Raw genomic sequence first — 72089 nt, 5'->3', positions numbered from 1 at the left:
AAGAAGAGAGCTTGCATTTGAGGTAGGCCTGCTCTGTGCCAGGCCTATTATGGTATTTCTTTCATCCTCCTTTCAATTCTGACCTCTGCGTTCTAAGTATCTGCATCTGCCTTCCACGCAGAGGACGCAAACTAAAGGAGGCTCTGTGGCTCAAAAGCTGAAGAGGAAAGGGTGGTGTTGCCACCTGGCTGCATTCCTGAGGACCTCCCAACTCGGTACAACCACACCACAGGTGGGGCTGACTCCATTCAGACCAGGAAAAAAAGCAGCTTTCTCCCCATCTAACCCGGGCGGGAGGTCAGGGAACAGTCGCTGCATTTTCCTGAATTCTTGAATTTTGACAAAACTATTGTTTGGGATTCGTCATTGCAGGCCAAGATGAAGGACTTCTCTCAGGCAGCCAACGCCCACGTCCAGTCAGGCCTGGCCCGGCCAGCCCCCAGAAACAATGTTTCTTTGTCCTCAGCTCTGCGGTGGCTGGTCCTGCCCCTTCAGTGCTGGGACTCCTTCCCCTTAGAGGATTCCAAAGATAGCCACAAGCCTCACTCTTCTTTGAGGTCTCTCTTTCTGACCCCCTGAGGGAAGGGAAGAGAAGGGAGGAACTTTTGCACTTTGAGTTTGTGCCAGCACTCAAATCCTCCCTGACAGCCCTGTCCAGAGGGACAGGCCCTCAGTTACATTATGTACATTGTGCAAGGTCCTGCAATCAGTGATAGAGGAGATCATAAACCCACCACTGCCTGAATTGGAGAAGATGGTAGATCGATACACAGATAGATAGATAAACAGACATTTTCCACCACCCACAGTTGACACCATTTAGATATTGTTCCCCCTCCCACCACCACCCCTCCAAAAGTTGTGGCTGGCATTTCTTGGCTCCAGTTCTTCCATGTGCCACAGTAAATAGCATCTTCCCACCCAATCTGTCAACCACCAATGGGGTTGCTTGGTAGCACTTGGGATCACAGTGTGAGTGTTTTGGGGGCCAGATCCCATATACCCTCTTCCTCCTCACTCAGTTTGGAAGCAATGTGCTTTCAGAATGGTCCCTTTCCTTCAGGCTCTGGCTCACCTGTCTTCTGTCAATGCTCTTGCAAATCTCTCAGCCCTACTGCTAGGAATTGAGAGGGTCTGGACCCTCCCATCTGTTCTGTAGAAACTTAGGAGTGCTGTGAACAATGGTACCCACTTTGAGGGACCATGTAGGTAAGAGCTGGTCCCAGTGCAAGGATGACTGCCTAGGGCACTAAGGTAGGGGTTAAGGTTAGATCAGTGTGACTAAATTACTTCTTGAGGGAATATCAGTAGTGTACTTGGACTCACAGCTTCATATGTTACAAAACTCTTCTCCCACTCCTCCCTTTTCCTGCACTGCTCCTATTTGCTCTGCCTGTGGTCTACTGCTGCTTGTGAAATGGCTAAACACAAATGGGAAGCTAATTTGAAGGAGGCTTGCATGATATATGGATACCAACAATCACATATAAAATACATACAGACACAATTAAATAAATAAAATTTAAATCCCAAGTACTGGGCAACTCAGCAATTGTGCAAAATTTGCAATTCCTTTTGGGCTCTGAATGTTCAGGTCAACCAAAAGCAAGGCCAGAGCAGTGTCTGTGGGGTTCATAGATCTCAGTAGCTTTGAGGCAGGAGGAGCAAGTGAGAAGTGTGTAGGCTGCAGCCTGGTTTAAATCACTGGTTCTGATACTGTGTGATTTAGAACCAGGTACTCTCCCTCTCTGACCTTCAGATTCATCTTCCACAAAAACAGAAATAGTAATTCTTTACATCATCAGGGCTATTTTCAAGAATAAATGAAATACCATATCTGGAAGTCCATGATGTACAGGAAATACTCAGTAAATGTTCATCTGAAATTCTATTAGAAATGAAGGCAGGAATGACTTCTGTGATCATATTATCTAAAAACCCTTGGAAAGACTGCCTGTCAAAAGTCTTTGGGCACCTCATGCAGAATCTGGAAATATTTAGAGAGGAGAATGGGAAGGTAGAATGAGGACTGAGTGTCCAGGGACTCATTTCCCTCTGGGTTTCCCACATTCTGGGGCATGGTGTTATATCAATATTTAAAAAAAAAAATTTCTGCTTTTCTGACCAATGTGCCCCCGACTCATCTCCTTTCAACCCATTTTCTTCCCTTTTCTGTTTCTTCCCATACCCATGGGATCTCCATAAATCCTTTTGAATCTCAGTTTCCTCATCTGAAAAACTTGCCATCATAGTAATTCATAAAGTTGTGATAAGGATTAAGTGAGCCAATACATACTCAACAAATTAGTATTTTCCTTCACTTTCTCATCGTTTCCTCTTCCCTGTTGATTTCTAATTTTGTTGTGCTTGCTCCTGTTCTAGGAGGTTGAAGGTAAGGTGGATCAGGCACAGACATAAAGAATGGGGTCTAGGAAAGGTCTGTCTCCTTTTATTTCACCCACTTTGGACTCAACCATTTGAAGATAGCTTAAGCAATTGACTGTTACTGTCTTAATAACTAGCAGTCTCCCACCACTTGCTTCTAAGAGTGAATAACTCCTGAATTATTCACTTTTTGGAACTCCTCATTGGGTGCGTGGTCACAATTTGGAATCAGAGAGTAAACAAATCCAATACCGTAAGTTGATTCAATTTGGTGCCCATGTCTGAACTCAACACATTAAAAATGTACCAGCCTGTGCTGAGGACTCCTTGGGCCAGTTTCAAGGAGGCAGTTGCAGCATTCATCTTAGTTATTTATTAGGACTAAGAGACCTGACTTCACCTTCTGAGGACTGTCTGGGAATTAGGGCTCTGACTATTTTAGTCTCCAGCAGGAAAGACTGTCCTGGGCTAGGACTATGATTAGTTACCTTTCAAGTCACGGTCCCTCCTTTCTGTGATGCTGTATCCCTTTGTACTCAATCTCCAGTGACCACTTGATGCACTTGTTTGTTTAGCAAGCATTTGCTGTGGTGCCTGTTATGGGACAACTCTGAAGGGCTGCCCCAGCTTCAGAGCTTCCCAAAAGTCTGCTGAGTTTTTGTATGACTGCATCACAGCCCCACCTGTGTCTTTCTCTTGCCCACAGAAGTTACCCCTGAGCACTCTGCAAACTTCTACTAACTTCTACTAATGTTAATCTCATTTCAGAGAGATTACCAGGAATCCCAACCAGCAACATGGAGTTAGTTGTAAAGTGTGCAGACTGGACTGAGTCATGCTTGGTTTAAATCCTTCAAGCTCTATTGCTTAGTGGTTATGTGATTTGGTCCAAATTAGTTAATTTCTCTAAATTCCAACTTTCATCTGGGGTAAAAGATTTTTGTGAGGATTAAACAAGTTTACACATAGTATATAAGTACCTGAACCAGTGAAGCAGTTCCTTCATTAGTAATATTTCTTTAACATGAGTAGTGCTACTAATTTATTTATCTACTTCACAATTTTTACTGTAATTTATGGCTTTTTCATTCTTGAAAATACTGCACCTTTGAAAAGGGTGACTCCTTTTCTATCAAAGTTTTATAATACTGTCCTACATGAAGTATTAAATAAAACTAATACTGTAAATGATATGTAATACCAAATTAGTATTTCTCACTCAAAAGTAAACTAGAAACATTTATTAGAACAACAATATACAAAAGTTAAATTTGCTTAATTGACATTAAGCAAATTAACCATATAACATACCTAAGTCATTTTGAAATTTTCCCACCTGTAGAGATCTTGATAGTAACTACCTGTGGCAGATGACATTTCCCATAAATGCCTTTAGAATGTTTCCCATCCCAGCTGCTCTTCAGAAATGAACTTGCTATTTTTCCACCAATAGATGGAGTTCAATTCTTCCCCCCTTGCATGTGTGCTGGCACCAGTGACTTTCTGACCATTGGTATGTGGCAGAAGTAATGTTCTGGGACTTCCAAGGCAAAGTAAATGATCTTGTCTGGGTCTTTTAGGACACTACATCTTGGAACCTAGCTACCATGCTCTGAGAAATCCAAGCACTCAGCCACCATGTGTAAGTGCTATGGCTAACAGTGCCGGTCAACAGCCAGCATCAATTGCCACTCAAGCAAGTGAGTTCTCTTGAACATCAAACCTCTTAGGGCCTTCAGATGACTATAACCCAGCCAACATCTGGCTGCAATACCACAAGACCTCAAATGAATGATCCAGATAAGCCCATGGATTCAAACCAAGATAGACAGTAACAAATAGTTTTTGAGCCATTAAGTTATGGGGTGGTTTGTTATGCAAACCAAAATGTCATCTCCTAGGGTTGTTATGAAAATTAAATGAGATAATACATGCAAACTGATTAATAAAGTACTCTGTAAATGATTACTACCCTTGTTGAAAAAAGTAAGCTATTTTTATAAGAAAATAAAACACAAGTATAAAATCCATCAAACCAATATTTAATGGGCACCTGCCCCATGCTGAATCTCTATATAATTATATAATCTCCAAGTAGGAAGGAATTTTGGAGTTCTTCTAGTTCAATCTTGCCCCCAGTGATGACATTCCTTCTTGAATATTTGTTTAATCCAACAGTTATTTACCAATATCAGTTCTGTGCCAAGAAGTAAGATAGATGGCAATGCCGAGAAATGGGATACAAAAATGAGTAAGACACGGGTCAGTGCCAAGGCAAACATACGAACGGATTTATATGTGCAGCAAGAGAGGAATGCAGAGAAGAGGGACACTTCCCTAGCATGGAATGGAGTGAGTCATTTCACTTTGGGCCAGCTGTGGTTATTCAACTTACCTATGGTCTGAGTCTGCTGATATATTTTCCATGTATTAACTTGTATTTTGAGTGGCAGTTCTTGGGCTTCTTGCTCCATATCCTGAAGTCACCTACTTTATTCATCTGTGTTCAACTGACCCTTATCAAGGAAGGAAGGGGTTTGCCTGGCACTGAAACACCAACCATGACATTCTCAGGGCCATGCCTAGGTCTTGTTAATTCATCATTGAGGCCCTTACTGCCTAGAGCAACCCAAACAAAACAAAACCAAAAAAGAAGAAAAAGAAAGAAAACAACAACCAAAAAAATGTACTTCATTATATATGGGTTCAGAAAAATACCAGCGATTTCTTTAATTCAACTTTATTTCAAACAACTACATCAGGGAAAATTAATACCAGAAGCTGCTGTCTCAAGTTTTCCAGCCAACTCTTACGTTTTTAATAGGCTGGGGTTTTAAAAGGCAGGTGAAACCAGCTTTTTAAAAAACCCTGAAGAGTTCACTTTGAGTTCATTACAGTCAAGGAGTTAACAGCTGCTACAGTTTATAGGCTATCACCATTTCCTACACAGAGTCTTGTTTTATAGCTTCTTAAAATTATCTTTAAAAATGATTCACAGACCATGAGTTTCACACAAACATAGGGGTTAGAATTTTTCAGTGATAATCCTAAATTCTGTGTTACATCTGAAAAAGTTTCTTTTCTCCTTTTGAGAAACAGAGGGTGTCCCCCAGAGCAGAGGGAGGAGCCATCTGAATGGGCCCTTTATTTTCAGCCTAACTGACCACTTAGGAGCTCAGCCATCACTCACAAGGTGCTGGAGCAGAATCAATTCACACCAATAAACAGAAGTTTGTTTCATTGTTCTATAGTTCTTCTTTACAAGTCAGATCTCTTTTCCTCCTTAATATTCTTATTTAAAAATTTTATCTCTTGCTTGTTTCTGTTAATGTTTCTGCATGTGGCTATACTTATAGTTTACATGAAGCAGTACAGGACTTTTTCATTAAGCAGTTTGTTATCATTTTCTTTGTTACCATATATTCACATCATGATGGAGAGAGACTATTTGTTCACCTCTAGAGATAAAGCAGTCCCCTATAGAAAATTCAAAGTTTTTGTACAGAAGAAAATATGGGACATTGGAAAACAAACAAAAAACTTGGTGGGGAAAGGGCAGAGATTTTCTTTTGGAAGAGGGAGGAATGTTTCCAGAAACGGTAGATGTTAAGTGGGGGCCTCTGAGGTTCTGGAACTCTCAATTGGGGAGATGAGAATTGGTATGCACTCTTCGGTAGGTGGGATGCTCTCTACGAGGTTGCAGTGAATTCCAGAAGCTAAGGACCTGTGTGGTCTAAGGCAAACTGCAGTGGTTGGTGGATGGACTTCTGGGCCTGGGTGTGAACACCAGCAGATGGAGGGTGAATCCCAGGAGCCAAGAGTAGACCTCAGAAGTTGATGGTAAGTTTCTGGTGCCAGGAATAGCCCCAGAGAATTGCAGAAGCAACAGAATTGGCCCAGGGCCTGAGAGTACAAGACCACCTGCAAAGATGGAGGTAAAAATTCAGGGCAGTGCTGGCCAAGGGGGGAAATTATTTATAAGTAGGAGTGGAGCCCCTTCACACCAGGAAATCTGGCAGTAGCTCCTCCCTCTTAAAGTGGAAGTGGAGGGAAACTTCCAGCATGTCCAAGGACCTCATCAGCCTCTCCGCTCCACACCTTGAAGGTGTTGGTGTTGTGAGACTGTGGCCATTTGTGGGTACCCTTAGCATCTGTTCAGGGGCTTAATTCTCTTTTCCTATGCATATTTAAAACAATGGTAGTGCATGGTACCCCTGGAAATCTCTAAATGGCCAATCTGGAAGAGGAAGAAGCTCTGCAGTCTGTCTCCAAATTTCTCTGCTTGATTATTTTATGGCCTAAAAGAACTGATTTTCTTTCATGTCTCCATCTTTACCTTGACCTTGTTTGGTACGGATTGGGCTGTGGTCCTTTTGGCTTATTTCTGAGCCAATTTGGTATTGTGTTTTTATTGTTTTGTTTTGGGGGGCTGGAGATTGAACTCAGGGGCACATAAATACTGATCCACATCCCCAGTCCTATTTTGTATCTTATTTAGAGACAGGATCTCACTGAGTTGCTTAGTGCCTCGCTGTTGCTGATGCTGGCTTTGAACTTGCGACCCTCCCTGTCTCAGCTTGCCATCTCACCTGGCTGGTATTGTTTTTATGAACTTGCATTTGTATGAACCCAAGTTATTGTTTATAAAACATAAAAACTTATTGATATCAATGATCTTTGCAGCTAACTGCCAGAAAATGCACTCTGTGCTGCTGGTTGCTCTCTAGGGAGGAGAACAATCCCCTCCCCCAGTGTGGTTTCACATCAACCACTTTTTAATGCTGGAAGTACAAGTTCAGAGATTTTTTGTTTTTCTGATAAATGTGGATGTTTGATTATTTTTAAATGTAAAAGAAAAACCTTAAACACAACAAATTCTAGATGTCCTAAGATTACTAAAAAATCAATGTTTCCTCTATATTGGAATAGCTGAGAAATTCAGGGTACTCCTAGGTAGAAATTCCAGCTCCAAAGTCTTCTAGCATCAAAGGCCAACAAGTTGCTGCTGGTCTGGGTGAGCCCCAATTTTTAGCCAAGGTAGATGTGGCAGCTGAATGTCTAATCTTCTATGACCATACCCAAAGTCAATACTCTAGCACTTTCTTCCTGTTTTAGTCAGCTCTTTTACTGCTGTGACTAAAAGAACCCAACCAGAGCAACCGTAGAGGAGGAAAAGTTTATTTGAAGGCTCACAGTGTCAGAGGTCTCAGTTCATAGAAGGCCAGCTCCATTCCTCGGGGCTTGAGGTGAGGCAAAACATCATGGTGGAAGAGTGAGGCAGAAGGAAGTGGCTCACATGATGATCAGAAAGCAGAGAGGTCTCCATTTGCCAAAAACAAATATATACTACAAAGCCATGCCCCTCATTCCCACCTCCTCCAGCCACACCCTACACTTTAGTTACCACTCAGTTAATCCCTATCAGAGGATTAATTCACTAATTGGGTTAAGACTCTCACAACCCAATCATTTCTCCACTGAACCTTCTTGCATTGTCTCCCATGTGAGCTTCTGGGGGACACCTCACATCCAAATCTTAACACTTCCATTGATTCTTGCTTGCAAGTCTGCAAAATGCTTTGGTTTAAATATACTGGATCCTTCCACTCCATCCTGGTGATAGTCCAGCCAGATATTGAGTCTGTTGGAAGCAGGTGCCAGGTCACTGCAGGGAGGCCTTACCTTCATATTCCTATTCTCTTTAGGCTTATTCTTCTTAACAAATTCAACCATGAGATCTACCTTTCTCTCTTTAGTTCTCTAAGCATTCCATCCAGGTTTCAACCATATAGCAGCCCAGTGGCTTCTGCATCTCTACACTCTGTTGTTCTGTCTGGTTCTGGTCCAGCCCCTTTCCCCACTGGGCAGACTTGCCTTCTCTGCTTTTCTCTTTTGCTCCAAATAATCATGTTCCAAGTTCCTTAATTGACTGGATTTATCTTAAAAATATGGTTTTGACATTTTTTTCTTTTGTCTCACTTAAGTTTCCAAGGTTCTCACTGTTAAGTCAATACCAACCTGGTTTGGGCCCCAGAAGGCATATGATCAGCCTTATTTCCAGGAACTTGACCCATTTAGAGAGGGATTGGATTGGAATCAAAAGAGTTGGTCCTCTGTTTTCAGAATCAGAACTCCATGACCAAGAGCTCCTTGAAGAGATGGGTCTGAGTCAGAAACCTGCTCTCTGGTGGTAAGTAGAGTCTAAGGCATAATTCCTGAATGAAGAGCTTATCTGAGATTTCCTAAGGCTACGGAAAGAAACTTTGAAATCATGCTGAAGGTAGTCTTATCTCCAGAATGGAATTTTGCTTGCTTATTTTGTCATGGCAGAGACAGTCCAAATTATCTTTGCTTTCCTTTGGAGTGACTGATGAGACCATCGGGAGCTCTTCCAATGCTTTAAAGACTTGCTGGAAGCTCTTTCTGGTATCTCACCAGAAAAATGATAGATGTTGGAAGCTAAACTGAGAAACCATAAAGGGTCTTCCTGGCTCACAAGGAGGTGTCTAAGGAGTCCTCCTGGTTCGAGATATGTCTAGAAAGTAAGCGAAGGTCCTTCTGGGGGCAAAGGACCTGGGAAGTCATGATCACCTTTCTGAGGTAGAGATGCATCTGTAAATAGTTGGTTTGTTCCCACACTTTGCACTACTTCTGAAAAGTCAGGAGCCCATTGAGATTGACATGAGTCTAGAGGATCATGATTCACCTTCCCCAGGAAAGATGGCTCTGAGTGTTTTGCTGAGTACTTCTGGGAAACCATGACAGCCTTCCTAGAGAGAAAGGGATCCACAGAGTCCTGGTGAGAATGCCTGTTGAAGGACAGAGCTTCATTTTTGCTTCTTACAAGGAGTCCCATTTCATACCCCACAGGCAAATCCCCATCATCTTCTTCTTCCTCTTTTGTCAGCTTAGTAGTTGAGGCAGTTCACAACCAGATTAGCTCACATGGGTGGTCCACAACCTTCATCCCCATGCCAAGCTTCTGCTGCTTTTTTGCGATATGTGCTACTGAGTCCAAAGTACTCATTAGCACTGGTGACAAGGGATACTTCAGATGCAGCATTGCTGAGGGCAGCAGAGTAGCCACCAGAGCAGCCACACATCAGGCTTCTGTGTTTTAATGAGCAGAGAGGAGAAACCACATCAAAAGTTCCACTCAGTTTCTCAGGTCCCAGGTCAAAGTTTTGAGGTCAGAGCAGCAGGTCCACTCAGAACCTCCAGTTTGGGGAAATCATTTATTTAGGCCCTAAGGGATCTCTATAACTTTTTTCAAGTCATTCAATTAGTGGGATTAAGCTAGCCATGTTCACAGTGCTTACCTACATCCAGCTCACCCTGACTAGGTGTTTGGACATTGTCCAAGTGATTGATTATGCTACTTGTTCAAGATAGAGGGTATTTGTGTGATGAAAGTCAGGGATAAAAGAGATTCCAGGTATAAGGTCTGCTTATCTTTTTCAGTAATTAAAAAAATCCAATAGATCCTGAGAGTTTCATTTTCATTGATAAGTAATGTTTTCATTGTATGCAATCACTGTCTCTCTCAGTGGGGATGGACATATTTTGCATTATTTAATGGTTCATCACTTCTATGCTCCTTTCACAAGACTCAACCTAAGCCAACATGGAAAACTGTTTTTCCTCTGCCTTATGAAAAAAGCAATGCCATGTCCTTGCACAATGTTATCATTTGGAGACAATTCCTACAATATCTAGTTTCTCCATGTGAGTAATTCTGAGGTTTGATCCCTTGTAAATGCACTAGAGAGAGAAGTGTGTTGCTGCTCAGATCACCGTTCTTGTCTTCTTTGTCCAAACCAACAGCTTGGAGCTGGAACAGCATGCAACTCTTCACCAAGAGCTATGGGATGTGAGCATTCAAAACAGTGTCAGAAATCTGCAACTGGACTTCACTTCCTGTGTGGGCAGCCTGCCAGTGGAGTTAGGAAGGAGGGCAATGATCACTAATAACTGCTGGTGTGACATCAGCTATTTAGGAAGCACTTTCTATGTGCCCAGTCATGAACTATGCACTTTTCATATATCCTTTCACTTCTTACCACACAATAAAGTAACTAGTAATAAATGCATAATTCTGAAGGGTTGCACTGTTCTGGGAATGTGCAAGTAAGCAAGCTAGGAGGCAGGGACACTAAACAAACTGATCAACCAGAGGGACAATATCATGGCTTCCTCAAGGATGACTGCCTCGTCCAACTCAATTTTCTCTCTGCAGATCAAGATAGGGAATGCTCTACTGACAGGTTCTGGGCAGTTGGTAAAACCACCACAAGACTGAAGGGAGCCAGAGGAGCTTCAGGAAACAGTTCAGGCTGCCACCTGAGCCAAAGTTCTGGTCCTTCTCAAAGGAAGATTAGATTTCTACCAGAAGCAGTCTCAGCAAGAAACTGTACTGTGGACTGTTTTTTGCAGGCAAACCACTAAGGTTATGAAACTCCCTGAGACTACCTGGGCAGGTCCTCTCTCAGAGGGCGTATGGATGCATATTTTCAGGATCTGCACAGTATTTGTGATTGTATTACTCAATCTTCGTTTTCCTGGATGCAAGTCTTTGCAGTCTTCTCAATTTGAGTTGTTACTCCAATGGGGACTGGAATACTCAGAGAAACCAGGAGATGAACACCTGTCTGCAGTGAAGGGTCATACCAGGGAGTACCTCAATACCCTCTTTTGTAAACTCAGTAAAATAGATGTTCACTTCAGTATAATGTCTAGAATTAAGTGCTTAATACATTGTAGCCATTGTTATTATCATTATCATTCTGACTGTTATTACCTCAGTTATGTAACCAGCAAGTTCAGTTTTCTAGAGACTGTGCAATGATGGGATTCCTCAGGCCTACACTCACCCATGAGACTCATCCAGTTTCCTACCAACCTAGCTTGTGCCTTTCTGTTTCCTTTCTACTAAGCATTGGGATAATCTAGGTAAATAAAACCCCACAAAAACCTTGCTGGGGTAAGTAGACCCAATCTTGTTATCTCAATTTTACAGCTGAGGAAATGAAAACAAAGAAACAGGGTGAAACTTGGAACAGAATCTTTCTATGTCCCTGGACTGAGTAGAAAGAGATTTGGCAAAAAAAGGACCAGTTGGAGTTCCTGATTGCCATGTTCCAGGTCAGTGGCATGGGTCAGGTTTGCTGCCATTACAGGAAGAATTGGGATTGGGTGTATTTCTCTAACTCCAAGGATTGTGGATGGACAGTGTGCTGCCCTAGCTCTGAAGCCTGAACACCTGACATCAGCTTCTCACCATGCCCAAGGTGTACTGATGTCGCATGAATGGATTAAGTCATACTGTTTCTACATATACGAACCCTTCAATTAATGTCTTTAGATAAATATCATCAACATGCACCAAAGGCAGTTTTGAAAGGGCAGCAAAGTCTTAAGAAGGCATCAGGCCAACTGGAATAATTCTATAGGTGTCAGGGGTGGAGGTTGCTTCTGTTCCGTGAAAGGTCAAAAAGTAGCCCTGACTTTCAGGCAGCCAGACCTGGCTGCTGGGCACGAGTGGGATGGATTTGAACATTTTGCACACTTTTCCGTGAACAAAAGCTGCTGTGGAGCCATTTCTTTCTGCTCTAATCCAGAAGGTGGGAGGACTTTCCCAAATCACCTAACCCAGGGCAACTGTAATGATCTAAAAATCATAGAACTAACCCAGTCTGTCCAATAGAATTGTATGTGATGTTTTTAATACATACTGATGCCAGGGCTCATCCAGACCAATTAAATCAGAATCTTTGCAGCTGAGAGATCCAGGCATCAGTATTTTCTTTATATCTGTATTGAGACACACTTGTTATGCAACAAACTCCACATATTTAACAATCAATTTGATGACTGACAGTATAAGTATACATCCTACTCCATAACTGTACTCAAGACAATGAATAAGATTTAAGGTTTTTAAAAATTTTTTCTAGGCTAGAAATAGTTTCTTTTTCTTAAATAGGTTATTAAAAAAAAAGATAATGACCATATATAATACAGTCCCTAAAATTTCCTTATGTCCTTTCTAATCCTTTCCTACATCCTACATCCTCATCACCAGGCAAACATTGATCTGATTTCTGAACTATAAGTTAATTTACATTTTCTAGAATTTTAGCATGTTTTTCTTTTGTCTAATTTGGCATAATTACTTTAAGATTTGCCCGTGTGGTTGTATATGTCAATTCCTTTTTATTGCTAAGTAGTATTCCATTGTGTGGATACACCATAGTTTGTCCCCTGTTGCTGGACATTTGAGTTATTTCCATTTTGGGGCTGTCACAAATAAAACTGCTCTGAATATGCATGTGCAAGTGTTGGTATGGATGCATGCTTTCTTTTCTTCTGAGTAAAAACCTAAAAGCAGAGTGCCTGAATAGGATGGTGGGCCTAAGTTTAACATTTTAACAAACTACCAGTTTTTCAAAGAGGTTCTACCACTTTTCATTTTCACCAGTAGTAAATGAGAGATCCATATTCTTGCCACTCTCACATGTATGAGAGACTACTATATTGCACGGTGATTTGAATTTTGCAATTTCCTAACGACTAATGATATTGGGCACCTTTTCAGGTGTTTTTTGTTTGTCTGTTTTGCTACGTATATATCTTCTTTGGCAGAGTTTCTGTTCAAATAAATGGAGATGGAGCTTAAATATTAATTTAAAAACAAATCTCCCTAGTGATTCTAATATGTAGCCAGGATTAAATATCACTGTCTTAGAAAAGTTGCGTGCAAACCCCTCATTTAAATCATGGAAACAGATATTGGGATTATGTGTAGAGTGAGGGCAATTTCAAGACAATGAAATTACCACTAAAATAACTGTGGCCATTAGGGAGTGAGTTATTCATAGCAGATTTAAGTATATCTTATCCATAAGTCAGGCAAAATATCCAGCTCTGTGGTAGGACTTATTGATATAGTAACAGGTATTTGTTCCAACATGATTATTCATTGCCTCATTTTATCATGAGCATTTTTTCTACAGTAAATTTTGAAGGAATTTCACTATTTCAACCAAATTTGTGACATCATTACAAATACAGTGAAATGCAAGGAAAAATTGCTTCAGGGATTCCATGTGTAGAGCTGACGACACAACCCTGGAGGGCTCTATTCACCAGAAGAGAGCAGGAAACCTGTGCACAACCTGTAACCTTTGTGCAATGGGACACAACAGCCTCAGTCTCTAAGATCTGGGTTCTGAGTCTCACCTTGGATGTCATCCTAGGACAGTGAGTTGAATCTCTGAATCTTTGTTTAAAATATAAAGTGGGGATAATTAGTACTCCCACGACAGATGTGAAAGGAATGAGTTCATGCTAGGAATCAGCAAGTCCAAATAGCTACAGGAATACATTAAATAAGCAAAGTAAGTGGGTCAGGTCAGAGGGGCGACAGAGACTTGATGGGAACGATGATAAACTGCAGAGGGCTCACTCTGTCCACTCAGCTCCAGTGCATTATGGCCTTGTAGAAATGCTGGCCCAGAACTGCCAGAACTTGTGTGTGTGTGTTTAAGATAATGTGGTTGAAATGTAGTCCACTAAAAAATGCAGTAGGACTTTATATATCTTAAGTCACCTTACAAATTTAAAGGGCATTATTATATATCTCAAATAAAGATGTAGGTGAATCTATGAGGGACTATTACACGTCTGTCTTGTATCCCCTGTGTCCTTCTTATGACAACTGCTACCACCATCATGTGCATCCATAACGGTGTCTGGGTCCATCATCTTATTTCACCTTCTTGACCACTGCCATATGAGGACTATCTAAAGGAGAATGAAGATGACACAGGGCAAAGTCAGAGGAGAGGGTTCTGATCATTTGAGTCCCCGATATCCACAGGGCCTTTCCAAGCATTTATTAAATGATTCAGTAAATGCAGGACTAGATTAGATGGAGGTGCATTTCTATTGCATTCATCCAAAGGAATCCTAATGCATTCTACCATCTTGAAATACAATGATAGAGTTTTCATGATATTTGATTTCTGGGAAGAGGTCACCGAACTAAGAGAAGTTCTGAGTTGGGAGATAGAAATGTGATATAGGTACTTCAGAGAAAGATAATCAGGGCTATACAAAATTATCTATTGATTTGGACACCATGACACAGTATTTTCCAGATTCAAAAGTTCAGATGTGAACTCTGATGAACTTTCAGAGAAATGAGACTTCACTAGAACACATGAGAGATTGAGGGCAATACTATAATGATATTAATTTAAACCGGAATATATGATGATATATAGAGTAGAACACTCCCATTAGCATCTTAAGTAAATTATGTTATTATGTTGTGTGGGAAGGTGAAACACAATCAAAATTCACTTTGTTCAATTTTGCTGTAATAGAGCATTGTGAAGGAGGTTTGAAATCTGTGTGTTTAATGCACTCTCTCCACAGAGGCAAATCAACAGAGAAAGTTAGGTCATGGTTAGAAGACTGGTTGAAATAGATTGAAAAAGAAGTTGTAGATAAATAGTGATAATAATGGCATTGAACTAAAATAACTTGATGCTTTCCTTTTATAGGATAGTTGATGAAGACTTCAGATTTGAAAATCTTCAAAGCTAATTGCCCAAACTTACCCTCTTCTGCATATTACTCATGGGTGTGGCCAGAGTCTCAGTGATTTTCCTTTCTCTGGCATACTTTAACTTTTCAACTCCTTTCCAATGGAAATTTTCTATATATCTATATCTAGATATCTTAATTTCTGCAATTGGATTATGAAGTCATGGTTGGGGAAGACAGCTCCCAGCAATTCCCACCAGCTCAGGAACACAGATTGCTCACAGATCTTACCAACTCTGTTTTCAGTGATGCCACACTGAGAGCTTGGAATCAGCTGTGGTGGGAGTATTTACACTACAGAAATTGGCAAACGTTACAAATTGAGGCTTTTCCCATCTCTCTGAAAGCAGGTTGTTCAGCATTTACCAGCGCACTACTGTGTGGCCTTGCTGTTTCTTTCAGGTGTGTCCATTAGAGGATGATCTTATATTGGACATTTAGAGAACAATTTTGTGGCCTTATTTCTAAGGTATCAGAAGGTCTCACACTTTGTTCCCAGCCCTCCTAGTAAAAGGCTTGCATTAGTGAGGAAGGCTCCATATGCAATCATGGGATGCTGGTCTGAGAGAGGCACCTCCTGTCTCTCAGTGCAGTGTTCCCACCACACCTCTTACCTCTCAAAGCAATTGTTTGTGTGTAGGAGTTGTTCCCAGCTTAGTGGGAAGGATTTCATAATAAATCATTTACTCTAAGTTGCTAGTATTGACACAATATGTTAACTCTCCTCAGTCTATTTGTTTTCATAGCCTTCAGGAAGAGAGTCAAGTGGTGAGATTTCTGGTAATACTGCAGGCTGCTGGGGGAGTTAGTGGGGAGTAATGAGTATTACCAGAATTTCTGAAATGCCCTCAGGTTAAATGCTCAGGTTACCCTGCTAATTAATTCTGTAAATCAAGAGAGAAGAAATACTCATAATAATAATGAGGATAATAATGATGAGGATGATGTTTCCAAAAACTAATCAGTCATTGTCTTTCCCAATAATGTCCCAGGGATTTCTCTGACCTTTGGTAAGCCTCAGAGAGGAGATAAGTGGATAAAGCTCAATCAGAATCTCTGTGGCCCAATGATATGAAAATGCTTATTGAAATGAATGCTTATTCATTACCCACAATTTTCCAAGGCCCTAGAGATGGTTCTGCTTGATCCTCTCTTCTCGTTTTGTAAATATACCAATGGTGATCTCTGGAAAGAGTGGAGTAATTCATAAGAAGCAAAATCAGGTCTCCTGTTTCCTAAGAGTACCCTCCCCTTTCCACCAGTCTGTCAGTTACTCACTTTGGGGACTTAAAATTTTCTGGAATTTTATTTCTGGATGCAGTGAACAGGATATGCCTAAATAAGCCTAATCAGCAACTGTCTTAGGGAAAAATACACACTTACTACAACCTCCAGAAACATACTCCCAGGAGCTACTGTATGGTATTCTCAGGGGCAGGCGTGGGCTGGCCCGTAGTTGATGGGTTGCCAGGGAGTCTGGTGGCTTCTGCCAGTTCTGAGAGTCACCTGTGACTTTGTGTTCTCTGGCACTTATTTCTTGTGCAGCTCTTATTATTACATGACTCATATGGTGTTTTTCATTTCAATTAAATGAAAGGGACTTGGGTGACTCATGCAAAGCACAAATGGGCATGAAGTGTATGGAGTAGTTTACTGCAGAGGGAAATTTTGGGGTTTTAAGAAAGGAAGACTTAAGGATAGATAAGAGGTAGAATTCTGAGGACCTTAAATTCAGAGCCTTCCCAAGGCATTAATGTTCAACATTTATTGTTAAGTCCAATTTTTGGCTAAGCCATTTATGCTTTAGGTACAAATATTTTTCAATGGTATCAGCTCACCTTTTAAAAAATGAACTTTGCACCAATTTTTTTAAGGAAATAGGACCATCCCTGGAGCCTCCTCTAATATTGAACCTTTATATTTATGTGGTATTTTATCATCTTCAATGCAGATTATCTTATTTGATCTTTATTAAACCCTGTGAGGTTGATATTTTTATTAGCCATATTTTATAGATAAGTTTATAGAAAGGGTACAAAGGTTTAGAGACTCCCAAAGGTGTCTTAAGAGAACTAAAACTTGAGCCCAGGTCTACAGAATCCAAAGTATGGGTTCAAGAACAGACAAAACAAAACCAAACTCTATACCATAGCTCTTTATAGAGGGACCTTAGTGCAGAACACATGTCAAACTTGATTTTGAGCTCCTTTTTTCATACCAAAGATGCCAGATGTTGGGACATGGTCTCTCCTATAATACTGACTCTTCAGGATGGTCTAAATAGTAATGTTCCAAATTGGAAGTGATATTGATCAATTTGTAACTTCTCTTTGCACTCAAAGTTTTTTAAAAATCCATTTTTTTTATTGCACATTGGTCCCTCTTAGCAAGTGTGCCCTTTTCCTACACAAAAGACAATAAAATTCTAGACTCCTACTGTCAAAGTCTGAATGGCTATCAGTATACATGCCAATACTCCACTTTATGAAATGTTTGGAAAAATCAGGTGAATCCCCATAGGTAAAAGTACTTTTACAAACTTTATGTGGATAAGACTGCCATCTTCAGATGAAAAGGAAGTCAATGTACTTTTTTAGATGAGCAAGAAATGACCAAAATATGTTTATATTTAGGAAGGGCTCACAGACACATGAGAACTAATGAGAGCTGATTCATGACATCAGGTATCTCCCCCACTCCCATCAAATTAAAGTATTAATTCTCAAAGCCCTCTTACTAAACATGACTTACATTTTCCTATACATTTAAAACCATATAAGTTTAACTTTAGGTGGTTGCATAGATAAAACGTCTTATTACACTTGTAATTTTTTACCCTTACCCAGGGCTTTCTGAGTGTTTAAGATGCTCATGAGGTAAGACCACTCATAGTTAGGGCTGCCGGAGCAGCTGTCCCTAAGGAAAGGGGCTCTGGATTGAAAAATAAAAAGATGATTTTTTTTAGGGAAAAGTAACTATATCAAGATTAAATAGTCAAGATTAGTCCTGAAGGGTCAAGGCATAAAAACCCCAATGCATGATTCTTCTTTATAAAACAAAATAATTTCTCATTAAAAATGACATGTTATTATGAAATTTGCAAAGGTCCCAGGTAGTTTTATATCAAACCCAGGCCTACCATGTCTCTATTGTTAGCATGTTCTGTGGATACTGTGTGTGGAAAGAGACACCCCAATGATGGCACTGAGGAACAGAAAGGACCTTTTGGAGACTACCTGGAGAGTGCATATTGGTATGGGGGAAGCAGGCGAACATGCTAGTACAGGTTTAGGGGTCCAAATACGGGGGTCCAGAAATTCTGTCATCAATTCCTCAGGATCAATTAATCTTTGGGGATATAATTCATAATGCCTTAAATCAAGAGACTGAAGAATAATGACTGTTTACAGCAAGAGCTACCATCCTTTTTAGCAGCTAAAATATACATGTTGTCTGTGTAGTTTACTCCCTTGCCAATAATAGGGTTCTGGGGAAGCCAGAACTTACAAAAGTATGACTCAGGGAGGCAGTCAAGAATTACCCCCATCTCCACCCAGAGGGGGCACCATTCTAAAAGCCACAAAGATGACCAGCTCTCCCTTCAGACTGTAATTTCTGACACTGTGGAAGATTTTAATAGATAAACAATAAATTAGAGTGTTTCAATAATCATCTATGTAATTCAGATTCAATGAAGCAATAAGCCTTTGGTCCTTATTTGTGAAAGACACAAATAACATTGAAAAGTAGCTCTAAGTCTTGTTTCATGGATTAAAACTTCTATTTCTCATGTATAACTCAACATTTTTTAAAAAGTGAGCAAAGCTAGATGTGACTTGGAATCACTTGAGTTAATAGGGATCAAAAAGAAAATTTTTAAAAATCACAGATAATCCCCAAACCTTGTTTCAAGCCATTTGGATTCTCTCCTTTCAGAACTGCTAGTGAGTTGCCAATAGTTACTTTATTGAGTATCTGAAAGGTGCACGGCACTGTACATAGCTTGAAAATGTCAGATGGTTACTTCTATCACACTCTCTGTAAAGGCCTCCTTAATTTTCATGGTTTTGTAGTTTTTCCTCCTGTGCTCCAGGTATCATGCTGCTAATAGGTTTAAGAAGCACTTATCATGATGTTCTACAAATATGGATTGTACCATGCATTCTTCCCACCATATTTGAACTCCTCAATGATGGAATCCATGCATTATTCATCTACAATCGTGATGACCAAATACATGTTTGCTTGATAAATGAATGCTTGAAGAATGAAGAGTGCTTCACTTCTGTTCCTTCTCCCAACTCCCTCATATGCATTTCGGTGAAAGCTCTGATGCTAAGAAGCCAACATTCAAAAGGCACAATGGAAAAGAGGTGTGTCCAAAGGTGTGGCGCTCCATAAATGATGAGGAGTGGTGGACTTCCCCGAGGGCCTAAGGACAGATCAGAGCCACACCAGAATTTTGGAGCCAGAGGTTCAGTAACCCAAACTTCTACTTCAAGTTCCCAGTGTTGGGAACAAGCCAGCAGTCTAGTGACCTGGTGGAGCTTCAAGACCAACACAGTCAGTTCCACTCAATTAGAGGCACAGTTAACATTACTGGTTCAGAGTGAAGGGCCTCAGTCACCTAATCTCATACATATTTTTTTATTATTCCTTCTCAGATTTCAAAAAATGTCATGAAAGAATAAATAAATAGACACTAAACAACCGAATGTGAAAAAAAGAAGATATTTCCAAAGAAAAAGTTTGGATGCCCTATTCCTTGTGTGATGCTAAGATACTCAAGCTGCCATAGATGTTTTTCAGTTTCCAGATTTGGGCCTTCTGGTATGCAAATATGCACTATGAGGGGAAAAAAGGTTACATGAGATGCAGTAAACATGATATCACATATGGATACCAATCATTTTCATTGTACATGCTAAATTCAATTGATTATTCAGGGCCTGGAGACCATTTGGTGGATGCAAAAATCCTGCTTATGGTTTAGGGAGACAACTGAGTAACAGTACACACTTCCATATCTGACATCCTAGGTGTAACAGGGCAACACTGGCTCCTGCTCTGCTCTCCACTCCTCGTAAAACTGAGGACAAACCAGTTGCCTCCCTGTGCCTCAGGCTCTTCATGAAATGAGGGTTCTGTCTCTCTGGACACTTCTAATATTCCCTTTCTTTCATACTGCAGGATTCTTGACCCATCAGTACCAAGGCAAACCCTAATCCTTCCATTTATCTAAAGAAAAGTATAGGCAAATACTGCTTAGGACTTTTAAATAAACAGTGTCATCTGTCCCTAACATGGACCAGTCTTGTGCTCATCCTCCTGGCCTTGCACCCAAAATTGATCAGCTTGGCAGCCTGCTGGCCCCTGCTCCACTCTGGGTGCAAATTCAACTATTTTTCTATGAAGTGTAATTCTTGCAACACTGTCTCATCCAGTTGCCCATGCAAATGCTTAACACATTGCTCTCCCTGTGTTAACTTTCTAGACTCTAAATTTTTGCATCTTTCTGATGATTCATAGGCTATACCAAGGTCAGTATTTCACATGTGGCCCTTTTCTAATGACAGAAACTCTTTAGAAAAATCCAGATGACTCTATACCAGCTGTGGAAGACAGAGCAAAATCTGATTCTTCTTATCATTTTTAGTGCAAGATTTAAAACAACAAGTGCTTGATCAAAAAATTGGGAATGGCTTTCAAGTTTAACTTGCATTTCAGGGGGAGTTATATTTTCTAGTCTCAAAAACACTATAAGAGATTAAGATTCTTAAGTATTTATATACATACAATTTTCCCCAGGATGGCCAGAATATTCTTTTATTTTGTACTTCAATATGGTCATACCAGAAAAATTATTTCAGGAGAGAAGTCAGACAGTTTTACTGTATTGGGTGCTTACTTGATGCCTCAAAAAGATCTAGTATGTTGCAGAATATAAATTTTCATATTATGTTAACATGTAGAGCTTTGAGCTCAATCTTGTCAACCAGTGATTTAATATACATCAAGTTAATTCAAGCTTGGCTGACAATATCCACTTAAGAGCAACGCTGTTAGCCTTGTGTTCCCTTCTTTACACCTGAGGAGCTGTATTTACCCCATTCAAAGCTGCATCCAAAATTCATTATGCCACATTTGGCATAAAATGCTTATCGTTATCTAAAAGAAAAAATGCAGCAAACTTCAGCTTTGGAAGAAAATAAAAATCTAACAGGTTCTTGAGAACCATGGAAAGCTAAGAGACATCACAGGTTTTATATCCCTACTAAAGCTATTTCAACGGAGAGGCATCCTCTGCACTTTCCCAAGGTCAGCTGAGTTGGGGAGAAAGACAAGCCAAAGGCTCAGAAATTGGCTAAGGATATTTAGATCTGTTCTGCCTTAAATCTCAAGGGTAATGAGAAGAACAAGGTTCCTTTCTTCTTTTTCTCTGAAAGCTTTTGGTTGAAAGTTATCCTAATTCTTCCTTTTTTATTTATCACAAATGCACATCAGAATGTTTTAGGTGTTTCACTCTGTATCAGTGAATCACTGAAATTATTAGTGGCTTGGAAGTTTACACATATATCAAGAGGTACATAGCAAATTCCTATACCTAACCCCACCCTGAGCATTTCTCTTGGGTCATCTAGATTACATCATATTTCTTTGCAAAAACAGGCAAACACTCTCACCAAGGGCCAAAATATAATGACAATTAATGATAGAAACCCATTGTAAAGACGCAATATTCCAGCTTTCTCTATTTAAAAAAAACAAATTCTCTGTCACTAGATACTATTTGTTTTTTGAATTCTACAACTCCCCAGAATTGTCAAAAGTAACCTTGTAGCCAATCCCCTTGAAGACACTAAAAATGACCTGAAATAGGCCACCCATAGTGCCAAATGCAGTCTCAAACAGCAGGGAGATAGTGCCACCAATTCCCATGGCAATGTCCTTGCACACAACTGGAAGTGCACCCACAGTGTACACAGGGAAAGTGGCCACATCCACAAGGACTCGGACAGGGATGCTCAGAACGCGGCAAATGGCCTTCAGCAGACAACAAAGGATCCGGAGAATGGCTCTGATGACCTTGACCAGGACCTTGAGCACCTTCCAAGGTATGGTCACCAACTCTTCTCCAATGGCCAAGAAGTATGAGATGGTGGCCGAGCCCAGGCTGCAAAGGCAACTTTCTATGCCATTAATCACCTGCTTAGTAACATACCACAGGAAATAGACAAAGTTCTTCAGGATTTCTACCACAAGGTAATAAATTAATTGGAAAAACATGATGAATGGGGTAGCAATAAAGCCTATGAGTTTTCCCAAAAAGCTACTACTTCCCTCAGGTGTCTCTGGAGGCAGCAGGGCAGACCTCTTGCTCCTGGTACTGGAGAGGGGACTAGAGCTTTCTTGAGATTGCACCATTCGCTCCTCATCCTGGACTTGATTAACCATTTCCAGGATCTTTTTCATTTTCTCTGTGTCTTGTTCAGTCTCACCACAGTTGTTCTGGAAAAGTTGAGCATTAAATGGAAGCAGTTTCTCGAGGTCTTTCACCATCACATCTTCTATGATGTCACTATCCCGCATATGCTTGACAAAGCCCATGGCCCAGCCTCCTCCAGGGGCAGCACAACAGGCCGCCAGCCAGACAAACTCAGGGATGGTCACTTTGTCTTTAACTTTGCGGTCTGAGGGCACTGCACCTGTGATAATATACAGGTCTTCTCCACCACCACAGTGCGGGACTAAGGCCCGGTCCATCAGGCTGTTGAGGTTCAGGTACCATCGTTCCTGGAAGGACTGGGTCATGGGAGCTGAATTTGTGAGAGTGAATGTGGCCATCTGGAGATCACTGCTAAGGGTGAAGGGGAACAGCTGTCCTCTTAGATAATCAGAATCGAGGTAATCTGTATTCAAGGCTTGCTTGCTTCCCAGATTGTTCACGGAGGCGATGGCCTCGGCCTCATTCATCACCTCCTCAAGGCTGCTGTGGGGATCATCGATCTGCAAGAAGAAAACAAATGCTGAGATGCATCCCTGTCCAGAGCTGAAGGTTCACAGTTGGATAATTCCACCAAGACTCTAGGGAAGTCCCTATTACTCTAACATTTCTAGAGCTGGATTTACAAAGACTTGGTTCTCAGACACATATACAGTTGCATTCTAGTATTTCACAATCCTGGAATTTGAAAGCATCCTTCAAATAGGCTGTTTCTTATTTTACTCCTTGAGTGTCTCTCCACCCCTTTTCTGCAGCAACACTCCCTCACTCACACACATAAACACACAAAGCTGTGGCATTCTTGTTTGTTTTGTTTTTTGAGCTTTTTTTTTTTTTTTTTGTCCTAGGAATGGAACCCAGAGTCTTATGCATGTTAAGCTCATGCTCTACCACTGAGAAACAACCCAGCCCATGGCATTCTTTTTGAATCTCCTCAACTTTTAAGAATGTCATAGTTCCTTTTTGGAACGTTTTCCCATGAGATTCAAAGTAATCGTAAAAAAGAAAAGGGGAGAATAGATCTCAATAGGCACATAAAAATCAGAACTACAACTCAAGAATTATCCACCAATGATGCCTGCAATTTAATGCACAGGTTCTTAATGAATACTTACACATTTCAGGGTATGTAAAAACAATTGCTCTAATCAGACTATTTAAACCACATGGGGGGAAAATATATAGTTTGTTGTCAGTTATTAGGTATCAGACGAAGCTCAAATTCAAATCAGGCTAACTGCTGTTTAAACTTAATGTCCCTGTGACAGTTGCTATGATTAATAATTCATTTTGTCTTGGTCAATCTACATGTGTGTTATATGCCATTTATATATTTCATATTTATATGTGTGTGTATATATATTTACATACATATTCTTGAATCTACTTTTTATAAAATAAAATTTCTTCTTTAAAAAAAATTCAACAGCACAATGTATATTGTCACTTTACAACGAGAACAAAAAGAACTGTGTTTTTATTTCCCAAACTAGACTGTAAATTACTTGACACCAGGGACCATGTATATTCTCCATAGTATCCATTTTAAGGCCTGACACACATTAGATTCTCAAAGTGTTCTTATTCATTTTCAGGCCCTGAGATGGTCACCACTGCAGTATTTATAATAACATATGACAGAACAAATCCACATTTCCAAAAACAATAAAAGTTAAATAAATAATGTTATATCCACCAAAAAAATATCTCAAATCCATTAAAAAGCATTTGTAGTGAAAATAAGTTTGCAGTGATGGGGAAATATATGTTTTGATGTCAAAAGTAAAAGGCAAGATATTAACTTCAATGTTCATAATTTTTTAAAAGCCAAAAATATGCAAGAAGAATCTTTGGAAGCAGACACAAAAAGTCAACAGTGGTTATTTGATTCTTGGGGATGCAAATGATGTTTTTTCCTTCAGTGTTCTTGTTTCCATCTCTACCTCCCCTACCTACATCAAATCATAAATGATTTATAATATGTGTAATTTTAAAAGGAAATCAACAAACAATGAAACTAATTAAATAAATTCTTGCTGATTGACTCACCAGTGTCACTTGTTAGACCCATCATACAAACCCCCAGTGTAGTCATGGACACAGGGACTGTGCTGTAGCTCCCATCTCTGGGGGCAGTCCAACTCCCATTTCTCCACCACCACAGTGGCAGGTGCAGGCCCTCCCTCTCATGCATGCTCACGTTGGGGCAGAGAGGGAATGTACAAGTGATTTGTCTTGAAACAAGAATATCTGCTGAAGCCTAACGGAGTAACCACAGGTTGAGCTACTTACTCCATTCTTTTCCCTAGTCTTAGATGGAGCAATGATCCTGGATGCTCTCCCACCACCTCCCCTGTAGGACAGAGATAAGGAACTCATTCATTTTGCAAAGCAACTGTCTCTGTCCTCTTATTGCTGAAAGATATACCCCAAGGAAATATTAGCTTCATTCCTAAATCATGAGATCAAGATATGACAGTGCCAAGATCCATGGGGTCTTGGGTATAAGATAGTTACTAGGGCTTTTGTCTGTATTTAACCTGGTGCAGTGTCTTCAGCCCTTCTAGGACAAGTCTGGAGATGGTTTCTGAATTAGTACCCTTAGAGAGAACAGAAGCAGCACTGCCAAAGCATCTTCATTACAAGGGCCACCCAGGGATGAAATGGTGCCTACAAGGATAGATGGCAGGCCTGGGACCTGAGCAGAGACAAGGGATTCTTGGATGAGAAAAGGGAAAGAGGCAAAAGTGAGGGAGGCAAGAGGAGAAAAGGGAAAGATAAAAGAGGAAAGAAGAATGAGAGAAAGAGGGAAGGAGGGAAGGCATGCAGGAAGGCAGGCCTGCAGTACCCTATTCTTAGGCAGAAACCAGGACACTGGGTTGACTCCCAAATTGCAAAACATGGTCTCTGGGTTGCTACAGTCAGAGAAGGCTGAACTGAGTACTTCTACATCCTCTCAGTACACTTGGGTTCATGGTGCTCCAGATTTCTTTGGCAACCATGCACCCAGCAACCAAGTTATGATTCTTCTGCACAAAGGTGGCTGGAAAGGTCAGGGCCCAACTCCACACTAGGCCCCATGTGCTCCTCTGAGCTGCCCTGCCAGGCAAAGTGCTAACAAAACTATATGCATTGGACACATTGGAGGTAGAGAGCACATCTTCCCTCTCCTTCCCTCTGATTTCTTCAGAACCCCATTTCCATGATCACTATATTGTTATTAACCCTAGATTTGGTGCTACAGTTGTATGACAATATAATGTCTGAAATAGAGAAAGAATGGATATATTCTACCTACATACTAGTATGTGAGCGGGGGAGCAGGTGTTGGAGACTAATATTCTTTGAATTATAAATTAAATATTTAAAATATAATATACAGAAGGCATTTTGAACTTACTTTTAGATGAGGAAACTAAGACACAGAAAAATGAAGTAACTTTTTCAGTTATGCAATAATGAGCAGCAGGACTAGGATTTGAACTGAGGTCTTGCCTAAAGCATGAGTTTGTTATTACTAAACCATACAATTTCCCATCATCTTAATGGACATAGCTCCATAGTTTCCTCTATCAGAAGGTAGAGAAAAAAGACTGCACTGTCTGCAATTCCATTTTCTCTCTGGAAATAGTCACTGTTTCTGTTAGCAGTTCACTTGGTTATTGCCTTTTCCTTCTCCACACCAGCAAAGGTAGCACAGAAGAGCAAACATACTGGCACAGCAGACTTTCTGAAGAAAATTCATAAAATCAGCCTCATCACAATCACCTCCACTCCCATCCCACAGGGTGAATTAAACAGGAAAGGGACTGTATGTAACCAACGTGACCTAGGTAAATTGTATAGCTTAATGGAATCTGGTCGGCATTCCTGAAGACCTTCTATTTTCAAGGAACAAAGACTCCTTCAAGTTTCCTCCTATAATGATGGGTTCATTGGAAGGATAAAAGGCACGGAAACCTAAGAAAAGTTTAAATAACAGGCTCCACAAAGACCCAGGAATTGTGGGTACCTTGGTACTGCTGGAACTAGAAATGGATTCCAGGCAGTGCTAGGGAATTTTGGCAGAAAGTGTGTGGTTGAGACTAATTAGACATTACTGACTGCCTTTGAGAGACAGTTACACTTGACCTGTCAGTCATCCTCTTTCCCTCCCACCTGGATTTTCTACCTATTTCTTCCTGACAGTTCTTCTCTCCTCTAGGGCTGCTTCTTACTCATGATTTCTGTTCCTTTATGACCTGAGCTTGCATGTGGAACATTGTGGACTCTCTAGCCACTTGCCATATCATTAACCTTCCATTTTAGCCTCTTCTGTTACTTAATTTCCTACTTAAATGCTAAAGAGACAGAGTCTGATTTCCTCAGCTCATCTTTTCCTATCAGGTCATGTCAAACAAGCTGTCCTTGAGTCCAGTGCCCAAGTCTGTCCCATTGGCCATGGGTTGGGTGTTGGAGAAGAACTCTGGTGGTCTGCATATGGCTGCCCCCCATTAGGGATCACAGAGATGTCAGCACTGTAAGCTTGGTTTGTCTGCTCATGGCCCTAGTACAATACACTAAAGTGGGTAAACTAATGTGGATATCACTAGCCAAAATTAAAACACAAAATTAAAAACTTAGAGAAATTTCCCAAGGTTTATCTAATCCAGTATTAAATCTCTAATAAAAATGATAATAATGTTTTATAAGAAGATTTGCTGATCTTCCATAAGCCCTCTATTCTCTTTGGAAAACACCCTTAAATGTACACCAAAGTCTTTCTTTCTATCCTTTCTGTGTCAGATCCTCTTTTTTATATTTTTTCTCATTATCTCTCTATAATGCCTTCTAGGTGAGTTCCTCAGATCTAGCTTCCAATTCACGGACTCTCTTTTAACTATGTCTAGTCTTTTTGACCTATTTATGTAGGATTTTTTTTTTCCCATTTCAATGATATTTTTCTTTTCTAGCATTTCTATTTCAAATTCCCTCTCCCATCCCCCACTCCCATTCCTGTTTACATTTCAATAGTTTGGACATGATAATCTTAAGGTCCCTTATAATATTCTCTATTTTATTTGTTTTTTCAGTTTATTTTGTTGCTTCTAACTGATTGACTGCAAGGTGGTGGGTATATACAAGTGCTCTGCAGTTTTTGTTGCTGAGCTTGGCTTCACAAGAGGCCCAGGGCCTCTGTTGGTGGTGGGTAGGTGGGACCATAGGATTACTTATTGCAGTTGACTCTTCCAGGCATCTACAGAGTCTAACATTTCTGGACGAGCCTCTGAGTTATCTTCCAACTTCAGAGTTTCCACATGAAGAAGGCAGTGCAAATTTGGACCTACACAAAGGGAAGGTGCTGTCTTTAAGCTCAGGTTTGGAAGGCACCATGTACACACTCATGACATGGAGTAGGTAGGTAACTGCTTTCTATAAAAACCTGCAAGTATAGTTTTCCTGCCTGGTTCACCAGTGCTATAGCACCTTCCCAGCTCCCAGCTCTACCCATGAGCCCAGCTGCAGTTCCATGTCATGAACGTGGTATGTAGCTTTGACTCCTGTCCCCAGGCATATCACAGACCTAGTCCCTAATGGCATTGTGGTTTCCCACACATAACTTTGGCTATCTATTTCTTATATTTCTGATATCAAATAGGAATTGCTTACGTAGGAATTTAATTTTTTAATTATAAGTTTTATCCAGCATTTCCATGTGTTTGTGGTGGGAGAAGAATAATTCCACATGAGTTAGGCCAGGTGTTTTATGCATTGTCCCAGGCTCAAATGTCTCCTAATGTATACCTTCAAATTCATCATAGATTTATTATCCCAAAATTTATCTACGTGGCTTAAATCCCTCCTTTTTTCTGTTTGTAGACTACATCCGGGAAAAATGTTTAGAATAAGCAGAACAGCACTTCTCAGCACCCTTACTGATGGTGTCAAGAATGTTATAGGTTGAAGCCACTCACCAACGGTAGGGTTCAGGGACTCCCAGACCTTCCCTAAACCACAGCAGCCAGTCTGTAAACAATTTGATTCTGTTCTTCTGCTAATGCTTCTGCATTATCTATTACTCATAACTCTTTAATTTGTTCATAATATATTTCTGTTTTCTTGAAAATTTATTTCCATTGATTTTATATTTTGTAACATGGAATCATCCCCCAAAATTGGATATTAAATTATGAAGTCACTTTTCCACATCACTTATAAAATGATATTAAATCCCAGAACCTTTTAACCCTACTAACTAATCTCCATTGAGAGAAATGCCTGTTAACGCTAAATTGCTCCCTGGTTGAAGACCAGTGTTTTAACCTATGACAAAACTTTCTCTGATTCCAAGATGACTAATGTTCTAATGTAGCAGGAAATGAGGGTTGGGACACTGAGATCTGGAAGCAACACTATGAGTGGTGCCATGGCTCAGAGGGATAATTCCCAAATTCTGAGTACCAAGCACAGCAGGGCTTTTACTTTTATACATAAGCAAGTTTGGGATACATCAAGGCAAGGGAGTTGGTGCAATTCTATTGGAAGTGCATTCTACATTCCTTATATGGGTACATGCTTGTCAACAAACCTAGGGACTCTTAGCTCATACAGCTTAGGGACTTTTACTGCACTAAGCCTAAAGGGGTTCTGTCCCTGCTACATTGTTTCCTGCTTCTGCCACTGCAGTTATCTGTATAGGTACCTGTTAGCCACTACCAGCCTCTATGGTTAAATATCAGTAAGCAGAGTTGCTGTGTGTCAGTGCAAAACCACAGCCTGTCAGCTCTTCAACTGCTAAAGTTTCCATTCTGTCCTAGCATGCTAATACCTTTGTTGAAGAATCATCTGAAAAAAATCTAAATAAAATCAGTATGCCAGTTCCCCATCATTAACTGACTCACTTCCTTCTACAAAGCAACCCAGTACATGTTGATAGGTTCTTGTTTTCTGAAAGACGCCTGTGTGTGTGCATGTGACTAAAATACCTGCCTAAAATACCTACCTAATGTATGGAGACTGTATTTTTAATAGTAATGCTACTTGACTAAAACAATCAAGTATATTCTTTGCTACTGTCACTGAAAGGACAGATGTATCTTTTCTATGTTCTCTACAGACATAGTATGATGATCTGGTTATTGCAATTACAGTAAATTACTGACAACACTGCTCCATAAAAGCAAAAATATACCTATGATGTAAGAAGTAATTTCAGATTACAATTTCTAGATTACACCTATCCTTTTGCAATCTTACTCTTTGATTTCCCAGTGGAATCTCTGGGTAGGGGAACATACAAAGCTCTCTCTGTCTAATCTACCTCCCGGGTGACACAGTCCCCTTGGGCTGCTGATGTAATTTGATAAAGTTGCTGTATTTAATGGAAAATTTTTTTCTAATCTAACATGTTAAGTAGGTTTTAGAAGAATGAGTTGTCCCCATTCCACCAGCCTCATGCTCCATAAATAATCTTATAATAAATTCCTTTTCAAATTTAGTACCAAGAAAAACATTGCTTCTGTCAACAAGCTAGTCTGTTTTCTTATACCAAATAGTAAGAACTATTTAAGCCCATGGGGTTTCTATTTTGCTTCAGAATTAAATGGTGATGTTCAATTTGGGGGATAATATACATGTTATATTTAACAAAATGGGATCGAAAATTGAAAAGGAGTACTGGAGAGGAAATCGTTATCTATTCAACAATATTTATTAAGCCTATATTACATGTGCCTACTACTATAAAACGAAGCATTGGAATTGGTAATAATAATAACAGCCAACATTAACAAGTTCTAGCTGCCAAACACTATTCTAAGAGCTTTATACGTATTGAATCAGTAAGTGGCTGAGCCAACTATCCCCTCATTGAAACCCATAACTATTTGAAAAATAGTTTCAAATCATCAAAAATTTGAAAACTATGTGTTATTATTATCACCTTTTGATAGGTGAGGAAATGAAGGGCTATGAAGATTAAGTAATTTTCCCAAGGTCACACAGTTAGTGTGTGGTGGGATTAGGGTGTGAACTCAAAAGTACACCCAATAGCTAATGTCCTAATCCCTGTTTTATATTCCTACGAGGAATATAAGAGGTCTTCACATCAAGAGAGGCACATTTATTTATGGAAAGAAGATTCAGATACAAAGTTAAATAGAAATTCAAGAGAAAAACAACAATGTAATAAATGATATATCAAATGCTAAATAAGTGATAGGAAAAAAAGAATCAAATTTCAGGGGAAGGAAGGACATAATGAGTATATTATGAGAAGACTTCTTGGAGGAAACAAAGCCTGAAGTGAGACTTGAAGAATATGCAAGGCTTCGATAGATCTAGTGAAATCAAAAGGTCAGTAACAGTTTAGTAAGATTTCTACACAAAGGCTTAGGGGCAGAAATAAGCAGCCTAAGAAAACAGGGCTTCCAGTAGGAAAAGTGAAGGGTTTAACTGGAAACAACTGGACAAAAATTTGGAAAACATTGTTGCATTCTACTTACTCTTCCCATAACCCTTCAAGGTAGACAGTATTACCATCTGCATTTCACACATGGGAAAACAGAAACTCAGATAAGGGGCAGGAACAAAGTCATCCAACCAGTACATGGAAAAGCCAAGACTCAAGTCTGGCTCCTTTGATTCCAAAGCTTCTAACCATATTCCTAGAGCAATTCCAGTCAAGGAGTAAGATGAGAACCACAATGTGGCCACCACAAGAAGGCAAGAGGAGGCTGGATGGAGCTGTGAGGACAGCAACCTAGTGTCAGGTCAGAAGTAAAAAGAGGAGAACACTTTGACCAGAGCCTGATCCACACTGTGTGGCACCTGCCACAGAGGGGAAAGAGAAGGATGAGGATAAAGGCCACGACTTGGATGAGTAGGGATTAGTAGTGGCAGGACTCAGCAGATGGAAGTGAGTAGATTTGGACAAAAGGAGGCTACAGAGTGGACCTCTTGTTTGGGAAGTCTTGCATAAGAGCAGGAGATAATAGAAACTTGGCTTGAGAGAAAAGGTCTTGCAGGGACAAATTAAAGGGGCATCGGGAAGCTGAGGCGACTTGACTTTCTGCAAGAAGGAGCATCTTAAGGCTGATTCTTGAGGCTCCAGAACAACCAGGGCAATGAAGTAGAGGAGCAGGGAGTATGGAGTAGAGTGCTGTCCCCAAAGATCGCTAGGTTGCAAAATCCATGCGAACCTCATGAGCCAGAGTCACCCAGTGTAGACTTGCCACAGGGAGTTTGTCACTGATGAGGGAAAGAAGTTACTTTTTAAGAATGATCCTCAGAAGCACAAAGATGGAGATTTGGGGCTTGTCAGTACCAACACTGCTCACCAGCCTGCTCCACTCTTCTCTCTTCCTTCTGCCCACTCTTCCTGGCTCTTCTAAGGCTAGAAGCATACCAGCTTCAGAAACACTTTCTCTGACATACCTCAGAGACATGGCAGATACAAGGGGGTCCTCTGAGGGGTCAGGAGTCCCAGCCAAGACCTCCAAGATCAGTCAGGTGACTATGCCATGAGGAAACAAAATAAGCATAGCCCTGGGAGTAGGCAGAGGATGATGGAATGTCTTAAGCACACAGAAGCACAAGAAGTTTCCACAGGGCTAGAACGACTTGGGGGAGGAGACAGGAGAGAAATTTTCAACGTGCTACTAAGGTTGGCTTTAAAGAACACCCCTTCCCCCCCACACACACACACATGTACACGTACAACAGGGGAGTTCAAAGTCAAGAGGAAAGAGCTATCAGAGAGCGGGGAACTGAGTGTGCTAGAGTGGGCTCCTGTGGGTTTGTTCCTTGTATTTTTACATACTGAAGCCTCCTCTAGGGTTGGGATCATCTCTTGTACTTTTTGTCTGCCTAACGAAGCTCTTCATATGGTAGGTTCTTGGCAGATGATGATCAAAAAGGCAACAATGGAACAAGAAGAGCAGGAAAATAAGGAAAATGATATGGGGAGCACATGGAAATTGGCCAGCCTAGGCTGAGGGAACTCCCTTCTGAGACCACAGGGAGGAGTGAAAGGCAGATGAGGGGCTGGTAGTGGCAACACCCCAGGGATGTGGTGGTCAGCATCTGCCATGACAGCCAGGGGCCCTGAGCACAGGGAGAATAGGGAAGGTTTTGAGCCTGAGGTCTCTGTGCCAGGAAATTTGCAAAAGAGGAAAGAAAGGCTGTTGAGAAGAAAGGAGGCCCTGGGGAAGGCAGTAGAGATTGATGCGGCAGGGCCAGCTCTGCCCAGGTCAGGGCTTCAGCTTTTGTACTTTTACGTATCCCCTGCAATGATTTGTAACTCAGGAACAGTAGCAGAGGAAGAACTGATCTAGGTGCCCGTGGTGGGTAGGAAATAGGAGGCCTTTGTCAATGCAAACAGACTGAGGATCCTGACCCAGGAGGGCGGGGGCTAAGATTTTCAGGTAATAACTGATACCACTACTGATGCAGGTGCAGCTGAAGAGCAAGACAGGTTCAGGAGATAAGGAAGGGGAGAAGGCTGGGAAGAAGCAACAGTGTATCAGCAGAAGGAGGAGCCAGGCATGACCCTGCTGATGGTGGGCAGCTGGCCTGAGTGCAGACAGAACCCAGAGCACGGGATGCAAGTGGGTATGCAATGTCAGCAGGATGACTACCAAAGATAAAGCCCAGGCAGGTCTGTCACTGCAGAGAGAATATGTTTATCCATCTGCCTCTCCCGCTGAATTCAGGGGACAGAGCCAGTGCCGGTTTGCTTCTGCTCCCACATCTGGCAACATGTCCCTGTACACTAGGAAGTGACTGGCATTTGTTGAAAGATGATCTCACTGGACCTCCACAACAATCTTCTGATGCTCACAGGATTTCCTCCAATTTGCAGACAAGACTCTAGTTCTGCCCCATGATCGACCACATGGAAAAGGTGGTCTTAATGAAGGATCATCAAAGCAGTTATTAAACTTGGCAATGATTCACTATGTGGAGGGTGGAGTTTCCTTCCCTTGGACAATTTTAAGCTGAGACTAGATAAGCAAATGCAGGGGATGAGTCAGACAAGATCCTGTGGTCAGGAGATGACCAAGTGATCCCCTATCTAACTCTGTGGGGACAAAGAGACTGTTTCCTTTGAGGTTTTATTTTTCAACAAAAGTTAAATAATAGGATGAGCTGAATGGTAGGTGTTCCAATTTTGTTTCTGTGTGAACTATGATGTGTGTGCATGCACAGGGATATAGGAGATGTTATCACTTCTGCATCACTGGATAGATCCAGGAGCCCCTCCTTAAAAGGAACCCTGAATGCATCGGAAAATGGGAACATCAGATAATCTTATCAGAGCTGGATGGGGGTATAAATCTCCTCTCTAGTCACACATGGCAGAATAAACTAGGCTTGAGACTCAGGAAGTCCAAGGAGAACCTCCTTACCATAGAAAATAACCCACTCAGTAAGGGAAAGAGCTGCTTTTCAGAAAAACAAAAAACAAAAAATACAAACAAACAAAAAAATCAGGAAGCCTGTAGGGCTGCACAGCTGATTAAAGACACTGCAAGAGGAATAAACCAGGAGGCTTTTCAGCTCTCAGGAAAGCAAATCCCGACACACCCATTTAAGAAAAAAAAAAAATCCTCTCTTCTTGGCATCTAAAATATTCTTTATCCTCTTGGGAACAGAAACAGCTTTAGAAAACTAGAAGGATGTCGATTTCCTCTTAGTTTCCCCCCTCCCCTTTTTTTAGGACAGAGAAATGCAGAGCTTTTCCTTTCCTGATTGGCCCTCCGGCATGAAGGAGGGCCTGCTGGTCCTTTCCACCTTCTTCCCAGTGAATCACCTTCCTCTGGGCTCCCAGGCCACACACACCTTCCTGCTTTAGGAAGGAGGAGGCATTTCCAGTGCTGGCCTGAGGGGCACCCACCCTGGAGAGCCCAGTGGGTGAACTGTGGGGATGTGAACAGTGGAAGTGGAGGACCCCTGAAAGGGGATTCGCTTCCCTCTCAGACTTTTCTTTTTCTTGAAAACTTGAAACAAAAAAAAAAAAGGAGGAATTTTTTTAAATGCACCAACTCTAAACTGGCGATAAGATCCACCTAGAAATCCCTGAGGGTAGGCCAAGGGGGACCACCAGGGCAAAGGGACTCCCCTCCAGGGGGACTCCTCTGGCTGCTCCTTTCACAGTGAGTTTCCAATTCAGCCTCCTTCTAGGAGCCTAAGAAAATGCCTGACTCCTTTAAGACCTTTCCAGAGGGCAGAACCTTCTCAGGTTACATCATCTCTGGTCCTCTAGGGTTTCCTTCCTCATTACTCACAGAAGCCTGTTTTCCACTCTGGATTCCGTTTTCTCTTCCAGAGCAATTATTCTTAGTTTTCACTATGTGGAACAGAATTCAGAAAAGTCAGTTAAATTGAGAAGTCTCCATTTCTAATTTTTTCCACCTTCTGAGTTCAGACAAGACCAAAGGTTCTTATGCCTGGCTGCACATCAAAACCACCTGGAAGCTTTAAAAATATCCTCAGACCTCACCCAAGCCTCTTAAATCAGAAGAATAAATAATAAAAAGAGTCCCACTAGGATGTTTTCAAAGTTACCCAGGTGATTCTAATATGATTCCAAATTAGGAGCTAGGCCTCTGTCAGATTCCCATTTATTGCTCTTTGATGGGATAAGTCACTGCCTTGACAGGCACTACAGGGAATTAGTAACGTCTCCTTAAATCAATAGTTACCAAAATTCAGTTTGTATCAGAAGAATGTTGGTCTTTGTTAAACATGCAGTTTCTTGTACTTCACAACAGAGATATGTGCAACAGACCTGGGGGTTTAATCCGATATGCATTCGAACCCCTACCCTAGGTGTCACTGACGAAGGACTGGGGCTCCATGAGGCCCACAATGAAAAACAAAAGTTGAAATCATCCTGGGGAGTGCCCTGGCTGAGCGTCAACCACAGACTGCAAGGGCCGCGACAATAATGCCAAAGTAGGGAGAAAAATACTATAGGCCATATGGACCGTCCACCTATTAGATTAGCTAATAATTCAATCATGTAACATGTATGAACATGGATTTCCTGGCTTGTTCATACATGGACTGCAAAGTTCATTTGTGCTATTTATACTCTTTTTAACTTTAACATCTGTAACAGTATCCTAAGTAATAGTCCCAGTTAAGGACAAACTGGCACATTCATGAGTCTTTCCCCCAAATTCCTCCAACCTTTCTTTCAAACCCTCCCTTATATTCAATCAAAACTGGTCACCCCAGCTCAGAGTCATGCCACTTCTGTGGTTGGAATGCCAACATTCCTGGTTCCCTCTGTGCAGCTATTCTGCCACCACTGACTGGGGGTGCCTTCCACATTTCTTCTCTGCTACCTAAATCCTCCCTGTGTGTTCACACCCAGTTCCAGCCTTGCGGTTGGTTCCACTGAGCTCTCTTCTGCCTCCCTCTCTGCCTGGCTGTGGGGTTTCTCTGCTGCCACAGTTCTCACCAAACTCCTCACAGCTTCCTGCCAGTGCTAGTCCCTAGGCACTTAACCATATCTTGTCAGCTCCTTCAGTTCTCTGTAAATAGTTTTTTCATTAAATTCCATTTTCTAAACTATTTTGAGTTCCATCTGCTTCTAGCCAGGATCCTGGCTGATACAGGCTCAGTGAAGTCTTTTCCAAGGTCCCAACTCACACTTGCAGTGGAGTTTTTCTAATACGATCTCTGAAGATGTGTGACCCTTCCTATCCAACTCCATGCCAGTCACAAGCAAGGGCCACTCAATCTGGTCAGCTACCAGCAGCCTGTTGTCAGAGATGGACAACAGTCAGTGAAGGGAGAACAGACTCCTAGAGACAGGTCAGAGTTGGCAGCAAGGCTGACACACGGGAAAGCAGAGCCGTTTAAAAGAGAAGAGACAGAGAGGGGGAACAGGACCCTGAACACTCTGTGACCATTTGTTTCTAGAAGATTCTTGACTCTGGTTCTTTTGAGAACCATTTCCTTTCTGGCACTTGTAAATCTACAAGGGCTGTCTTACAATAGCCCTGCCCTTTACCTGGATTCCTGGATTGGCTTGGGTACATTCATGATTCGTGTATCAAGAAGCCTGAAATATGGATTCCTATTTTTATAAGAACCCAGTGAGCCCCTGAGAGAACAGGGACAAGGACCTAGGAGGCAATGGAACATGCTAGATATCAGGATTAAAGCTGGGGAACAATGAAGAGACAAGTCGTCTTGGTCCCAGAAGTCTGGAAGCAGATCAGGGAGGCATCCCAGGGAACAGAGAAGGAATTTCTACCAAATTTTCAAAAGAGAAGACTCCAATGGATAACAATAACAGAGGACAGTGCAAAGAAGCAGATTCCAGAGAAAAGGCTGAAACCAGTCATTGTCAAGGTGATGACAAAGCAGAGTTTGTGAAACTAAGGGCACTTCAGCAATGACCACAGGTCATCCCTGGGAGCTTGGCACACACATCCCGGTTGTATCTAAGGCACACATGGTCTGGGAAGCAAAGGTTACTTCTTTGTTCAGTAAAGTTAACGTTACAATTGAGTGCTCCACACAGCATGGAGTGACTTCTGCACACACTGCCTCACTGAGTCTTCCTCACTCCTCTCTAGGATAGGGACAATTTACTAGCCCCTTGCCACAGATAGGGAACTGGTCTCCCTATCAATCTGGTTTAGTGCAGAACACCAGTTAGAGCTGTAGAGATCTGTCATCTCTACCACGTACTGGTCCTGTGACTTTGGACAGACCAGTGACTTCCTGGGTATATGTGTTCTCTTTATAAGAGGAAAGGATAATACCTCTCAGGAAGGAGACAGAGGGTTGCATCATTTCAAGCCATCTATGAGTTATATATGACATATTTTTAGAAGAAAAATGTGATAAAGTAGACTCTGCGTTTGAAGTCCCCAGGCCTTCTATTTCTAAATTAAAATGCTTAATGAAAAAAATTGTTTATGTGCAAACCCGGGTACCCATTCATAGGGTCCCCACATTCTCCAAGTCCATAAGTTGACAATTGTTTGAGGAGTTTGCTTGTTCAAGTCTCACAGACTTGATAACTAGACTAAATGGTATGAAATGGTACATGTGTCTTTAGGTAGGTAGGATGAAAATTTCTGGCATATTACACACACACACACACACACACACACAAACACAATCTCTGAGGACTGGGTATTTGTGAGAAGTGGGATCTTTTGTTTACATACTTTAAAATGTTCAAAAATATTTTTACCATGAGCATTTGTTACTTTCATAATCATAAAAAATATAAATATAATAGCAACCACCATTATAACCATAAAAACTTAGTTGAAAAAGGTCCACAGGTCAACATCTAAGGCTATAATGGAAACAGGATTACTGTTTAGCTTTCAAATATCACTTCCACTATTAAGTGCACATTTATCAAGTGTCCAACATTCAACATACTTGCTATGTTGACTGTTATTTACATACTAAGCACTATTATGTAGCTAGTTGGCAAACAACATCCCATGAGCCAAATCCAACCTACCTACTCTTTTCATAAGTAAGTTTTCTTAGATTGTCTGTGGCTGTTTTTGTGCTAAACAGTATACTTGAATAGCTGCAGTAGAGATTATATAGCCTGCAAAGTCTAAAACATTTGCTATTTGGCACATACACAAAAAGTATGCCATGCCCCGTGTTAGATAATGCCTTGATGGAAGTTATGAGTCTAGTCAGTTGGCACTCAATTAGTCACACCAATAGATGTGTAATTGCAACATACAGGAAATGTGTTGGGTGCTACTGCAGAGTATTATGGGCGGTTGACCTAGGTGGGAACAGCATGGAAAGCTATAAACAAAACATAGCAGGTACAAAGACCCTGTGATGGGAGGAAACATGGACATTTTTAAAAGAAAAGGAAAAAGAGAGAGAGAAGGATGTGACAGTGGTCAGAGTCAAAGGCCTGGCAAGGTGTGTGACACCAGATAAAGCTGGAGAGGGAATGGTGGACCAACCAGGCAGACTCTGGGGGCCACGATAAGGAGTTGTGTCTTTTTATCTGGAGAGAAGTGGGGCATCCTGAAGGGTTTCCACAGAGACCATGGGAGATGCGAGGAGATGGATATTAGGATCCCTCTAACCTCAGAATGGAGGAGGGCCAGAGGACAACCAGGGCAATAGGTTAACATCAGCAGACTGCTTTGCAGAGACTTAGATAAGAGACAATAAGAGCTTGGATTTGAGAGTACAGAGAGCAGAGGTTACAGAAGTGAACTGGGACCAACTTAGGTGCAGAAATTAAGGTCATTAACCATCCCAAAGAGTCCACATCTTCAAAGGGGGCCAATGTTATGATGTGTACCATGGTGCCAGATACAATAGAGACATCCAAGAATGAGAAAAAAAATTATATTTCATTAACTCTGTTTTTCTTTCCCCATGCTTCTTTGTGTTCAAAAACAGTGACCATTTCCCTGTGTGGTCCCATTCAATCATATATCCTGGTCCATTTGATCAACAAATTTTACTTGGATCAATTCCTTTTCTTGTTATATTAAGACAATGGCAAGCAAATTTCCCAAAAACCATACTGTCATTTCACAAACACAGGGGAAAGGCCTATTTGACAAGCTGTACTAAAGTCTGGATTAAGGGTAAAGGTAAGAATTTACAAAGGTGAAGGACTTCAGGGTAGTGTAGTCATAAAGGAAGAAAGAATTTCTGCATTCACAGAGGTGGAGGGTTCTGAGTTGGAGCAAAGTCCATCTACTTTTGTCCCAAAGAAGAACTTATTGCATCACTGGGTCATGAAGTTTCACAGTGGTCTTACTTCCCTGGGCAACCAGGCTGGCATCATGGAGGGGCTCCTGAACTGACTGAGGATGAAGGACGGATGAATCCTCTGACTCTGCTGCAGTCCTGGAGAGTGTGACTGGTCTGCACCTCCCCACTACCATGGCAATGGACATTCAGTCAGGAGCTGGGCTCTCCTCAGTCCTATACCCCACAGCCAACCCAACAGCCTCTCCATGCCCGCAAAGATACAAGACCCCATCCCCACCCTCTCATCTCTGCCATTCTCAATGAGACCAGGGGACAACACCTGTTGCTCACAGAGCAGAGTTTACCTTGTTTTTAAATGATCTATTTGCTCAGCCTCAACCTGGTCCCTTATGCCTTAAGGGAAATGTCTGCACAGGTTGAGACCACAGGAAGTGCTCAAGGTAGACCAGAAGAGAACAAGATTGCACAAGGGGTTAGCAGGTCCCTTAGACTAATGCAATATTTAGTGAACCGGCAACCCTGTTATAAAGGATGGGGACTGTGAGCCTTTGATGTTCTGTGGCATGTGGTCAAGACACTGGGAACATGCCCTGATGGTAAATGAACATGTGAACTTTCAAAAGAGAAACTTCACTAAAGAGTTAAATAGGAGCTCATTCAATACATTAACAAGTTTGGGAACAGAGGTGACTCAGGGTGTACTGTTGTCAGACAGCTCCCGTTCAAACCCCCATTCCTCTTCTTAGCTCACTTTCCTCTTCGGTCTAGTGGGGATGGCCATAGCCTCTGTTTCCTATGGTTGATGTGAGGATTAAGTAAAATTACACGCGGGGGAAAAAATCCTAGAAACATTCCTGCTGCACAATGAGCACCCAGTGAGCTCTAGTCTTATACCCGAAGCCCCAGTGAACACCTGAGAGTGTCTCACGTTTAGCTTGTCTGAAATCATTCCCTCCCTCCACACAAAGCTTTATTGAGGTATGACTGATATGTAAAAACTGCACGTTTAATCTGTATAATTTGATGGTTTTGGACATATGCAAACACCCTGATACCATCACCACCATCAAAGTAACAGACATATCCAACACCTCCCAAAGTTCCCTTGTGTCCCTCTGTTCTCAATTTCACCTTTGTGAATAAGTGTGGTCAGGGTACATTTAACAGGAGATCTGCCCTCTTAACGAATTCTGAAATGCACAAAACAAGCACTGTCAACCAGAGGCACCTGTTGTACCACAGGCCCCTAGAATATATCTGCCCACTGTCACTGAGACTCTATTCAGTGAATGACAGCTCCCCACTTTCCCACCCTCCAGCCTCCAGTAACCACTGTTTTGTTCTTACTCTTGTGAGCAAAAGGACTTTTTACTATGACCCTAGACCCTCCTTGTCACAGCCTCTTCTTATTCACAGAGATTCCATTCTTTTGGCTATTTGAGCCCAACCCCTTGAGTCACTGGGGATACCTTTCTCTCCCCACAAAGATTCTTGGTTCTTTCAAAGCCATCCAGAACCACAGTGTCACCATCCTACCAAAGAGGTTGCAACACCTCGGTCAAGTCACCACTGTCTCTTGCCAGATTACTGAAACTCTAACCGGTCTCTCCACTTCTATCCTTAATCCCATAAATGTGTTCTCAATACCTTAGCCAAAATTATTCTATTATAATCTAAGTTAGATCAGGTCAAACCTTATGCTCAGAACCTTGCACAATGGCTTCCTACTTCATAAAGTAGCAATCAAATTTCTTACAAATTGTCCTATGAGGACCTAAGTGATCTACTATCACCCTTCCCACTTTTCTACCTCATCTCCTGTCACTCTCTCCTTTATCCTTCTCTAGTCACACGACCTCTTAGTTTTTCCTCAATCAAAAGGATCAACACATACCTCAGGGCCATTGTACTTATTCTTCCCTCTACCTGAATGTTCTTACCCCAGATATCTGCATAATTGGCTTTGTCACTTCTTTCAGATCTGTATCAAAAGTTGCCTCCCCAATGACATCTTCCCAGGAAACACTTTTAAACTTAACCTTTGCCCTGATAGCTTGTATCCTCTTTCCTTGCTTTATTTTTCTGTTTAGCACTTAAAACTATTTAACACTCTATGTATGTCTTACTTTTTTACTTTATTTATCATCTCTATCCTCTATTAGCTGTTAAACCTCATGACAGTAGGTAACTTTTGTCTTTTGGTTCACTGATCTATTCCCACTGCTAAGTATAGTGCCTGACACATAGGAGAGGTTCAATAAATATTTGTTGATTAAATGAGATAATCATAGAGGACCCAGGGCTTTTTTAAAGCTGCTATCTCTGCTAACTGAGGTAATTAAACCTCCAGACAAATCATCTCTAAAAAAAGTGTAAGAAATATAATTTAATTTGCATATTCAAATATGAAGTCATCTGTTTGTTCTGCAAAACAAAAGGTACCCACATTTTCAGTTTTGATTAAAAACAAAATGCTCTCAGCTTGACCTCTTCTGATTGAGTCACACTTCTTTCAGGCACTGGGTCAACAAAAGCATGACTGAAATACTAAATGGTGCTTCTGTTCTTGGTTCAGCCTATCAACCAGTTTCTCTTTTTATTTCTCCTTCCTTTCTATCACACAAAGATATACCATAGGCAATGCAAAATTGCTATGATAGATGTCAAGTTTTGTGGAATGAAAGAAAGGATATGAAATGCAGGTTGGAGGAGGGGAAAAAAAAAGAAAAAAAGAAACAGTATTCTTGAACTGACAGTAATTCTAGGAGCAAGACCACAACCACTGAAAGTGAGAGTGACTGGCAAGTGGTAAGATTTGTTTTCTTATATTTTTACTTTTAGAGTTGAAAGTTTAAAAAGAGAGAGAGAAATTAGAAACTCAAAGAATAAAATCTGTATTCCCTAAGGAAAACTCCATTCAATTGCCACAGGCAACTAACAAGCTAACAGTAATCTGTAGCTGGGATTTTCAGAATGGTGTGTAAAGTCATAAACCATCCAAAGAACTGGATTAATTCAAGAAACATAAAACAAAATAACAAATCTAGTCCATCAGTTTGGATTCAGGCATTTTACATGCAAAGAAGCATGACAAAGAAGAAAGAGCTAAAAGCTTTGGAATTGGGCAAAGTTTCAGTCTGGGCTCTGCCAGGCCAACTGGGTGACCTTGGATACTTGACTGAACCACCATGAACTTCAGTTTCTTAAACAACAGAGCATGGATCATAATACCTAGAGTAACAATAGAGTTAAGTCAGTTCATGAAGGCTTTCACACATAGGAAAGGATCAATAAATGACATTTCCTTTCCTGGATGGTCAAAATTTGTTTGAACCAAAAGACTTATATAGAGAATTATCAACAGTGATCTGTTTATGGAAAAAAATATCCCTAAAACACTCTCCCAATAGGAGAAAAATACCTCACTTGCTCCCTAGGAAAAGAATGGGTACAACAAATTCAAAGATGAGGACAAAGTCAGAAAAGGAGAAAAATGCAACAAAGAGTGGCAGGAGTGGCTCCTGTTTTTGTTCCTTGCACCACAGAACAAGTGGTGAGTGAGTGACCTGGAACCGCCTTCTGGAGCCAGGTGCTTCCCAGCTTTACCCAGGCTCAGCACAGGAGAATGCCGTGCTGACAACTAACTGTGTGTTGACAACACGCTCTTCACGCCTTAGGACAAAGCCAGGGAAGGTAGCTCTGGTAACTGTTTGGTTGTTTCTGTTTTATGTTTGTTTTTTTTTTAACCACCTAATTCTGTTCATTCAACTTTTTCTTCACTCCATCTCTCACCATGCATTTTCTGAGCATTTACAGGAATATGGGACATAGATCGGGCATCTGAGATGATACAGATAAATGTTCTGCATTTTAGGGGCATTCTGTAGAACTGTAGCAGTCACCTATCAAATCCAACATACTGTGTCTGTCTGTCTGTCTGTGTATGTCTACCATCTATCAGAGTAAGATCATTGAAAAATATTCAGATTCATATTTATCAAGACCTCACTATATTCCAACTACTATGCTTACATGTGTTATTCTTGTTTGTCACACTCTGTAAGATAAACATTGTTATCACCTTTAATAAACAAACTAGAAAAATAGTGCTGGAAGAATTTAAGGTCTCATATAAATGTAAATGGTAGAGCAATAGTCTGAATCAAGCCTCAAAACAGGAAGTAAGAATAGTATTATCCTGTTCGCTCCTTCCTTACACAGAAATTTAAGCGTGTGATGTCTTCTATGTATCTATCCTCTGATGTGATGAAAAGAGATCTGAGGTTAGAATCCCTTAAACAGTGTTTCTAAGTGTTTTAGGGTGTGTAAGCAAGAAATCACTGACATAAATTAAAGATCAGGGACTTACTCAAGATTCTAACTTGTGAAAACTGTTATATACAGTTACTGAGATTTGAAATATGACCTTATTGTACCCTCCAGGAAAATGCTTTTTCAGTTTATCAAAATATCCTCTCCACTCTAGAAACACTGAGACTTGAGCAACATTTATGCTTCCAAATAAGTGCTCCCATTTGTCCTTTGATTGTTGGGAAATAGAAATGGAGTTGAGATTAGGATTCTCATTTAAAAGAGAGAATTAAAGTCCTAATACCATTAATGTACTGGATCCATTGTGAATCTGGAGAATCCCTATGATGTATAAAAAGAGCAGAGCACTAAAAGCAATTAGTCAAACATTCAAATCTAAGCTGTGTGACCTTAGACACCACAACTGGCTCTCTGAGCCAGCATCCTCATCTCTACAATGACATATCTACCTCACATATCTACCTCACAGTATTTTGGTAAGACTAAATAAATGCACATTGTTATTACTGAATATAATGCCAATCCCTTCCAGCATTCATACTTAGAAAATAAGGTCTTATATTTTGACTTCTGGCATGAATGAGCAATGTACTTTGGAAAGGCATCATTAGTGTCTTATAAAATTTTTTCCATTATGTAAAGGAGTTGAGCTGAAAGGTTTGCAGTACCATGCACTAATCAGATCCCAGGACTCAGGTTTCTGGAGTTCAGAATGAAAACCCTCCATCTCCATCATACCACATGGGAATATGTCTCCCATCTCTTTCACATCTTATCTATATTTTCAACATAAAAGTGAATCTATTCCACATAAAACCACAACAGTCCTTTTTTTTTTTTGCTTCCCTTTAAATTTCTTTCCCTCAGAAGGTCTCTTCTGAACTCCTCCAGCATGGGCAGAGATGGGAGCCTGTGTCCAATACTAAAGGACTGGTATGCAGAGAATAGATCCAAACCATTTAGGATGAATCCAAAGGTCAGAGCAAGGACTGATGGGTGGCCTTCAAGGAGGATTCCAGCTCTGCATATGGAACACGTCTGGAACAGGGGCAGCTGGCCAGTCACAGGGACAAGTTTCTGAAACAGGAAGCTCCTCAATGAGAAAAGGCAAGCAGAACATCTCACCACTTCTGCCTGACTGATCCTCCTAACTACTTTATTCAAAACAAATTATTTTATTTAACACTTATTAAGTGTTTTCTATGTGCTAGGCACTAGGAATACAATAGTCAATAAGATGCAGTTCTCAGCTGCCACTACAGATAGATAAGCAGGTAATTAATTACAAAATGCTGAAAGTACAAAATTAGAGAAATTATAAGAGAACCAAAGAGGCGGGTCTGACCCAGGAGATGGATCCAACACAAGTGAAGAAATCTTTCTGAAGGAGGGGACACAACAGCAGTCATAAAGGATGGAACAGAGTGGGCATGGGGAAGTAAAGGGCAGGATGGAGGAAGTATAGAAAGAACAATCAAGACATAGAGAATCAACAGCAGCAAAGAAACAGACTGGCAAAACTATGGCTTAGGAGAGGAGCTCCAGGCAGCTTGGTAATGCCAGGACATAAATGTGAGGGTGGGGTGTAGTAAGAAACAGGGCTGGAGCCAGAGACAGGAGCCAGGCCACACAGGGCCTTGTAAAGGCATTCTGCAGCTTGAACTTTGTCCTGATGGTGTCAGGCAGCCAACACACCTTAAACGTTTTAAGCACAAGTAATAATTTTCTGTGATCTTTGATTTAGAAGCTTTTTTCAAAGGAGAACCTTGGCCTGGCCTTGGAAGTTGCTGGGTCAGGCCGTGAGGATCCCAGGGTCGGTGCGGCACTGCCTGGCTCATCAGCACTGGGATCCTTTGCTGGCCTGCCTCTTCCTCTCCTGTCTGCTGGGCCTTTTGGTAATGCTGACCTCAGAAGAAGCTGATTTAAGCACAAGGCAACTTAGCATTATAAATTGCTTGGAAGCAGCCAGAAGTACACATTGAGCCCTGAGCTGCTCTCTGCAGTGGAGACCTTGGCTGAGAGGCAGGTCTCAGGGAGCAGGCGGGTCATGTTTGCTGCAGTGCGCTCTGAAGTCCTCCTGAACCTCCTTATCTCCTATTCCCTCCCTCTCTTCTTTCCTCCCTCTCTGGCTGACAAGACCTCAGGTTGGGGGACGGGGATGGCACAGGGAGCCCGTTTATCTTGCAGGGAATAGCATCCTGCAGTTCTCAGGCCTCTGACCATTCTGATCTCTCCCGGAGGGTGGGCACTCCGGCCTCCTGTAATCTTCAGAACCACTACACATCTCATCTCTCAAGCTGCATTACGGAACTATTTCCCCTCCCTCAGCATAGTCTTTTATCTTCCAAGTCCCATTCCTCATTACCACGCCCAAAGTCTCCACTGTCTGACAGTCCTCTGCACTTCCTCTCTGCCACATCATGTCCCTTATGACTCCTTCAAATACTGTATAAATGGCTCTGCCTCCCCAAGTCTTCTTTGATGATTCCTTCCTACCTGGCCCTTCCCTTCCATGATTCCCCTTTATTCTGAGCACCTAGGTATAGTGGACTATAATCTATTCACCTGTACTAGTTTACGTGTTCCAACCACTCCCCATGAGCCCTGAATCTGCCATGCCTATCTTGCTCATGTTTCCTCAGCTTTAAAATGTGTTCCTCCTCATCTCCTTTCTGAACTTCACCTTTTCCTTCCATGCACAGCACAAATGTCATCCTGACTCTAAGGCTTTTCCCCCCATCACTTTAAAGACAGATTAAATCTAACAGGACTTTGTTTACCTTTATTAAATTATGGGTTTTTTGTTTATTTCACAACAACATCTAATGCTTATGTGTCAGACACCTCCCTGAGAACTTTATATATAGTAACTCATTTAATCCTTATAACCACTGCCATGTTATTATCTCCAAGTCAACTTGCCCCAGTTTATAGCCAGTCAAGGGAGGAACTAGGATTTGAGCCCACACAGTGTGTCTAATCAGATACTATGTGACCTCTCCAAGCAGAATACCCACCTGCAGACTAGGAAGCCCTTGATTTCTGGAATCATACATTTAATGTACCTTGAGTTTCTCTGGTATACTAAATGTCTGGCATACAGCAAGTGATTACCAAATCATTCTGAATTTAACTGATATTTATTCAGCATACATTCCCATGACTTCTTACTATGTACATTCCATCTGCAAGAGATCCTCAAGGAGAAAGGACCAGGCCATCTATTTTATTTTTAGGCCCATAATCAAAGTACATAATAAGGAGCTGGAGGTCACACAGTATGCAAACTCTAGGTGCATATATGGGGGACACTAATTTTGAACTAAAATGTCTTAAGAGTGTACAAAGTCTTTTTCACATGCCTGATTTAATAGGTCCTCACATGGACAGACAAAATAGGTGAAAGGAGGCAGAGAAGGTAAGAAAACAGATTGCTTGAGACCCAGCCAAGATCTCATGGCTAGAAATGTCTGAATAAGATTACAACCCATAGGCTTTGAATGAATCACCTGAAAGTCAGCTGGCTGTTCACCTGGTACTAAGCAGCTGTGATCATCAGGAACTGAGGGCTGTATGATAGCTCTGCCCTGGCAGTTCTGGTGGAGTGAGAGGTCAAAGCCCAGCAGGACTGGATGTTCTGGAGAGGAGGCTGACAGAGGTGATCTAGGATGTGTTAGGCACAACCCAGCAGGTCCTTCAGAGCCCTCTTGGCATGTTTGGTCACTGTCACCAGACAGAACCCTGTAAGAGGTTACATGATTCCCAAGTGGTCTGACAATATAGATGTAGATATAAAGAGTCAGGAAAAACTGGTTTGTCCTTCCCAGCAGTTGGAGATAATCAATGTTTCCCTACTATTTGTAACTATTTCACTGCATTTCTAAAAACTCATGCTTTTATTTTATTGTTCTAACTCAATACAACTTCAGAGCTAATTTACTTACTGTTCTGTGTAGAGGGAAGAATTTCTACACTAGGATGGGCTTTGAAAAAGATGCTTTCCTTAGTAGAAAGGGCAGTGACTATAATCAAAAAATCTGCCAGATCTTACCAGCTAGGAGGTCATCAGAAACTCTTCACCTGCCTGAGCATGGATCTCCTCTTCTGTGAAATGGGGATGAAAATGCTCACCCACCCCCAAATGAATTCTGCAGCAATGACATGAACCCAAACCTGAGTGGCCGGCCTAAGCTTTCCGCGGATGTGAATGGTCTTCCTACGTCTCGGTCTCACGCTCCACGCTACTCAGGAAACGAAGGAGACACTGCAGATGTCTGCGCCGAAATGTAAGGAGAACCCCCTCCCCAGGGGACCTCCCTCCCCTGCGGCTCTAGGTGAAGGATCTCCAAGCATTCATTGTAGTTTGGACAGCGGTGAGGCTGGTTGTAACTACTGGGGCGCAATGGGGTGGACCGAAACCCGGGTTTCCTAGTCCAAGATATCAAAGGCGTGGGGTACTGCCTTCCCTAGCACTGCCCTTCGCGGTACTGCAAAGCGTCTCTTGGAGGCTGGCCCACGCGCCCCGCCCGGCTCTGGAACCACCTCGCCTACCTGCGGCTCCACCAGCCAGCGCTGCTCCGCGCTGCTAGACGCGGGACGCGCGGCGCGGAACGCTGAGAACACAGGGATGCGGTCTCGGGTGTTGTATAGGGTGGCAAAACGCTCAGAGCCCTGGAAGCGCTGACAGATCTTCACGTGGGAATCGGCGACCAGCCCCGCAGGAGGCGTCTCGGCGTAGAAAAACTTGTCACATTCTCCAAAACCAGCTTCTTCTTCGCCCACAAGACGGCCTTCCAGCAGCCCCGCCAGGGCAAGGAGGTTGCCCAACGCGAGCCAGCGCGCGGTGCCCATGGCGGCCTCTGAGAGCGCGGCGGAGCGGCCGCGGCGCGGGCTCTGCGGGCTGGGCGGGCAGCGCGCGACGCAGCCTAGCCGGGCTGGGAGGGGAAGTCCGAACCCAGGCGCGGCACACAGCGGAGCCCGGCAGGGCGGCTCCGGCTGTGGGGGCGGGGCCTTTGGACGGGGACCCGCCCCCTTTTGGCCTTGCTCCCTGCGTCCCCGAAGATGGCTGCAGAAGCTCAGAGATGCTGGCGACCTCCCAGGGAAAGCACCCGAACCTAGAGAGGCTGGTCGCCTGCCGCCGCACCGCCTGGGTCCAGCAGTCCAGGGGAACCTCACGGCGCAGAGTGGAAGGTCTGAGTGGGCTGGCCTCGTCCGAGGGGCTGGAACGGGTCGGTCTCGCCTAGGCAGGGGGACGGTTTAGAAGCCTTCTGATCAAGTTCGTCCCAGGGGACCCCAGGGATACAGAGGGGCGGCGTGAGATGCTCTTAGGGTTATGACTCTCTGGAGAGGATGAGCAGACTCCTCCTGAAACCTGATGAAGAGCAGTCTCCCCTTCCTAACACCCAAGTTAAGGAATTATGTTAAAGGAAGTTGCTAACCTACGCAGACATTATAGCCCAGCTGTGGTTTACTTAGTGCAAGGGCTAGAAACCAAACCGACGCCAGGAAAGGAAGGAGAGCAGCCAGCATCATTGACAGATAGGTTGTTTGATTCATTCCTTCCTTACTCCTCTGAATACCTAGGTGCTCAGGGGAGTTAGGCATTGGGTTACTACAATGGTAATCAAGAGCAGGGTCCCTGCAGTCAGGTAGACCACAGCCTAATGGAAAGGATTGTCGCTAACCAAAGAAGCGTACTATTAAAGAAATAATTTAAAATTGAACAGGGACTGTGGGAACCTGACTCTTATAAGGGTTCAAGATATAGTTTGGGAAAGCTTGCCTGAAAAAGTGGCACCGAGTTGAGATCTGAAGGTTGACATGTACTAGAGAAGAGGAAAGCAGCATGCGGTAAGGGGCCTTACTGAACAAGGAAGCACGATTTGTTGGAGGAATTTAAGGAAGGCTTTTGTGGCTAGAGCAGAGAACTGGGCAGAGATTATGGGAAATGAGACTAGGAGGCAGAGGTCATATCATGCAGTAGACTAGAGCCTTTGCTGTTTATTAAATAATTCTTTTTTTTTTTTTTTTTTTTTTGTTACTGGGGATTGAACTCAGGGCCTTGTGCTTGCAAGGCAAGCACTTTACCAGCTGAGCTATCTCCCCAGCCCTTAAATAATTCTTAATACTTATCGTTATGGTTTGGATCTGGAATGCTCCCTGAAAAGCTCAGGGAAAGTGTTGGAAGCATGGTCCCCAATACAGTTAGTTTCAGAAGTGGGACTTTTAGGCAATGATCAGGGCTCTGACCTCATCAACAGATTAATCCATTTGCTAAATTAATGCATTGATAGCTGAATGAACTACTGGGTAGTAATTGTAGACAGATGGGGCATGGCTGGAGGAAGTAGGTCACTGGGGGCATGGCCATATCTGTCCTGTACACTTTTCCCTCTTCCTCTCCTTCTGCCTCTCCTTTCTGACAGCCTGAGCAGAGCAGCTTTCTTCTGCCATGTCCTTCCACCATGATGTTCTGCCTCACTCAGGCGCAGAGCAATGGAGTTGAAGGACCATGGACCGAACCTTTGAAACCATGAACCAAAATTAACTTTTCCTCCTCTAAATTTTCTTGTCAGGTATTTTGGTCACTGTCAGGGGAAAGCTAACTGAAACAATTATCATTGCATTCTTATAGTTCTCTTCTACTTTATTGTACTTTTTTTTTTTTAACATGCTGGTGGTGACTTGTGAAATTATTTCTATGACTGTACTTTTTTTTAATGTGCTGGTGTTGACTTATGAAATTATTTATACGACCCGCTTGTGGTTCATGATGTGCAGTTTGGAAAGAATATTATAAATCACGTTGAGAATTTTTATCTTTTCAATGGTGGTTATATAATTGCATGTGCTTTCTTAACAGAGACTGGTAGATTGGAGTGGTCCAGTATGAATGAAAAAAATAATTACAATAATCCAGATGAGAGATGGTAACTTGGACTAGGGTGCTGGTAATAGAGATAGAGCCAGAGATAGTACCAGCTTCCTCTACTGACATCTTATTATTTAATCTTATTTCCCCTTTTGCCACTTGGGAAACTGAGGACCAGAGTGTGTTGACACTTGCCTGATAAGATAGATGGTGAGTCCTGAATCAAATTTAGAGCAGGTCTCTGATTCCCAAGCATGAGCTTTCCTTTAAGTCTTATCTGGAGGGTGAAAACATTCTCTGAAATTTCACAAATTTGTTACAGGTTTCAGGGCTAGGAAATTTTGAGTCGATTTAGTCCCTGAATTGAAAACTAAATTTGTATATTAATTTAAGAAAAAAGAAACACTTACTTTATTGTCACAGAAAAGACTAAACTTAGTGTCCCTTTGATTTGGGGTTATGACCCTGGGTATCTGGTAGTGCTTCTCAGTCAAGTCATCTCATCCTTGTAGGCCTCAGTCAAATCCTCTCATGGAGGTGATGCCTCTCCTGCAATGCTTAGAGGTTTATAGGTTTTACAGGATTTTAAAAGTATTTATATTATTTTATAAGATTATTATTTCCCTGTATCAATTTACGTTATCAATCCTACAGAATTGTATAGAACAATTGAACAACTAGGAGTCAATCACTCTCTTCTCTATGTTCTTTGACAGTGCATCTGTTGTGGTTCTTATCATGTTAGACAGTAATGATTCCTGTGTCTGTCTTTTCCATTAGATGTATACTCCTGGGGCAAGGCAGAGTCTCCTTAATCTCTGGATCATAGAAACTGCCACAAAGTCTGAAGTGATAGAGGTCAAATATGATGATTATATTGTACTTTAACAAAAAGATACATTATAACATTATAAATTATTGGCCCATATGACTGAAGTATTTGTGGGACTTTAATTCACTATTTCTCAGTATTTCCTGATCCCTGCCCCCTCTTTAAGTATCTCTGTCCCCACCTCCCACTGTGTATGGCAGATTTGAGTTTCTCCAGCCCCCATCAGTAGCTGAACATATATACCCAGAACATTTGCACATCCCACTAATGATTTTGCCTATATTTCCTTTAGTTTATAGTAGAAGACAATAGAGATTCTTTTTGTGTGCTTGCCTCCAAAGGATAAAATTATATTATAATTTTTAACTTACTTTTGCAAATTACAAGTATCCTAACTCCTAACGTCTGGAACAAACTATGGGGGCAGGCACCTTGACCTAACTAAAATGTCTACTTACTGCTCCTTGCAGGGGACCTTGTTTTTAGCAACATCTTCATGTGTGATACACATAATGACCATCATAAAGTCACTACTGTCTCTCTGTTTGGTCACCTAGAGTCCCTTCTCCTTTCCACTGATTCTTCCCACAAGGGAGGAGGTTTGGTTGGTTCTGTCCCAAGTGTTTTGAAAATATGAGCCCACTTAGACATTTCTTTCCTCCTGCCCCAGCATGACACCACATAGACCAAGCCATCCTCATCTCTCCTGCCTGGGTTTTATCCCATGATGCCTTCTACTCCACTCTCCAGCTGGGATGACTTCCTAACATAAAGCTGTCATCCTACTCTTACCTGCATTTGCTTTCCTTTGCCTCAGGAGGAGATCAGTCCTCCCTGACTGACCTCAAGACCACTGAGATCTGCCCCTCCTTCTGTCAGGCCTCATCCCTTCCCACCTTGTCCCAACACCTAAGCAGCATTCAACTTCCTGCAGTTCCACAAACATCCAGTGCTCTCTTGCCCTTGAGTCTTTGCATCATAAACTACTCCCCTTGACCTTTCCTGACAGGCATACCCTCATACCATACCCCTCCTGCCCTACATGTGGTTAAGAGCCCCTTCTAATTGTACCTATCGAGCCCAGTATTTCCCTTGTATCATAATCATTACCTCTCCCTCGGACATAAATCCTATGCCTGCTATCAAGTCATGCTAACAGAGAGAGAGAGAGAAAAGAAAGAATCCTTCCTCTGTGAAACTTCTATTTCTTCATTGCTCTAATTCATTCATTCATTCTCAAAATGCTTTTTAAATGTCTACCAAGAGCCATCAATTGTGCTCAGTGTTGGGTCTTCAAGGACAGCAAAGCTTAACCTGGTTCCTGTTCTCATGGCCCTCACATGCCAGCACATCTCAGTGCACAGAAGTTCAGTGATCCTCTGCAAGCTGCTCTGCCTTGGACCAGAGAAATGCAATAGCAATGCAGGGGGACCCTCTCACAATTGGCAAATTGTATAACATTGATTTAATAATGCATTTAGCTCCATTCCACAGCAAGATTGACACAGACCTTGGTGTCACAGAACTTGAAGTGTGACAGGGAAGATAGATAAGCAATTGCAATACAATGTGAGAAATGCTTTGATAAGGGAACTACTGTTATGGTACAAAGAAGGATCACCCTACCTAGGCCAATCTGGGGAGGATCAGATCAGGAAAGACAATGGATATGGTAGAAAATGATACTTAATTGTGAGACATGTTGAAACATAGCTTGTAAACTAGAATAATAATTTCTAGGCCCCTGAAGCTATGTCTTTGACTATCCTCTCTGTAGTGTCTCTAGCATTTATAATGAATTGACAAATAATGAATAATTGACAAAGTTGGGCTTAGTAGAAGAGGTTAGGAAGCTGAGTAGTAGTACTTATTTGGGTTAGAATCCCTGATATATTTTCCTAACAATGACCAAACCTAAGAGCCTGCTTGGCTCACCCCACAGGTGGGAGGAAGAATGTGGTTTACTGAGTCAAGAAGGTTCTCCATGTATACGCAACAGGAGGTTGACTCATGCTTTCCTGAAATAGAGGGCAGAGCTGTCTTCTTTCTAGCAAAGCAAAGTTAGACTTTAGTTGATGTTTAAAAGTAATATTAGTTATTGTTTTATGGGTATAGAGATTCAGGTCTGCAAGATGAAAAAGTTCTTGAAATCGGTTTCTCAACAATGTAAATGTATTGAACACTTAAAAATAATTAAGATGGTGAATTTCTGTTAGATGCTTTTTACCACACTTAAAATGGGTTAAAAAAGAGGACTATTAACCAAATCTCATAGAAAATGTACACATGGACACATACACATCAAAGCACCCCCCACCATGAGTCTATAATGAAAGACACCTGGCCTATGGACAACTGAGCACATCTCTGAAGTACAACTGACATTTTTATTTATTTTTTATATTAGTAAGCAATTTTTATGAACTATTACTACAAAGAACTTCAGCAAGAAGGGAAATAAGTTTGTGATATTTGAGTAAACATTTTAGTGTAACAGTCTGAGACCAGATATTGAGAAAGAGAGAAAGATCAAGCTTATAAACACCATTGCTCTGTATAGACTGGAATACACTAAAAATAGGACAATGGAAATACATGTTCTTAAAGCATTTCCATAGGAAATGTTAATATTTTATGACATTCTAAATCATTTAGCAATTATATATGCTACATTAACTAAAACACGGGTATTCCTTATGGCACATTTCAAAGTTGGAAGGATACCGAATAAGAGGTGATCATTATTTAGAAGGGGAAATAATAGTTTTGAATTTTTTGGCTCAAAAATGCATACTGCCAAAGCAGCTTAGTTCTAAAAACAAACCCTTAAAACTTCTGAATTTTGAAGCCAATAATCCCTCCTTAACACAATGAATAGTGCACAGTCCACATTCTGACTAAGTGTCAGAGGTCATGGTTATGGGCTCTGTTTTAAAACCTGCAAACAGTCCTGGCTACTGCTCTGAGAGGCAGATGAAGGCTCATCTCTAGAGCCTGAAGGTGTTAAGTCTCTTGCAGCAGATGATAGTGAGTAGTCTTGGGGACCATGGATTGGAGGTGGTAATCGGGTACCAGGAATGAAGTACTGTCTTGGACCAAAGGAACCTAAAGGTCTAAGTGGTGTGGGTCCTGGTAAAAATTCCCAAGAGTCAAGAGGCAGATCCTGTTTTCCAGGTGGAACACCTGGTGCATATTCTCTTAAGCCTAGTGGTGAATGCACACCAGGACCAAATGGTGGAGGAAGTGGCCGAGGCCCAAAAGGCCTACCAAGCTGAAGTGGCAGTCCATATCCAACAGGTGGTGGTAGAGGCCCTCCCACAGGGGAGCCCATGAGAGCTACCCCTAGGAAAGGAGGAGGCCCTTTTGTAGCCAAATTAACCTTGCCCTCATCCATCACCTTGGCTGGAGAAAAGCTCCTGGAGCTGCTGTTCACGGGAGCTGGACTACATCCCGGGTCAGAGGCAAAGCGTTTCCCAGATGCCTCAGAAGACCATTGAGGACAAGGTAAAGGTCCATCCATTGACCCAAATTCACTTCTGGGCATATCTCTTCGATTAAGAGTAGCAGAGAGAGGTCTCCCAGCTGACTCTGCTGTCAGTGGAGGGGAACATTCTCCACCACTCCCAGGGGATGGGCCAAAAGAGCCACTCTGGCTCAGTGGACCTCTCCGGGGAGAGTTTGGTCTTCCCAGCCTTGGTTTTACAATCACAAGTTCATCCTGCCGCATTGCCATCTTTTGGGTCATTTCCAATAATTTGTGTTTCAAAATTAACAGCTTCTCTTTTCTCTTCAGCTATAGCTCTTTCTGCAGCACGAGCTTTGAGCCCCTAATCATGAGCTTTCTTCTCATGAGTAGCAATCTGGTTTTTAAATGAGCACTGTTTTCTATAATTCTTCCTCCATTTCTTCAATTCTCCCCTTGTAAGTTTTAACTTCCTCTGCAACCAAAACTGCCTTTTCATTTGCAGCTGACAGCCGCTGTTCTCTTTCTTGTCTCTCATACTCTTCTTGACTTAGTTTCTTTTGCAGAGCCATCTCCTTCTGCTGGTACAGTTCATTTAAAATCTCCACTTTCTGCCTCAGAGTTTTGCACTCATCTTCCAGCCCAGCTTTAACAGACTGCAGTGAATTGTGGTCATCTTCTAATTTCTTTATTTGGTCTTCTAGGTTACATTTTGTGAACATTGAGGCTCTTAGCTTAAGTTATAAAAGTTTTAGATCCTCTTCAAGTACCGATATTGCAGTTTGTGTCTGAGAGACATCCATTAGCTGCTTACTTTGATTTTTCACCTTCACAGTCTGATCACCTCCTCCTTTATTTGACCCTCAGATTCCAATTCACGCTCTCTCCGATTCAACAGTGTAATACAATTAGTCAAAGCAGTAATATTATCATCTTTGTAAGAGCTACTTCTAAATCTTTCTGGGACTTCTCAAATGATTTTAATTGCTCACTGAGCTCAGCATGTGATTTACTCCCGTCTTCGATTCCTTCAATGTTGCAACTGCTCTTTCTTCTTAAGCCTAGCATTTTCTTCCTGAACCCAATGGCATTCAGACTTCACCTTCTCTTCACTAAGCTTAGCTTCATTAAGAGCAATCTGAACCTCTGAAAATTCTGATGTATTCATTGAAATAACTTCCTTTAACTTCTCTATAGATTTCTTGTTTTCTAATATCAAGTCCTGATTCTTGACATTCTTTTCTCAGATTCTAACATAACATGAAGACTTTTAGCTCTGTCATCAAGAATCTCATTAGTTTCTTCAAGTAACTTGATTTTACCCTTATATTTAATTGCTTCATCAGAGAGAATCACATTTTGTTTCTTAGTTTCTTGGACATGTTTCTTTGATTCCTTGATCTTCTGTTCATGATTTGACAAGTTTTGTACCAGTTCTTCATTTTCTTTCATGATATTTTTTAACTTTTCAGAAATTTGCTGTTCAGTAACTTGATATATTCTATCTTTTACAACAAGAATAGTTCTCCAGAAGAAAATGGCAAATGAAACAATTCCCAAGAAGACAGTGACAAGTACAGGCTTCCATGGTAGTCCAAAAAAATCAGGCCCAGGCTGAGCATCATTGGGCCTTGTGGCAACTAGCTCCTCAAAATTCTCCAATAGCTTCTTCGAGAGATAGGATCCTGGGAGTGTCATATTTCTTATTTGCTTGCAGTGTTTTCAAGAATAATGAGCCTAAATACTTTAAATTGAGCATATATTTCTATTTGTAATAGACCCTAGGATATCATATTGTCTAACACCTGGCTGGAATCCCTCTGTATAATACTTCTCTCACAGATCACCCGGTTTTTATGATTTAAAAAAATATATATGTAAGACAAAAACTTAAATATATGATAAAACTAATTAATTTATGGCTACAAATAAAACCATGAGAATAATGAATAATACAAATAATGAACGATTTCTCTAAGGTTTTAATCATATTTCCATTCTACTCTTATATAAACAAAGTCAAATGACAAGTAATTCCAGACTCTAGAAAACTGGCTTAGATAAACTACTCTGAATTTAACTTCCTTCTATAAAACTCAATGTCTAATTCTAAATGTCTGCTCAGAGGGCGTGTATTAAACACCAGCCTATGATCCACTGTTCTACACTGCCCTCTTCAAGTATCTGAGATAACTCTCATTCTGGCCCCATCTCCCAACAGTCTCCATAGGGATAAGACCTATTGTGACGTTAGCTGCATTTAGGAATGTAACGAGGGGTTTGTCACCTCTAGGTATTCCGTTAAAAAGTGCAATGAGGAAAGCTTCAAGTACATTCTCACTGGCCGCTTAACAATACAATTAGGTCCTGCCTGCCTGGGGCCTGACACACTCCATTTCTCGCTGTGTAAGTCAGTGCAGCCGCTCCGCTCAGAACTCAGCCACCTGCCTGCCACAGCTGGGGTCCCTCCTATGAGGGCTGCATAGAGCACCACAGGGGTCCCAGAAGCTCTGGGTCCCCCCTGGGTAAGCAGTGACAGAAGGCACGGTGACAGGTGCTGAGTCCATTGTGTACAGACAGCTGAGCGGAGACAATGCTTCCCTCCTGAATGGCACAAGTCTCAGACCTCTTCCACTGTTTCCTACTTCCAAAGGACCCAAGCACAGGGGGTGGGTACTGGAAATGAAACTTCACCTTCCAACTGACATTTTAAAAAGTAATAATATTAAAGTCAGGCGCTGTGGTGCACACCTGTAATCCCAGCGTCTCAAGAGGCTGAGACAAGAGGATCTTGAGTTCAAAGCTAGCCTCAGCAAAAGTGAGGCACTAAGCAACTCGGTGAGACCCTGTCTCTAAATAAAATACAAAATAGGGCTGGGGATGTGACTTAGTGGTTTGAGTGGTCCTGAGTTCAATACCCAATACACACCCCCCTCCAAAAAAGTAAATAATATTAAATTCATTGCAGTTTGGAAACTGCTATAAATTTACTAAGAATAAACACAGACACACTCTCAGGAGAACTTTCTTTCATTGGCATCCCCAAAGTGCTTGTTCATAGTACAAAATGAGGTGGAGGTTCTGATGCAGCAAGATGACACAGTCTCTGCAAAGAGACACAGTCTCTGTTCCTCCATTTTTTTTAAGCAGAGGTTTCTCCTCCTAATGCTGATGGGGATTGAGGAGGTAAACTGCTCATTCAACAAATACTGAGTGAACCCCTTTGGACCAGACTTGGTGCTAATATAGATACAGAATGAGTAAAACATGGTTTTAGCCCTCCTGGAATTCACAATATACGCTTTCTACCAGGTCATTTCTATTTTCAACACAGAACTTTAAACATTTCAGAAATCTATCAGCCTAAGTATCTGTTTCATTGTAATTATTTATGAGTTTTAAAACAATATCTGTTTATTTTTTATCTCTAAAACAAAAAGGACAACATTCAGTCCTATCCTAAATCTGTATGTATCTTATTCTGCACGTAACAACACAAGATAATGCAAGAGAACTCCAAAAGCTTAGACAAATGGAAAAAAGCGTATTTCTGGGTATTAGGAGGCTTTGGTTTAATATGAACTCTGCCACTTAAAAGCTTTTTAAGCTCTCCAGAGAGATAATCAGTGTGAAGCACCTGACTTATAGCAAAATTCACTAATGCTAGTTCTTCTTGCCTTTCTATAGGTAGATCACCAGACTTTCACTTGGGAATGGGGGAAAGGCCATAATGCAAACTGGAAACTTATAAACCAAGTATTGTAGGGCTCTGGTTTTTATTTTCATAAAGGTTATACTCAGTTTGTAAACTTGCTAACTGAAGAATTTAATTGCAGATCAAGAGAATTCTTTATGGCCTAGGATCTTTCTAACACAACCCCCTGAGACAAAAGATTTTGATCCATTGACTTTAGCCAAGTTTTCAAGCAGTTTTCCATTGTGTTAGTGTTGGGATCGCTGTTGGCAGAAGGTGCTCCTCAAGAACCGAATCTGCAGTGTGTGCCTATGAGCAGGAAGCACCAGAGATGGACATTCTCTACATGGCAAGCAACATTAGCTTCTACCAGGGTTCAGGCAACTAACATTTAAGGAAAAATACAACCCATTGGCAGAAGTTAAGAAACAAATTGCCTCACAAATTGAGTCCCATTCTGAGAATGAGGGAAGAGGGAAAAGTCCCAGATGTTCATGCTTAGATGCGGGAGTTTACTAGTTTGTAACCACCATCCTCTGATTTTTCCAAGAAGGCTATATTGAGAAAAATGGAAAGGAGCAGAAAGAACCCTGGCCTTGGTCTTGTCCACTGAAGTATCCAGTGATCCACTAGGCTTGCTACCTGGTTTCCCTGGGTCCTTATTTTGACCACCAATGGTGACTAGATTGCCTGGGTATTGTTGCTTATGTTCACATGAAGTTCTCTTCTCTTGGTTCTGTATACCCTTCATCCCTTCCAATGAGAGCTTTGCCTACATTTCCAATGAGAGATATACTATACTCAATTCCTGTGTCTCACAAATGTATGCCCCCTGCACTCATCCAATATAGTATAAACTCCTGTCCCTTGCAGCAAGTTCTGCTATTAAAGTCATGGAGCTGGGAATGTAGCCTAGAGGTAGAGTGCATGAGGCCCAGGGTCATCCCTAGCACCACATACAAAAAAAGTAAGTCACTGAGCATTTGAGGTCTTTGTCTTTGGAATTATTAATCTGCTCTGCATGTACCCAGGACCCAACAATGAGGGTATCTGTTCCAAATCTAATATTAGCAACAAACACAAGTCACGTCATCTTGTATAAGCGAATATTGAGGGAGAAACATTTAGTCACTTACAAAGCAAGGCAGCATACACAAGGAACTCTGACAATGCTGGGGCTGTTATGCAGAGGAAGGGAAGCTATAGGAGAGGGAGAAGGCTGAAGAATATAAACCTTCCTTTCTTTCCTTCTTTTTTGCCTTCCCAGGAAATTGCAACATCTTCTGCCTGACTCCTTAATGTCTGGCATCAGGTGAGGCAGAGAAGTCCACTGTGACCCTAGGAGACACAAAGGACTAGATTGGTACAGAGGAAACAGCCATACTTGGGCCTGTATATATGGAAGATGTGCCTTTGCCCAAGAGTCTACCAACATAAACAAGTCCAGAAAAAAGTCACCCGAATTAAAAACCTTTGGCTACAGGACTTGGAAGACATGATACTCAGGTATCTTACCTTTTCTACCAGTACCAAGGTAAGTAAGATCATTTAGCTTAGTTGCTCAGGGAACTTGTCCAACCCAAATGAACAGTTTGGAACACCAAGGCATGACTCAGAAGTCAATGGTCTGCTCTGACATCAGGTAATGTTTTATTTGGCCAGCAAGCTGTTATGTTTTTTAATTACTGCCAACATTGAAAACCTGAAGAATTTTCATAAAATTCCAGGTTACAAGCTTCTCTTTAAAATGTAGGAAATGACATGACCTTGCCTCCCACCCGTGCCCCGGAAGTCCTTACAATGAGGCATGGACCACTGTCTAGGCAGCAGCATTCGCTCAGATAACTTCCCTGAGCCTACTGGGAATTGGATTTTCCACCCAGGGGTCAAGAGTTTGACATGAGAGTTCAGGGAGAGATCTCGGATCAGGTTTTCTACAACCAAACAACTTCTGGGTACTGTGACGATGGGCAGGAGAAGAAAAAGCAAGGAAGACATCATTTCCAAGGAAATACAAATTTCCTTCAAAGAAAAGACAAGTCCCTTCAGCACAGTGACTTGAGTGAGAGAGACAAAGCCAACCAACACATCCTGGATGCTGCAACAAAGAAACAGAAAATGTGGGACAAAAAGCCTGTCATGTGTCCTGTTGGCTGGAAAGAAGACTGGGGAATGGTGGGGGTGGGTTGTGAAGAATGTGTCTTTCCTGTGTTCCTTCGTACTTCCACTTTTCTTCCGCCCCCCAAAAAAGCAAAACAAACCAGAACTCTCACTGGCAGTTGCTGAAGTAAAGAACTCTCAGGCACCCTGAAGCCTAACTCCTTCTGAGCCAAATGCTCCATGGGTGACTCTCAGCCTTGACTGAACATTAGTGTCCACCCAGGGACCTTTTAAGCTTTTGTGCTCCAGCCAATTAAAATGGAATTTCTGGGGTGGGGCAGGGGTGAGGAACTCAGGCATTGTATCCAAGGCAAAGCTGAGAACCAGTGCTAGAAGTAGCTCTAGCACTTGCTAGAGCCTTGCTTCTCAAATTTAAACTTGCTCATGACTCACCTGGGGATCTAGTTAAAAATGCAGATTCTGAGTTTTTGCAATGCAACAAGTTGAAGTTGATACCAGACTGGGATTCCAGCCCATGCTTTGAATGATCTACAGCCCCTTTGCTTTGTCACTCTCTTTTCAAGTTCTTCAGTAGGGAAGACAGTATATCTATTACCTCCAAGTCTGAAAATAAGAATAATAGTAATAATAACATTAATACTAAAACAACAACAACAACAATAATAATAATAATAATAATAATATGCCATCATTAGCTAGACTTTGTTGTATGTCTTTTTCCTACCACTGTATTGAAGTATGCTTTTTTAAAAATAAACACAAAATAACAAAATAACAGCTTGTCCTTGTTATTAAATAAAAAACCTAAATAAACCTTCTAGTTTCACTTGCTCTTTGTTGACTTAAAAATAACTAATTGTGGAGGTCACACAGCTTGGCAATGCATTATTAGTCTCCCACTAGCTTTGCTATAGATAACACCTCTGCCATGTGGGTTATGATGATAATGGTTGCCTAGGTTACTCTTCAGGGGCCTGAAGGTCTCTTTGCTGAAAATATTGACTCTTCTCTGAGTCTACAGATGTCTGAAGGATGACTGGAATGGGATGAAAACACTTGACCTCTCTGTTCTCCTTTTGTGTCTGTCCCCTTTGTTGCCTTAACTGTGGGTCAGATTCTACTTGGCTCTGTATGTAGACATGTTGATCATTTGAAAAATGTTTTGTCCAAAACTATAACATAGATTTAACTTGTCCGACACTTACCTAGTCTCTCTCTCTCCACCCTTCAGGGCTAAGAACACCTACCAGCTGCCATGTCTGGAACACCAAGCCATGAAAGAAGTTTTTGGAAGATCTCGGCCTATCCCAAAACAGACATAAATATTTATCTTCTTTATTAGCCTGCCTCTCCTCCTTATTGTTCATTTTAACTTGACTCTGGAATGTCCCTCAAAGGCTCATGTGTTGAAGGCTTGATCCCCAATGCTGCTGTGTTCAGAAGTGCGGCTTTGGGGAAGCGATTGCATCATGAGGGCCCTGACATCATCAGTGGATTAATCCATTGATTGGTCATAAATGAATTGACTACAGGGAGAAGGTGGGAACTGTAGGAGGTAAGGCCTGGTTGAAAGAAACATGTCATTGGAGGTGTGCCCAGGAAGGGTACATCTTGTGCCCAATCCCCTCTTCTCTCTTTGCTTCCCAGCTGCTATGAGGTGAGCATCTCTGCTTCACCCCACCTCCCTGTCATGATGATCTGTGTCACCACAAGCTTATAGTGATGGGGCCAATCACCGACCATGGACTGAAACCTCTGAAAATGAGCCAAAATAAATCTCCTCTTTCCCATTAAGTCCCAATTTTCACTTCTGTGAAATTGATATGGGTACATTAAAATCATAATCTAAACCTGGAAATCTAAAATTGGAAATCATAATTTAAAACTTTATTATTATATTAGTATTATGATATTATTATATTTATATTGTTACATAATTATATTATACTTTATACAATTATATACTATACTAAAATTTTTATAAGTGTTACACATCTGGGACAATGGGTCAAAATCGGTCAAGTTGATTTTCTCAGCTATTTAGCCACAATCATGAAAAACTGACTGAACTCTCTTACATTTGTAACTTATTCCTTTCCTAGATCTATAACCTGTCAACCTTCTAGAATTGGAAAACTGATTTGTGAACAGCTTTTCCCACTTCTCCATTCTTTGGTCATAAATAAAACCTTCCTTTCTCCCCAACACTTTTGTCTTGAACGGTGGGTATTTCATGGATGAGCTTCTGAACTCATGTTCAGAGTATTAAGAATGTATGGTAACATTCTTACCTTGAGCTGGTTATTGCTCAAAGTGTTCTACTTATGTTAGCTTATTTAGTCTTCACAATCACCCTTGTTGTGGGCACTGCTATTTTAATTCATTTCCATTTTTGGAAAGAGGAAGCTGAAACACACAGAGATGAAGCAGCTTGCCAAGGCCACACATTTGTAAGCACAGAACTGGGGTTTAAACATAGGATACATCCTGGTAACCACTCTGCTACAGTCTCCCCAGGGAGCTAGAGCCTCAGAGTCATGAGTCACTGCCTGAATAATGATAGAACTGGGGCTCAAAATCTCTATTGGCCTTACGGTATAGATGGAGCTCTTGGGAGAGAAAAGGAGGGAGGTACAGAAGTGCTAGCCAGGTTCATTGCAGACACTCATAATGTAGCGACTCTGTTTCTTGATCCCTTTACCCTCTTTTTTTTTTTTTTTTTAAACCTTTCTCCATGAGTATCCAGTATGAACTTTAGACAAACAGTATAGAGGATGCCTTGTCAGCTCAGGCAGGCCACAGTAACAAATTACCATACACTGAATGGCTTAAGCAGCATTCATTTCCCACCGTTCTGGAGGCTGGGAAGTTGGGATCAAGGTGTCAGCATGGTTGAGGTCTTGATGAAGGTGACTTACAGACAGTCATTCTCTTCCTATAGCCTCAAATGCAGAGAGAGAATTTACTCTCATGTCTCCTCTTCTTCTTCTTCTTTTTTTTTTTTTTTTAGGGTTTTAAATAATGAATCAGCTTTACTGAGATACTTCATACACCATAAATATTCCCCTTTTAAGTATGCAATTTCAATTGCTTTAATATGTTTCACGAAGTATAGGATCTAATTTTAGAACATTTTTATCATCCTAAAAAGTAAATCCCTGGGGCTGGGGATTTAGCTCAGTGGCAGATCCCTTGTTCAACTTGCCCAAGGCCCTTTTTCCAGACAAGTCTTGCCACCAACTTCCTAAGATCTAAGTGTGTCCTTCCTTCCTTCACACTAGCTTCATAGCCCTCTATGGTCTTAGATATGAGCCTCGGTGAATTTCCCATGTATTGACTACATGTCCTTGATTTTGGGTTGCTCATAGATTGCTTATGTGGTTGCTAACACAGAGAAATCCTCTGCATCTAGCGGAGTACAGTCTAATACGATGCCAGTATGTACTACCTACTGTGAGTCAGACAGGCACTATAATGCTGATACAGCAGAAAAGAAAAAACAGTTCCTAGCCAGGCAAAATGACAGAGGCCTGTAATCCCAGCAACTCATGAGGGTGAGGTAGGAATATTGCAAGTTTGAGGCCAGCCTCGGCAACTTAGCAAGACCCTATCTCAAAATAAAAAAAAATTAAAAAGGACTGGGAATATAGATCATCTCTGGGTCAATCCCCAGTAATCCCCCCCAAAAAAGTCATGCTATAGTAGGACTTATAACTGGTTGGAAAGACACAGTCATTTCCAGGGTTAGTTGTCTATTACAAGTGCTTTCAAAGAGTCTGTGGCCCACCCAAATTCTTCCGCCCTCTGTTTACCTAAAACACCAACTACTCCAATCAGTGGTGTTCTGGAGAAGTTTGCACTGAGCAAGATGTTTGCGCCTACTCTGGCCCTTTCCAGACCTCTGCTTTGACTTCCAATCCATCGCCACTCATGCTAGCCCCTTTGCTAATCTGCAAGCACATGCTCCCACTTCAAAGCATTTGTATCTGTCTTTTTGCCTATAAACATGTCCCGCTTCCATGTCCACATGGTTCAACTTGATGACCACATCCCAAAGATGTCACCCCTGACCATCCAATCAAACATAGCAGCCCCTGTCACTCTCTAAACCCTTTACTGTGCTTTATTTTTCCCTCTTGACATTTTTGATTACTTGGCATATTATTATATGTCAATCTTTATGATGAGACTACAGGCTCAAGAGAGTTTAAACTGTTGTCTTCTAGGAACGGAGCTTGGTATACAACAGGTTCTCATTCATTGAATGAATGAATGGACCTGAAATACTTAGACACAATGTCGGTATTTTTTTTTTAAAAGGCTGTGAAGAATGGGATAGGAGAGAAGTCATTTATGAGTGCAGAAAAAGACATTCTCTGAGGTCCACAGGCTTGATACAGTCCTTTCTGGGATGGAAGATCCTGATCTTTTAGGATATAAGGATACTGGATGCCAGTATACTAGAGATGAGGTAAGGAAATACAGAAACCCAGCAGCACAAATTTTTTGGGGGGAGTGGTACCTTCAGTAATGGTCCTCTTCCCCTACATGCCCCTCCTGTGTCCTGCCAGAAATTGCTTATTTTCATAATGTCCAATTCTTGCTGAGTGTTTTCATCAGTCTTTTTGTTGCTGTAACCAAAAGAACTGAAAACAACAATTAGAGGAAGAGAAGTTTATTTTAGGGCTTGTGGTTTCAAAGGTCTCAGTCCATAGACAACTGGTTTCATTCCTCAGAGCTTGAAGTGAGGCAGAACATCATGGCAGAAGAGTATGGCACAGTGAAGTAGCTGGGAACATGGCACCAGAAAACAGAGAAAGAGCTCTGCTCAACAAGGACGAACTACATACCCAGAAGGCACAGGGACCCACCTCCTCTAGCCACACCCTACCTGCCTGCGCTTACCACCAAGTTAATCCCCATGAAAGGATTAGTGCACTGACTAGGTTAAAACATTCATAACCCAACCATTTCACCTCTAAACTCTCTTGCATTGTCTCACACATGAGCTTTTGGGGTACACCTTACATCTAAACCACAACACTGAGAATTAGTGAAAAGGTGCTCAAGGTATCATCCTGTTGGTCACTGCAGGCTGCTGAGACAGGTCACTGTGGCAATGAAGAGCAACCACAGAGCATTGGATATTTCATTCTGAGAAGCTGGTGAGCAGAGTGAGGGGACCACCAGAGGGAGGGGTTGTTCCTTACCAGGGTTCTGTTCAACTCAGATCTATTTCCTTTCTGTTTGTCTCTGTAGTCAATTCCTAGCAACTGTTCGCATGTTTTTATTTAAAGCAATGATAGGTAACACAAACGTCAAAAAAAACTTTGAACACATGGCTATGACCCACTAAAATTGTGATGGGCTGACAGATCTGGCTCCATGAGAATGTTATAGGCCAGACTATAAGGCAAATCACTAAACAGACTCCATTTTGCTCTGAGACTCCATGTTATGTAGGAAATAAGCTTCACCCATGGGAACACCTTGCCTATGTACCCATCATCAGTTACTTAGCGTGACATGTTTAGCAATACAATTCTGTAGTCAATAACATTCTTTTTTTTTTCACTAAAAAAACAATGTTTATTAAACATATATTCTCTGTTATCTTTAGCCACTATGTTTTCTTGCCAAGTGATCTCTCCCTCAGTCAGTAGGAAACTAGGAAACAAAATATCCATCAGTGAGAGACAGCAGCATACTGTGTGCATGTGATTCCACCACCTGCACCTGACTGGAGGATTGGACCAGAAGGACTTTGCCTTAAGGGCAGACAATCCACTGGATTTACAAAAAACCAATTCAATGTGACACAGCTCACGAGGAATTAAGATTAAGAGATACCTTTCCTGAGAATATAGAACTGAGTCAGCAGCAGGGCCAGCACCATCTTATAGAAAGTCTCAAAACAACCATGATGATCCATGGTTGTTATAGTTTGGAAATGAGGTGTCCCTTAAAAGCTCATGTGTAAGACAATGCAAGAAGCCACACCCTACTCGCCTTCAGTTACCACTCAGTTAATCCCTATCAGGGGATTAATTCATTGATTGGATTAAAACTCTCAATGTGACAATTCTTATGAGAAGAAAAATTGTTCTCTTTTGATTCCTCTTGCTCCTAAACAATGTACCAGGTGAACAGTGATTGTGTGGATGTTAGTAACCATTCTTCAGTTTGTACTAGGTAAAGGTCGTTTTGACCTACTTCCCCCTCTGTGATGATCTCATGATGTTAATGTGTAATTTCGAATCATAGCAACAGACACTTATGATTGATGCGATTTTTGGTATAAGAACCCCTATGGTCAGGGCTGTTCTCCCAATAACCATTTTTGGGGGGCATTGTGTGAGACAGTCAGCTAACCAGCTTAATAAAGTCTCTCAAATTTGGACTTCTCAGTGGTGATCGGTCTGTTCTTAAGTTGTACCCCAGAACAAAATAAATATCATGGGTGAAGTTATTTCTAAGTATATGGAAATGACTGTTTAAATATTTTAAAAAATAAGTTAGCATAGGTTAATTTTTATGAATTATACAATGTGGACAGGTAGTCACACAAAATCTATAACTGAAAAATTTTAATAAATCTTGGAGAACTCTTAAGACCTGAACACCAACCTCTAAAAGTATGCATTTAAGTAGAGTTTCTAATGTACCTCTTTTTAATTTGAGCTTATAAGAACACTGATAATAGCCCGACAGTTATTTAGCACAAATACTGTTCACACTGGTCTGAACCTGTGTGCCAACTCCAGCACAGGTGTGTTGTGGCTAAGAGCTTCTTTGACTAAATAAGGAAATGGAGAGCCAGAGGAAAGAGCTGATTTATTGAAAGATTATTCAAAAGCCAGTGTAGAAGTTCTGAAGAAAGGTTGAGTCTTTTGGCTCCTATTTATGAAATCTTGACCTTGCCCTGGTAGCACTGCAACAAGGCCAAAACATGACAAGGAGTGGAATTTGCAAATAAGCATGTGTGACCTTTTGTACAAATATGTGGGTGGATCAAGAGAAAAAAGGACAGTAAGTGATGGATGGAAAATAATTTGGTTCTTTCCTATAAAACTAAATATACTCTTACCATACAATCCAGTTCTTAAGTTTCTTGGTATTTAACCAAATAATTGAAACCATTTATCCACCCAAAAACCTACATATGGATGTTTATAGCATTTTTATTTGTAATTGCCAAAACTTGAAAGCAACAAAAATATCTTTCAATATGTGAATTTTGTTTAAACTGTGGTATGTCCAATTCAATGGAATATTATTCAGTAATAAAAAGAAATAACTATCAAGCTATAAGACATAGAGGAGACTTGGTTGCATATTATTAAGTGAAAGAAGCTAATCATGGTGGCGCATGCCTGAAATCCTAGTGACTAGGGAGACTGAGGCAGGGGAATTGCAAGTTCAAAGCTAGCCTCAGCCTCTTAACAAGGCTCTAAACAATTTGGCAAGACCCTGTCTCAAAATAAAAAGAACTGGGGATGTAACTCAGTGATAAAGTGCCCTGGGTTCAGTCCACAGTACCAATGAAAGAAGGAGGAGGTGAAGGAGGAGGAGAGAAAAGAAGAGGTGTGCCCCTCACTATGGTTATTTAATTTTCAGTTTCTTAATCTCAGATGTTATAAAAGGTCTGTGTAACTCTGGTTACCACAGTTTTCTCCACTCTTTGATTACCACTAATAGAACTGATTGTCCTCCTAGATCAACAAAAAATCTCAGGTCCCCAGAGATGTTAATCAACTATTCTGAAGTCCATCTTACAGCAGAAGCCTGAGCAGGAGGCAGACAGCTTCCTCCACACAACCCCTAGGATGCACGCCTCTGCAGACATCTAGTCTCACTCCATCCCTCTGTCTGTGCTGTGAAGCAAAAACGTCCCTCTCTGAATATTCTCTCCAGCATTCAATGAGGAACAGCATAGGGCCTTTGTTGTAGCTGTTACCAGGACCCTCAGACCCAGACCCAGACAGGTTTCCTCAAGTCTCATTTCTTCTCTGTAGTCTACCCTAGGAACTCAGTCAGTCTTTCTCCTCCCAGTACCTGCATTCATCCTGTTCTGCTATCTCCATCCTGGTTGGAGAAGACATAAGCACCCCCCCACACACACAGACTTCCTTGTTAACAGGACATTGATTTATTTATTGTTATATCATTCTCATAGGCCAGGAAAAACAATGTAGTAAATATTCTTGGGCGACTTGACAGTACACCGTGTAACTCAGTGAAGTTCTTTTAAATCTAGTGGATGGGCTGCATTGGTATCTTCCTTCAAACTGAAGGATGTATTGATGAGCCTGAGACTTCAAATACTAAGAAGAGATACATATCCTATATTTCCTATATCTTAGGAATTTGGAGGCAACATATACAATATACCAGAAAAGGCTGTTTACATTGGATCCAGAACAATAAAAACTTTCCACCAGGTCATGATTATAACAAAAGCAGCTCTGTCACGTGTCCCTTAAAATTCAGGTGAGTCAGTTGTTTTCAAAGCATCTGTGGGTGCTCTGTGGAAGTGATCCTTGACTGAACACTGGCATCATCTGAGACCCTTGTGCCTTGGAAATTAAAAAGTACATATTGCTGATGCCTCAGTTCCCTTTCTAGAGATTCTATTACTTGATTTAAAACCATCAACTTATGAATACCAGTGGTTGCCACATTTGTGTGTACATTAGAATCACCTGGAGAGCTTATAAAAAATTGAGTGCTGAGTCCTACCCCAGCTTCTCATTCAGTAGATATGGAAGGTGCGACCCCCGGATTTGCTTTTCTAACAAGTTCCCAGATGATACTGCATCTCTGGGAAAGAGAACCACACTTCAAGAACCACTGATGGAGGCTGTCAAATTTTCATAGGAGAATCACAATGGAGTCTTCTACATCCTTGCTACTCAAAGAATGATCTACAATCAGCAGCACTGACAATACCCGGGGGGATTGTTGAACATGTGGAACCTCAGGTTTGATCCCTGATACCCTCTTCCTAAATAAAAGGAAAACATGAGGAAAAAAGTTTCCAGAATTTGGCAGGAAATACATGGAATGAGCTTACATTATCTTATCATGCTGAAAATAAGAATATGCTAAATACAAACAAAAACATTGATTGGGGTCTGTTAAAGGGGCACATGAATCTGTTCCTAATGGCCAACTCTCAAAGAAACTGAATAAAAAAATAAAATAAAAATAATATTGTATTAAAATCCAAAGTAGAAAACAAATGAGTTCACACTTATTTAAATAAATGGTTGAATAAATTTAAAAATTTGAGAGAAAATACAAAGTTTTCCTGTAGAAGAATTCTAATAAATTACATAAATTAAAAGTTGGCCCACTTTTAAAAACATCATATAATTTTACATACAAAGAATTTTAGTTATATATTTTAATGTACTTTGTATGTACCTTTTTCAACACTGATATTGCTCCATGTAGTTGTACTTTATTCCATTTTCTTTCTATAAGGTATTCAGTTTTATGAATATTTCTGCCGTTGATGAGCATTTGAATAGTTTCACTTTTGGCCTCTTACAATGTTACTCTGACCATTTTTGGACTTTGTAGGTTGTGTACAGGTGTTCATGTGTACTCATATTAATGAACGAATCTCTTGGTCATAGAACACATGAATGCAAACTATTATCCAAACTGCTTTCAATAGCTCCATATGAGGGTGTTGGTTGCTTTTCATCTCTGCAAATCTTAGGTAAATATTAGCCTTTTCAGTGTTAGGCAGTCAGGCGAAGGTATCCCATTAAGGTCTGTGTTTCCCTGATTACTAATGACAATACTTTTGTAATGTATAAAGCTGCTCTCTCCACCCTTTCAGATGCAGCCATTTCCCCACCTCCCAACTACTGTCAGTCTGTGAACATCCTAGCTAGCTATTGGTTCATCAGTCAGCTTGCAAGTATCCTTCTCCATTATTGGTCCCGTTAGCCCATTATTGGTCCCATTAGCCCAGTGGGATTCTTAAAGATAGCTTCACCACCATCTTTTCTCACTTGCTTTTCCTCCTCCTGGCTTTCCACTCTCTCTAGCACGTGCCCTTTCTCTTTCCTTTCTCTTTTCCTCTCTTTTTCTCTCTTACCCTGCAGGGAGACACTCTGTTTGCTTAATAAACTCCCTTATGTGATTTCCCGTGTCCGGCATGATTTCGTGGGATTTCCTTACAACTTTTTCATAAATTTATTGGAGGATATTTGACTATTCTTATTCAAGAAGAGACTATTAATAATTTCATCCACTTTTTAAAAAACTGGGTCCTCATTCTTTGTACAGTTCTCTCTCAGTATCTGGGGTGGGGGAACTGATTCCAGGAACCCCCTCAAGATATGGAAATCCATGGATGCTCATGTCCCTTATATAAATGGTATAGTATTTGCATATAACTTACATGTATCCTCTGATACACTTTAAATCATGTCTAAATTACTTATAATACCTAATACAATGTATATGCAATGGAAGTAGTTGTTGTACTATATTGTTTAGGGAGTGTCAAGAATAAATGTCTGTATGCATTCGGTACAGATTTAATTTTTTAAAACTATTTTCATTCCATGATTGCTTGAATCTATAGATGCAGTGAAACCCATGGATACAGAGAGTCAATTGTAATAACTCTTTATATACTTGATAATATAGCTTTTTATTGGACATGAGTAATATAATATCTATTCACACTCCTTGGTTTGTCTTTTCTCTCCTTTCTCATACCTTTTGATGAATAGAAGTCCCTTTTTATGAGTTATAATCAAAATATTATTAAAATAGCTAATATCACTGGTATGGTGGTACACACCTGTAATCCCAGCAACTGGGGAGGCTAAGGCTGGAGGATTCCAAGTTTGAGGCCAGCCTCAATGTAACTCAGTGGTGGAACATCCCTGAGTTCAATACTCCCTAGTGTCACATACAAAAAAAGAATATATATGGTGACTCTCAAATGACAGACACTGTTTACTCTTCAAAGAATGATTGATTTAATCCTCATGATAACTTACAAGGAAAATCTTAACTCTTATTTTCAGATGAGGAGATTGAGTCATGGAGACATTTGAATATCTGACATCAGATATTCAAATAAGTATCTTCAAGTTGATTTCTCTTAAAAAAATTGGTGACTTTTTACTTATCAAACTGTGATATTTGAGTTTAATTGGACAAATACAGGTAGTACAGAATAGACAGGCCAGGGTCTTAGTCTGTTTTGTGTTGCTGTTACCAAAAGCTCAGTCCTTGTCCCTAATACCAATTTAATAAAGAGGATACAGTCTTGAGAAAAAGGAAAAAGAAGGTTTATTGCTTTGCTAGCAAAGGAGAAGCATGGGGTACTCCTGTTCCAGAGGCTATGATTCTGCCCATAAGGGGTCAAAAAGGGATCTCAAAGAAGCTATTCAAAGGCTACATTCCAGGTGTGCCTTGACAGAGGATCCCAGGTTTGTCCTAATGTGGTGTTGAAATTCACTTGTTAATTTCAGAGGTAGTCATTTCCTCAGTCTTCTGGTGCCATCTCCTTCCTGTACTCAAAGA

At 41.2% G+C, this 72089-nt stretch overlaps 1 protein-coding gene and 1 pseudogene across 1 annotated transcript; both read right to left on the bottom strand.

The window, feature by feature from the left end:
* Nucleotides 1-21671: 21671 nt before the first annotated feature.
* Endod1 (endonuclease domain containing 1) lies at nucleotides 21672-48512 on the bottom strand. Its single transcript, XM_047516727.1, has 2 exons — nucleotides 48104-48512; nucleotides 21672-23001 (listed from the first exon to the last, which is right to left on the bottom strand). The coding sequence occupies exons 1-2, from the start codon at nucleotides 48401-48403 to the stop codon at nucleotides 21799-21801; spliced, it is 1503 nt and encodes a 500-aa protein (XP_047372683.1). The 5' UTR covers nucleotides 48404-48512; the 3' UTR covers nucleotides 21672-21798.
* A 5660-nt stretch (nucleotides 48513-54172) lies between these two features.
* LOC124958566 (transport and Golgi organization protein 1 homolog) lies at nucleotides 54173-57285 on the bottom strand (annotated as a pseudogene).
* Nucleotides 57286-72089: the final 14804 nt, after the last annotated feature.

Source organism: Sciurus carolinensis, chromosome 11 (assembly GCF_902686445.1).
Source record: "Sciurus carolinensis chromosome 11, mSciCar1.2, whole genome shotgun sequence".
NCBI classification, from domain to species: domain Eukaryota; kingdom Metazoa; phylum Chordata; class Mammalia; order Rodentia; family Sciuridae; genus Sciurus; species Sciurus carolinensis.
Note: the sequence above shows the minus strand (reverse complement) of the source record. Positions and strands in the feature narration are given on the sequence as shown.

Bases quoted from the DNA above. Each gene is read 5' to 3' on its own strand.
- Endod1 (XM_047516727.1), bottom strand. From the start codon at position 48,403: ATGGGCACCGCGCGCTGGCTCGCGTTGGGCAACCTCCTTGCCCTGGCG. The intron at 23,002-48,103 runs GTAGGCGAGGTG...TTCTTCTTGCAG, and splicing joins GCTGGCTGGTGGAGCCGCAG to ATCGATGATCCCCACAGCAG.